General features: G+C 38.1%; 3 protein-coding genes and 1 pseudogene across 19 annotated transcripts; all 4 read right to left on the reverse strand.

The window, feature by feature from the left end:
* Positions 1–15,205: 15,205 nt before the first annotated feature.
* Positions 15,206–17,056, reverse strand: LOC129759616 (arrestin domain-containing protein 3-like; annotated as a pseudogene).
* Positions 17,057–18,763: 1,707 nt separating this feature from the next.
* Positions 18,764–21,145, reverse strand: LOC129759614 (arrestin domain-containing protein 3-like). The gene is made up of 3 exons (XM_055757098.1): positions 20,656–21,145; positions 19,662–20,585; positions 18,764–19,262 (listed from the first exon to the last, which is right to left on the reverse strand). Exons 1-3 carry the CDS (start codon positions 20,768–20,770, stop codon positions 19,039–19,041), a joined length of 1,263 nt encoding a protein of 420 aa, XP_055613073.1. The 5' UTR covers positions 20,771–21,145; the 3' UTR covers positions 18,764–19,038.
* A 30-nt stretch (positions 21,146–21,175) lies between these two features.
* Positions 21,176–54,971, reverse strand: LOC129759611 (arrestin domain-containing protein 3-like). 17 transcript variants are annotated; one of them, XM_055757081.1, is made up of 6 exons: positions 54,108–54,965; positions 25,159–25,282; positions 25,029–25,088; positions 22,930–23,052; positions 21,907–22,866; positions 21,176–21,830 (listed from the first exon to the last, which is right to left on the reverse strand). In XM_055757081.1, exons 2-6 carry the CDS (start codon positions 25,274–25,276, stop codon positions 21,649–21,651), a joined length of 1,443 nt encoding a protein of 480 aa, XP_055613056.1. In that variant the 5' UTR covers positions 25,277–25,282; positions 54,108–54,965; the 3' UTR covers positions 21,176–21,648. The 17 variants fall into 17 exon arrangements, with proteins under 17 accessions (XP_055613056.1, XP_055613055.1, XP_055613070.1 ...); XM_055757080.1 differs by having other exon boundaries at positions 21,176–21,848; XM_055757087.1 differs by lacking the exons at positions 21,176–21,830; positions 21,907–22,866; positions 22,930–23,052; ... (1 more) ...; positions 25,159–25,282; positions 54,108–54,965 and adding exons at positions 43,465–44,122; positions 44,186–45,157; positions 45,661–45,799; positions 47,804–47,943; positions 48,004–48,049.
* On the reverse strand, positions 36,442–38,306 carry LOC129759615 (arrestin domain-containing protein 2-like). The gene is made up of 4 exons (XM_055757099.1): positions 38,228–38,306; positions 38,034–38,169; positions 37,008–37,952; positions 36,442–36,945 (listed from the first exon to the last, which is right to left on the reverse strand). Exons 2-4 carry the CDS (start codon positions 38,146–38,148, stop codon positions 36,755–36,757), a joined length of 1,251 nt encoding a protein of 416 aa, XP_055613074.1. The 5' UTR covers positions 38,149–38,169; positions 38,228–38,306; the 3' UTR covers positions 36,442–36,754.
* Positions 54,972–58,572: the final 3,601 nt, after the last annotated feature.

The following is a 58,572-nucleotide window of genomic DNA, read 5'->3' on the forward strand; positions in this document are numbered from 1 at the left end:
AATCGACACCAACATTTTTCGGATTGCGGTATTAACAAAAACTTTTTTTTTATTATTTTATTTAACTTTAAAGTCGTTTAAATCGGTAACAACTTTATCAGGATATATTGATGTTTTTAAATTTATATAAGGGAAGTGGGACACATTTCCTAGGACTGTCGGTTTTCCCGGTGCAGCAATCGAATTACAAAGTATTTCTCGGATTCGCTAGCCACCCTGATTTAACTTGTTCTGTCGATAAGATGCACTTCAAGTGACCAAAATATATGTTCATCCCTAGGTAATGTAAACTCTACATTTTTTAGAATACATTTCTCAACTTATTTGATAAGAAATTTTCAGTCATTCTATTAACGACCGAACCCGCTTGTCCAGTAATAACAAGGTCATGATCGACGGCGACGAGCTGGAGATAGTCGAAGACTTTGTCTATCTCGGCTCACTGGTGACCGCAGACAATGACACCAGCCGTGAGATCCGGAGGCGAATTATCAGCGGAAGTCGTGCCTACTATGGACTCCACAAGCAACTGCGGTCGAGAAGACTTTGCCCTCGTACGAAGTGTAACCTGTATATGACGCTTATTAGACCGGTTGTTCTCTACGGGCACGAGACATGGATATTGCTCGAGGAGGACCTGCGTACACTCGGAGTATTCGAGCGACGAGTGTTAAGAACCATCTTTGGCGGCGTACAGGAGAACGGAGTGTGGAGGCGAAGGATGAACCACGAGCTCGCGCGACTCTACGGCGAACCCAGTATCCAGAAGGTGGTGAAAGCTGGCCGGATACGCTGGGCTGGACATGTTGCGAGAATGCCGGACGACTGTCCTGCAAAACAGGTGTTCGCTACGAATCCGGTAGGAACAAGACGAGCGGGGGCGCAACGAGCGAGGTGGTTAGACCAAGTGGAGCGTGATCTGGCGAACGTGGGGTGCCCGAGAAATTGGAGAACGGTTGCTATGAACCGAGTGAATTTTAGGAATTATGTTCGTCAAGTTATGTCGTGAGACGGAATACTATGTAAATAAAAAATAAATAAATAAATCTATTAACATGCGGTCATTTGTTAAGATGCGATTCTTGTATGTTAATTATTGAATTGTCCACAGGAATGTTTTGAATTTGTAAAAATTGTATATGAAACTCTGCTCAGTAATGGTAAAGGGTTGAAACAGTCTTACAGTATAATTTAAGATAATTTGGTAACGCTTTGCCACGACTGTTGAGACACTGTTTTTTTTGCAAAGCACTCCCAAAACAATCTACAAAAGCAACGAACGCGATGGACGTAGGCGCGGTTAACGCTTCTTTTATGGACTTTGGGGAGCATGAAGTTTGGGAAATGATTCTCGGGGCTCTGCATGCCTCTCTTATGCTACCACTGTCCAACTCCGGTTCATCTTTCCCCATGCGTTTAGCAAGCAAATTACAGAAACGCCGAAATCTGATTCACGCACACATCTGAACGACCGGCTTTACAAGTCAGTCGCCAACATTCTTCGGTCAGACAACTAATCCAACTGCCCCAAAACTGAGGAAGAAAAAAAACTGCACGTGCCGGAGTTTTTTTCTCAGCTTGAAGCGTCTGTGTGCTGTGGTATTTGTGACCCCATTTTTGCAGGGCAATTCTGTATTTTTTTTCAAAATAAAAAAGGCTATTGTCTTTCAATCTCTAATTATTTACACATAACATTGAACGGCACTGTACCTTATTTGTTCCGGCAATATTAAATTTTCTGACTCTGGCATTCAGTCAATAATTTTCTAATTTTAATTCGTTTCACAAGCTGAGTTATAAAAAAAATCCAGCGCTCACAATATTCATCAATCTGACAATGATTATAGCAATTAAAAAACCGCGCTGATAAATACGAACAGAGCTTCAGCTCACGTACAAGTAATGACAACTGATTGTCATTGGGTTTGTTTTTTAAAGTTTGTTTGCGCTGATAAATTTAATAGTTGTCAGCCTTCGCCGAACCGATTATAACAATTTAAAATTTGTTTTTTTTTCATAAGAAAGATGCTAACATGGTTTGGCAAAAAATATATTTTTACGCCCGTTATTATAAATTCAAGATCAATCGAACACGCTGATAAGGGGAGTAAATTGTATTAGCTGTGTTTGGAATGTGTGGATTTTGGTGTACATTTGTCGCTGTTTGATACAGTTTCGGTGTTCAGAAATTGCTTAAATTATGTTTCGTTGTGGGTAATAAAAAGGGTCATTATTACCCAGTAGTAAAGTGTTATCTTCAAATTTCGGTGTCGATGTCATCTTAGCGGAAAACTAATTCAACCTAGGGCAGTGGTCGGCAACGTTTGGCTCGCGAGCCGCATTCGGCTGAAGAGTTCGCTGCAAAAATATTATTCATTTTATTGAATGTAATAATTATAAGAAAAATCGTGCTGAACCAATATTTGAGCCTTGTGACCTAAAAGCTGGGTTATAAGGGTTCAAAAGAAAAAAAAAAAAACAAAAAACGATTGATGTATAATTTGCAAACAACACTAATCAAAATCAAATTATCTAAGATGCATGTTGATATTTTAAATTTATGTCATCACGATAATATCTTTTTCTTTTCCAGAAATTGTTTATGGGGTAATCGAAATTTAAACATATTTAAGAGGTTTTGAACACTGTGACCAGTTCAAAACTAATCTTTTAACTATTTCTCATCGATTCCACTACTTTACCATCCCAACTTATGTCGCTTTTTGAGTTATTGGCGAAATAAGATTTTTCAGAGTAGGCGGTGACCTTGACTGACGGGTATGGTTATTTTTGCTGCTGGTTTTTACTCCTGAAAAATTATTTTATTTTTTACTTGTGAATTGTTATTTGTGAATAAAAATCCGTACAAAAGTTGGATAATTTGAATTTGTATCGCGTTTATTATAGTTTTGTAAGTGTTTTTATGGTCTGAAAGCCCAGTTCATTATCGAAATTAGTGGACGGTGTGTGTATTGGCTGTTGAAATAGCTGGGGCCTGTGTTGGAGCTGGAAGAAAATTTACAGCTACATTTGATCCTTTGAATCATTCTACAAATCAGAGCTAAGTATTCTTTTATTGTAAATTACTTGTTTAGTAAGGCAGTTAATAGGATAAGGTGTGGTTTTTGTGTTTTGCGATCTGCCGATCAAAGTCAAAATTTCGCAAAACAAAACTATGGTCAAGTTTCCAAGCTGTTCTCAATGAAAATGTATTTGGCAGATTTTTCAGGAGTCTACATAGTTTACATAGAGTCTAGAGTAGACTGCCCCAAAATTGTATGGGAAATTTCAAGCTTGTGAAATGTTATGCGCTGCAGGCTTAAATTGTTCCTAAGCCTAGTACAAGGTCTCATGCCAAATTTGGGCCAGATCGGATCACGGGAAAGGGTCGCTCAACGAGCCTAACATGAGAATCCAGTTTTTCATGTATAACTTTGGTTCTCTTCGGTCGATTTATTTTGAAAACGGTTTTTCTTAAAGGCTAAACTATGACAAATATTCCATCCGAAGACTGCATTTCGTTGAGCGACCCCTTCCCGTGATCCGATCTGGCCCAAAATTGGCATGAAACCTTGTACTAGGCCTAGGATCAATTTAAGCCTGCAGCGCACAACTTCAAATGTCGGGTCATTTGGGACACTCTAGTCTACATACGTTGTTCGAAAAAACAGTTTGTTCCGGGAATCATAAATAAATTCGTAGTGTCCAAGATTTTCTAATGAATTCCAAAACAAATGGAGCCAAATGTGACATGTGAAGTTATTTAAATAATAAAAATCTTTTTTGTGGAAGACGGAGAGAAAGTGGAGAATCCTTACCTACAAAACATACATTTTGGCATAATTAAAAAAACTCATGGAACTTACAAAAACACAGTAAAAATTCCAGATCTTGAAAAACAAATTTAAAGATTAAGTTTTACTAAACAAGATGGTTTAAAATGGTTGCGATTGTCATTTTAAAATGGTTTTTTCTGATTTGTGCTGGAATTCATTAAAAATTATTTTTTTTTACAAATTTCACTTATTTTTTGGAAGCACACCGGGTCAGCTAGTTGTACTAGAATTGAGATAGTTCAACTAAAACCTAATGAAATATTATACATATTTTCGATTTCTTGTCTTTATTTCCAACCCCGCCTTTAGACGGGGTTTCTGTTTTATCTATTCTACCTTACTTAAGATAATTTTTATCTTAAAAAAAATCCAGAATGGTTGTAACTCTTTAACCCAACTGCCAATCAATGGAATGCACATAGACCAAGGATTTCTAAAGCTACCAAAATGATAATTTTTCTTAAAAAATATCCATTTCTAGTTTCTTTATGTTTTTGAGCTTCTTCCAGCAGTAGCTTTTGACAACTGCTGTCAAACAGTTTTGCTTTGATATGAATTGTAAGATTCGCATGGTTTGAAAAACATTCTGCGCAAAAAGTAAGTTAAATAATGATTGGCTTTGGTTTTATGTTGATTTTAGTGAAACCCCGTCTTAACACATTGCGAGAAACTTAGTCCTGAAGTAATCAAGGGCTGAAGATCCAGCAAAGCTTTTAAACTGTGAAATATTGAAAATAGTTTTCGGCACTTTCGTCTCAATAGGTTGCCGACCACTGTCCTAGGGTGTAGGGATCAAGTCAATTGAACCAGCAGATAGCCGTGATGTCAGGAACACATTTTACGCAGCTAGAAGTATGTCCAATTTCATTCAACAGCAGCCCCATTCTATCGAATGGGTGCTCCCCATACGTTTTTTTGGCTGTTTGCTTTTTTTTCGTACGTTTCGTGATATTGTGGTACCAACATTTGAAACATTCGCGTTTTATCTATCTCTGTATATGTAGGTGTGGGTATCAGGGGAACCAATCCGTTTTACGACACTGTTTTCCGCATCATTTTTTCAATGACATTGAACTGGTTGTGGCGCTTGAGGAAATGTAAAACCAAGGTTGAAATTTTGGGATTTGACCTGGTCACTTGAAAGTTTGAAAATATGTTTTAAGTGAACGACACTTATGTCAAAAAAAAATTCTATCGAAGATCGTACGGCGGCTCTCAGTGGATGATGTCATCGAAATACTATTTATATGCGGGCTAGCTAAGTGAACCCTCCGCACCAAGCTCACTTAGCTATGCACTTCGATCGTATGAAGACCGAACGTATCTTCTATTATTGGATTTTGTGACTGAACATTTAAGCAATGATTAGAAGAAACCAACAACACTTACCTCGAATCTTTTTTGGAGAGTCAAATGTGAAAGTGACTTTCCCGTTGACAGTCTGACCGGCATAATACGTGTTCCAGGGATTGTCCAATTCAATTAGACAGTCTTTGAGACCCATTTCGCTCTAGTTGTGGGCTTCTATTACTCTTCTTCTTCTGATGACGGATGTTTAACACCTTGGTATGTTAATGTTGTCGTGTCGAAGCACCAATTCAAGTTGAAGCCGATGTCTTCAATATTGTGCTACTAAATCACAGCTCTCAAGAAGCGGATCTATATCTAAATGATGTCACTTTGATACACTAATTGTATCGGAATTAATCACAAAGTTGGGGCGATTCACTGGTCCGAAGGAAAATATCCGCGTTCTTTCGGATATGAGCTTTCTATACCCAAGAGTACATCAGTCGACAATCGCTAGTAGACACAATTGCTGTTGAAATATCGCAAACTTAGCGGCAGGATGCTCACTCACTGACTACATATACTACTGCTGCTGACGACTGACGGCTGTCATAAAATGTAGGTATGCTGGCTGCCGCTGAAGAGACTCGAATGGTAAAGTTATGCGTGCCTCTGGCTGGCTGATTGGCCCCCACTGCACACTGGTATGTATGTTCAGTACAGTGGCTTGGTGTGGTGTGGTGGACTGATGCTGCTTTCATGTGGCGATAGGAGCGACTGACTAGCGAGAGCATAACTCGAAGACACTCAACTGGGAGGTAGCATTTTGTTCAGTTGTTGTTTTCATTTTCATATGAGAACCCGCCGCGTGCGCTGTCAGAAATTGGCGACGAGGGTATCGAAAATTGCAAATAAAATGCCGCTTCGCATTACCTACCTTTTTTTCTATTGAAAAAACGTATGCAACCCTTATCTAAAAATATTTTAAAAATAATTTTGGTGTTTAATTTCTCAGCTTTATACGAAATTTACTTGACGGTTTTTTCTAGGGTAAAAGCACTAGCTATTAAACAGGCACACATTACTAAAAAAGGAGCAGTTTGAGCAATAATATACAGTACACAAAATAAAACAAAAATTTAAGCATTTTCTTCCTCCGTTCTAGTTTTTTTTTTCGAAAATGTTGGACTCTGAATCTCAAAGCAGCTGTAAAACTAGAACATAAATATGTTCAAAATTTTATGTGGTTTTTCGGATGGATGAAAAAAAAACATACTTTTTTATTTGGAGGAAAATAGGATATGAACTTAAGAAATTTAGATTCAAAATTGTTTAAAAGATGAAAGTATTTTGAAATAATCATAATTTTCATATATTGGATGACTGGATCCTGAAATATTCTGTATGATCCCGTTTCTATGACATTATAATCTTATTCAAGTTTCTCATTTTGAAGTAACAGCATATGGTAACTTTAAAATGGAAGAGATATAAAAATTGAGAAAACAATTTAAAAAAGATGTGTTTCAAATAATCCAACGTTTGCTATACGATGCGGCAACGTAGGGTACAATAATCGTTCAATTCAAATTAACTATAGATATTAAAATTTTTAAATGTCAATATTTTCTATTTGCCAATTTTGTTATTATTGGAAATTTTGACAAAATTGACGAAATGGATAAAAGATACAAAATTGACAAAATTGCTTAAATTGTCAAAAATAATAAAATTTACAAAAACGGCAAGTTACACAAAATTTAAAAAAATTCAAAAATGACAAAATGTGCAATGTCGGCCAAATTGATTAAATTGACTAAAATGAAAAATTTGATAAAAAATGAAAAAAAAAATACAAAAATGATAAAATGGAACGAAAATTTTGAAAATAATCAAATTGACAAATTTGACAACATCGAAACTTTTTTTTTTTTGAAAATTACCAAATTGACAAAGTTAGCAAAATTGACAAAATTAACAAAAGTGACAAAAATCACAAAATTTATATATTTGACAAAAGTAATAAAATTTTGTCAATTTTGCCAATTTAGTGAATCTGGTGAATTTTTTTTTTGGCAATTTGTCATTTTTGTAATTTTTTTTTCCAATTTTATCCATTTTTGTTTATTTTGTATTTTTTTCAATTTTTTCATTTCTGTATTTTTTTTTCCATTTTTTTCATTTTTGTCAATTTATTTTTTTAATATTGTCATTTTGTTAATTTTGCCAGTTTTTCAATTTTGTTAAAGGGTGCTTAATCGCTTGGCGCACGGTACCCTCCCAAATAAACGCACTTCAATCAATCAATCAATTTTGTTTATTTTGATCATTTTGTGAATTTAGTAAATTTGGCCAATTTTGTGAATTTTTCAATTTTTGTCAATTTTGTGAATTTGGTCAATTTTGTCAATTTGGTGATTTTTGTCTTTTTTGTAAATTCAGTAAATTTGGTTAATCCTATATATTTTGTCAGTTTTATCAACTTTAGCTTAGCTTAGCTTGGTTGACTACTCACATCCACCTTGAATCATTGAACCCGAAATGCTACTCAAGATGTCTGAATGAAGAATTTGAAAGTATTCTAGTATAATCTGTGATTCATTTTTCAATTTGGTTTAAATACAATTAAATGCAATTCGGATTCCAAGATCGCAGGCGTGGCTAAGTAGAACAAGTTCCACATCGCCAATGGTTGCTACTCCGTGATTGACCGAGGCCATCAATTTTGTTCAGATGTCAAATGAACGGAACCTGGGATTGGCTACATATTCACAATGAACAAAACTGATGCTCTCTCTTTAAACATCAATAACAACGCCGGCCACGTCCTAGTAGTCAATAGATAGATTAGGAAAAATGAGAAAGGGATGAAAGAACAAATTTACGCCTAAGGACCGAGGTCACCTCTGCATCCTTGCAAAAAAATTTGGTTGGGAATGTAGGGGAAAGGAAATTATTAGGAAACACTTTTGACTAGTGTTGTGCTTTTAGCTTTTTCTGCTGAAATATAATGTTTTATTATAACATCTACCCCCTTCTTACTGACCAAAAGTTAGGAAAAATACTCACGGCACATGAATTCTTTATAAGTAAAACGCCTTATAAAACCATTTGTTAATAAAAAAATATATATATATTAAAACTTAGCCAGATAAGAAAACATGTTTTGGAATGGTAATTATGAATAAAACACTATTGAAGTCAATTGTTTGTATAAACTTGATTCTTATCTTCATATCTCTGATAGTCGTTGCTAACATCATTAAAAGTTCGAAATGATATTCAAACTGATGTTCTTAATCATATTTATGTGGGAATTCAAAAACCAATAAAAAGTTTAGAAGATCTAAAAATTTGGTGAAAAACTCAGAAATAGAATGAAATAAAAAACATAATTGATTGAACCGTTGGAGGAAACTCGTAAAAATAGAACTTTTATCATTTTCAACAGAAATGGAAACTATGATCACATATAAAAACGAAGAATTCATCATGTAACGACTTCCCGTATTTTTTCTTCAACCACAACAAAACATGCAAACATTGCAATTAAACTTAAAATTTGAATTGGTGAAATAACGATTGGATGGTTCATAATCATCGCATCCAAATGACGAAATGTTTTTTGGGACATTATGAATATGGCACAAACATTTATTAATAATTTGCTACATTGAAAACATTGTAGTGTTAAAGTTCAAATCCCTACATAGAAGTTTTGATTGACTGATTAGAAAAATCACGAGAATACTTAGCTTTGACGTTTCTGGGGACCAAAAAACATGAATGAATGACTCCGAAGGTTCATCCACGATCAGTATGAGCGGCCGACACCACTCCAGGAAGACAGGAACTGGATCAGATTTTCAGATAAGATGAGCTTCACCCTCTCGAAACACGTCGAGAACGTCCAAAAACTTCTTGATAGTTGATGGATTACATAAATAATAAGGACAAACGAACTTTAAAATAAGGGTTTAACGGCACTTGATTTCTTCCGCTGAAACAAAACACTTCTATTTTGTCAGTTTTATCAACTTTGTCCATTTAGTCAATTGTCAACTTTGGCAATTTTGACAATTTTGTCAATTTTAACAATTTGGTCAATTTTATCAAATTTGTCAGTTTGACAAAAATAAAATTGAGAAAAAAATTTAAAAAGAAATACAAAAATGATAGAATAATAGACCAAATCTATTTTATGGCAATTTGACAATTTTGATAAAATTGACAAAATTTATAAGATTGACAGTATTGACTGTATTTACAAAAATGACAAAAAAGAAAAAAATCTTAAAAATAACAAAATTGTAAAAATTTACCGAATATACAAAATTGACCAAAGTTGATAAAATTGACAAAATATACATGATTGACCAAATTCACAAAATAAACAAAATATATCAATTTTATCAGTTTTATCAAAAAAAATGATAAAAAATGAAAAAAATTATAAAAAATTGTTGAAAATAATAAAATTGACAAATTTGACATCATCAAAACTTTTGCTCAATTTGAACAATTTTGTCAATTTTTAATTTTTTGTCAATTTAGTCTATTTTGTAAATTTTGTGAATTTGGTAAATTTTGTGATTTTTGTCTTTTTTGTGAACTTAGTCAATTTCGTCAATTTAGTCAATCCGATATGTTTTGTCAATATTATCAACTTTGTCAACTTTGTCAATTTAGACTATTTTGTCATTTTTCCCATTTTTGTAAATTCAAAAAATTTTGTCGATTTTGTCAATCTTATATATTTTATCAATTTTATCAACTTTGTCCATTTTGAAAATTTTAACCATTTTGGTAAATTTTGTCAGTTTTGACAATTCGATCAATTTTGTCAATTTTATCAAAATTGTCAATTTTGTAAATTCAGTCAATTTCGTCAATCTTGTGTATTTTGTCAATTTTGTGATTTTTTTCAATGACTTCATTATTGTCAATTTTATCAATTTGGTAATTTTTTCATCAGTTTTGTCATTATTTTTTTAAATGTTGGTAAATTTTGTCAATTTTTATCAATTTTGTTAATTTTGCCAAAATGGTCAATTTCGACAGTTTTGTCAGTATCATAATTTTTTTCGATATGTTTTGTCAATTTTGGTCTATTTGGCCAGTTTTATCAATTGTGTCAAATTTGTCAAACTTTCTAATTCAGTTGATTTTGCCAATTTTGTTAATTTTGTCAATATTTTCGATATTATAATTTTTGTCGATGATGGCAATTTGATCAATTTTATCAATTTGGTCGTTATTGTCGATAATGTCGCTTTGGTCAATTTGGTGAATTTTCACAATTTGGTTTATTTTGCCAATTTGTCGATTCCGTCATTTTAGTGAATTGTCGTTTTTGTGATTTTTTATATCAATGTCATTTTAATCAATTGTCGGAAAGACCAAGTCGATGGCGATCAACACAGGAAATCTCTTCAGTTTCATGGTAGCTGGGCCATAAGTTGAGAAAGTGAAGTGCTTCCAGTATTTTGGTAGCCTAATGATTCTATCGAAAAAGATATCGAAAGCCGGGTCAGAATGGCCCGATTCACGTTTGCGAGTCTCCGAGAGATCTGGCGGTCACGTCAGGAATCTCTTCAAACAATCTTCAATTTAAACGTCGAATTCGTATTGTCATACGAATGTGAAACATATGGTTCACATATGCGGTAACGACGCGAAAACTGCAAGTTTTTGTTAAACGCTGCCCGCGGAATATTGTTTTTTTTTTTCAAGGCATCCAATTTTGAAACGATGTTTCTTTGACCGTTCGACAACTGTCGAAGTCTGATGATCCTGCAACACCATTTTCTCGCCCTGGATCGCTTGCCGCCTTTCAACTTCGGTTGGATGGTTTTTTCCTATCTTTTTATGGTGGGAGTGCGGTTGCGCCTTCCTCATCGCTGTCGTCTTCTTCCTCATTTTTTCCAGCAGTGCTACTGCCGCCGGATTCTCGACTATCCTCTTCGGCTTCTTCTTTTGCGATCTTATGTTTCCCCTTTTGCTCAGGAAACGGTGGTATTATCTCCGGAATAACCATTCTCTCGTCGGCACTTGGAGCCTTGCATAAACGATTCATCCGCCAATAGAAGAGGCTGCCTTTCGCCTTAGCAACACTGATTGTGCCGCCGTCCTTCCTCAGAATTGCACGGTCAGGTTTGAACTCCACGTGCACACCCGCTTTTAGTAGTCTCGCTAACGACAGCACATTGTACTTGAGCTGCTTGACGGACAGTACATTGCCAAACGATAACTTGTACTGATTTCTCCCAACGGCCGACACGCCTTTCACGGTACATTCCTTCTTTGCTATCAGCACCTCGACTCGCCTCGGGACAAGCACGCTTCTTATGCCCAACCTTTCCTTAATTGTAGCATTTTCCGGGAAAATTCGCTGACTTCCTACGTAATTTTCCAGATTTGGCCGCAAACGCCACCTCGTCAGAACCGTTGAAAACACTCGGTCCGAATTCTCTTCCAGAACGCTTCCTCTCTTCTGCTAAAATGCGTGCTTTTACGATATCAAGCCTTATTTGTTGATCGTCCAAATTTTCCATCGCCGTGGTTACGACTTCGCTGCCGTGATATGACGAAGTGACGAATAAAACATTTTGTATTTTCGTCAATTAAAGCGATTTTGGTCTTTTAGCTTAATATTCATTACTCCAAGATTTTTAACGAAATATAATCTGTACAATCTGTTCTTAAATGTATGTTAAATAAAGCCTTTCGGGTTACAACTCCTTATTTTGCCTACATAAGTTCTTAAAACACATTAGTCACTTCGGCGTAAAAACATAAGTTTTGTTTTAACGATTATACGCCGAAGTGACTAATGTCCTACTAACTATGGTAGTTAGTAGGCTTGTGCCAACTTCCGAATAGAAGAAATTGAACAAGTTTTTCTATTTCATTAAAATAGCCGGCGCGTTGGAACTTATTCAAGCATATTCGAGCAAGCCGTTGGGTATTTTTGAAGATATTGGAGAGTTTGAAGAGATGTTGGGAACAATAAATGAGAAATGAAATATTTCATCGATAAGAACAAAATAACTAAACCTACTTAAAATTTGTTTTAATTTCCGCCAGCTGCGAACGTACCTAAACCAAACAAAAATAAAAACAGGCTGAAAAAGCGCGAACAAAATAAACCAAGGCGATGAGTCCTGCACTTAACTACAGAGAATTTTGGGAGATGCTCGACGAATGAATGTATTTTGAAGAATTTTAACTAATTAAAATTATGCTTTTGTTCAATAAACAAATTTATCGTAATTAGTGCACATCATTTCATTTTAATTGAAAACTGAAAACGTTTACTTTATGAGATCATTGCGCACTAACGAATAATTTTAACTCTTCATTTTATAATATTTTATATTTTCCATAAAAAACTCATTAAGAAAATCATATTTAAAAAAATGTATTGATTTTTGTAAATTTGCTTCATTTATAACATTATCAAACAACGCCATACACAAAGTACTTCTGCATTAGATTGATTTGCTGGAAAATAATTAAACCTATTTTCTGAAAATATATAAATTTGTATAAACTAACATATCAAATTTGATATAAGGTACACCGGGGCAAGTGCAAACTCGGGGCAAGTGCAAACGATCAACTTTCCTCTGTTACAAAAAAATTAAAAAATATTTCTTCTTCTAGAAGTTGTTGTTGTTGTCCAAACCAACAATCTGACATAGATAAACTAAACTTTTTTTTCAATTATTCACTAAAAACACGGCACTGTTTGATTACACACGAATTCAAGTACGTACTAGACATGAAAAGTGTGTTTTGGTTTTGCTTTTTTTGGCTACAAAAAAGGGCATTTAAATCCGATTTTTCGTCGAAAGGTGAGTGTTTGGGACTGATATTCAGGTGAAAGCAGAAAATTTATGATAAATTTCCAGTAGACCTTAAAATTGTGAAAATCATATTCACTCCTGTCAACCCACACTGAGGGGCAAGTGCAAACGACACTACCGGGGTAAGTGCAAACGCACCTTTAAGCCATGTAACATCAGACATTAAAAAAAAAATCATCTCAAAAATGGTTCAGCATTATATTAGAGTGGTCAGAAAGGGTATCCAAAGTGTTGTATCTGAAGCGGATATTCAAAATTCCGTAATGCCTTGGCAAATGAAGGTCTTTTGCTTCAAATAACACTCAGCAAAACTGAAGTTCCAAAAAGTAATTAATATAGCAGAAAAACAGCAAATACATCAAAAAAAAGTTGATAAAACATACCGGAACATGTATTAAATTCGTTTTAGCAACGATACACTGACGCATCTTTGAATAAGTTTGGAAAAAGCATTGCGTTTGCACTTGCCCCCATAAACGGGGCAAGTGCAAACTTAGAAATTTTTTCACAAAAGTGCCGTTACTTTTTACCAACATTTTTTAATTTTTCACTTTCAACGGGAATTTGTTGAGAACCATTTTAATGATGCAACGAACGATAATTGATAATTCTTGAAGATTTACATATTTATCTAGGACATGTGAAAGTTGAACTATGGTGAAAACCGTTTGCACTTGCCCCGGTGTACCTTAACTAAAAATTTTCGGCTAAAAAATTTTTCAAATTATTTTATATGGGACCCCCCCTCCCATTTACTAAGGTGGGAGGGGTGTCTTTTCTTTTAAAATATCATTATGTCAAGATAGGTATATGTCCTAAATTTTATGAAAATCGTCTCAAAATTATTTGAACTGTTTTCCATATCTCTCCCATGAATTAACGGATATTAGTCACATCGGCGTCAAAATGGCACATTCGTCACTTTGTTTTTCTGGATTTACTCGAAAACTATATGGAATATCAAAAAACTTTTCAGTGCGTTTGAGAGCTATTAGAAAACTGTATTAAATGACGTCAAAAAGTAAAAACCGATAAAAATGGATGTTCGTCACTTCGTCATATCACGGCAGTTCGTAGCTGGGTGGCAACGATATGAAAAGCTGACTCACCATATCAAGCTCAGTCACAGTGGCACCGGCATCCTTCAGCTGTCTCACGAGCTCATCGAACCGACGAAAATGATCCGCCAGCAACGTCTCTTCTTCCATCTGCAGTATAGCCAAGGACCGCCAAATCTACGTCTGGGAGGCAAAACCTTATTTAGCGAAGGTGCTTGCCAACGACATCCACATCTCTTTGGTCGTCTCCTTGTCGCGCACGTACTCTAAATGGCTATCCGCAATAAACACCACCAGGAGTGCTTTCGCCTTCTCGTCCCTCTCGAAAAACGCTGCATTCGTTGCCGCTTCTCTGGAAGGATCCGCCGTGATAGTGTCCTTCACTTCATGCGCCAAAAGTTGAGTCCCCACTCGAAACCACCACGTGTCGTAGTTCTCGCCAGCGAACTGCACGATGCCAACTTTCTTCGGGTTGTTCATCTTGAACCGGAAACTTTTCGCAGACTTCGAGAACTTTTAAACTTTATTCCAGCTTTAGGTATGGCGTGACTGGGCCCATAACCTATTGAGAAACACGTCTTTACGTTTTCGATGATGGTTTATCACAGGACAACTTATGATACTAGGCTTATTTACTACGTGCATAGCAACTTGAGTTGCTATGCTCCTTATATACAAATAGCTGTAAATCGCTGACTGCTATGATTTCCAACAAATATTATCAACGCTTGGTGGCCTGGAAACTGGATTTCAAACGTGGAACACAGAGATGGACTATAGGCACTCGCTGCGAAGAGACGAAAACAAGATTTGTAGAAAGACGTAGTCTAGCCGCTGAAATACGCAACGTGATAAGAAACTCGGCTGGTAGCAAATGCATTCATTCGGCTGCATATTCAGAAAATGGAAATATCCTTGCCAAAAAAAAACGTCTGATGATAATAACAGAAACTTAAAAAGACCCAATTTGCATTAAAGGTTCTCTGATCACATCAGATGTCTCGGCGAATGGAAATCCGAGTCTTCAACTTAAACGTCAAATCCATGTTGTTGTACGGGTACCACGGTGACGGAGTGAAAATTAGATCGCCAGTGTTATCAAAAGGCATAATTGAAAATGAATTGTTCATACGCTGCAGAGAGGTATTAAGAATGGAATGGATATCGAAGACGAGGCAGGCCGCGAAGCTCGTGGCGATCAAGCTTAGTCGCAGAAAGAAAAACCGTAGACGAAAATCTTGACTGGTTTTGAGTGAAGACGTTGGCTTCACGTGTCGTCAACAATAGGGGGAGATCTTTTATTTCGGCAGGCAATCGACGCTGATACGTTAAGCAATTTAGTGAATTGTCGTAACTATTTGGTTTTGAACATTTTATCATAAAATAGCCGATAAAACGAATCAAATCAAATCACATAACCGCCTTTTCTTGGAAGGACTTCTGCTGTTCTTCGGCATGATCCAGCTGCTGCATTTGATTGCCTCGATGATTGTTTGGTACCTCACTTTCGCTGAACCGGTACACCATGTATCGCGGCGTGTAGTCTCGCCAGCCGATTTCGTTGGTTTCTCCGTCATCTTGGATGTTGGTGTGATTCGCATTCAGCACCTCCTCGTACGTTGGTGGTGCTAGAAACAAAAACAGATACGTAATCGATTTGCAAGCGATTTCATATCATAAACACATTAACCAATAAATATTTTCAGAGGCTCTGATAAGAATTCGATGACAATTGATTGTTTTTTCTCTCTCCTCATTATCGATAGGTGGAATACATACGCAAATCAGCTGGGAAGCTTGGCATCGCAACTGGGACTTCGGCCGTTGAGCTAGACGGCGCCGTTGGCTGGACTATCACCGGTTGTGCAACAATGGATGTTTCGAATCCTGGTACGGCGTCCATCGACAGAGGAATGGTTCCGATGGTGATTGGAATTTGGATACGAGGATTGATAGCTAGCCCGTTTATTTTACCTTCAACTTCGATGGCATACGTTACGGTAAGTACCTGGCAGGATTTGCTAGTGGGTGGTAGTGCTGGGATTTGTATGTACTGCTCAAAAGACCCTTGATTTTTCGGTTCCAATCCAGGACAACGTGTTTCAGCAATGATCGATGGAATTGTTTTCACTCGACAGTACGGATGTTGACTGATGAACGATGCTAAGCGAACTAGTTTAGTTGAAATTTCGTTTAGCTGTTTTTTGCTCTGATTGTTCACTTCTATTTTTACGGCAACGGTTTGACCTGGAACGTATCCCGAAATAGGAGTTTCTGCCGAAATGTACATCGGATCAGATCGACAAGGTCCGCAACAAAATGTTTTAGATTTATCCAACTTGGTAGGGTAACGTATTTCGTAGGCTTCCTCATTCAAATTCACATGGCGAAGTATAGTGAAGGCAACTTTGTAGGATTGATCAATTTTCCAGGAACGTTCTAGAACCACCTTCACCGTGTATCGGACATGCCCATGCTCGGCTTCTACCGAGGTTACCAAATTGTGAGGTAGCGCACACGAAAACCTATACGTGTGAATCCAGGCAACAAATCAATATTGTTTCCTTCTTTTGATCCCACCAAATACGTTGTAGAGTGCAGATAATCTTGGCGTCCGCTATAATGGACCGTACGTCGATTCTTACCAGCACCTTCTGTTTCGGTCCATTTCACCTCAGCTACTCCATTGATTTGTAGAGCAACTCCTAAATAATGTTTTTGAAAATGTTTAAACACCTGTGAATTCCATTCCCATGTAGATAATTGACCCATGATGACTCATACCTCGCACTTTGGTAACTTCCGTCAAACGAAGCTCAACACCCCCGGACAAAGTTTGTCCCGGAAAATACACACCGTATGGATTTTGGTCGAATTTGATTTCACAACTGGTGGCCATTGTTAGAGGAAAAACCTATTTAGATTCCCACTCTGTTACATATCCTGCTGATTTTCTTCACTGAAACCTGCGACAGACTGTATGGTTCGATCGAGAATAAGCGTGCGAGGAAATTTTGCTATCGGCCATCAGCGTGAATGTGAACGCGGGGAATTTGCCATTAAAAACAAGATTGATAAGATATCGTGCATGAAAACAATTGACCGACAACACGTCGGTATTCCTATAAGAATTTCATGACACATACTGTTTAGATAATAAGCTGGTACTGGAGCTGAATGTGTATCATAATTTTTGAGTAAAGCTTAGTTCTTTTAGAAATGGGACAGTTACGAATGCCTGTATCTCAAAAACCATTCGTTTGAACGAAATACTTTCTATGAAGAAAAAGAAGGCAATGTTATGATCTTTCATGAAAAAATTTGAAAAAAAAATATTTACCGTTTTTTGTTAAAGAAATTTCTACTTTATTCTTGGTATCTCTCATTGGCCGGCGCACACTTTGTTTAGTCATGGTATTGATCAGTTTCTCCAACTTACACTTCGTAAAATCTATATTTTAGGTGGCTTCACCTTCCTTCTTCAATTTCTGATACTTTTTGGTCCAATACTTCTCTGGAAACTGGAAACTGGAAGCATTTTAGTGGATACAGTTGTTTCGAAATGAACAAATTTGATTATTTTTGACCACATTTTTGAACGTTTTTTTTCGGTACCGGTTTTACAGCTTAAGAGCTTTGGAACTATCAAAAAATGGTTGTTTGAGGTTGGATTTTAATGAGTCATCACTAGGCAACACTTTCAGCTTATCGGAGAAAATTGTTTTGGACATATCAGCGATCTACCCTTGGTTTTTCGTTTATTGAAAATTAAAAATGCTGGTATGAGACTTGCATTCCTTGATAATCCTTAACCGTTGTTGCCGATCATCTGCTTCACTCCATTGCTTGATTTGAACTTTGTGGACATTATTGACAGTGTTTGCATACTTATCCACCACAAAAACTCAGTAATTCTTTGAATAATCAACGGTTTTGTCAGCTATCAATTTGATAATGACGAATTTTAAAGGAAACTGTGCAAAATTATTTTTTTCTTTTTCTCTTGCATCGTACATATCTCAAAAACGCATAAATTTTAAATTTTGGAAAAAATTGGTCAAATAGTACTTTTTACAGGCAACAAAATGTTGTTAAAATTTTTAAAATTCAATAACTAGTTAACGAGCTATTAGCAAATGAAAGTGTCCCATTTCTAAAAGAACTAAGCTTTAGAAATCAGATGTTGCCTTTAAATTCAAAATTTGGCTTTAGCAACAAAAAAAAATCATAATTTAAATAACTAAGACCCGAATAAACACTTAAGGTTTAAAGCTATTTAATTTGGTTTTAAAATAAAAATTTTTTACGCATAACGTCCAGATTAAGAACCAATAGAAAATCTAAACATAATACATAGACTTTTTTCAGGGAGTTTCATCCTATTGGATGATACATCCCACCTACATACATATATAGATGTTACAAAATGAAAACTTATCATAAATGATAGAATTTGTTATCAGAATTAAAAATTCAGAAAAAATTAAGAATACAAGAAATTAAAAAAAAATGACTCAAATTAGATCAAAATTAGATTTGACTCAGGAACAGAACAAATAATTATAAGCTCCTAATAAAAAATTATTTTCCATTCGCATGAACTTTTCAAAATTTTTCATCGTTTGATTGGTTCCGTCTCAAAAGTTGAGCCAATTTTCTGAATTTTGAAAACTTTTCAATTTCTGACGATTGAAAAAAAAAACGCGTCCACTTCATTTAGCCACAGTCTACCAAGTCTCTCTATAAAAATTTATTTCCAGAGTATAAAATTAGAAATTTAAGTTTAAAATACAAAATCGAAATTCCAGTGCATGTTTCAACATTTTTCGCTTGTTTGTTTGGTATTGACCCACAAAAAAAAGTTTTGTAAAAGAAACAGTTTTGCTTTATTTTAAAAAAAAGTATAACTTTCAAAATTTTTTACAATTATTGGTCCTAAGACATAATTAGTTACCAAATTTTTTTCACAGTTTTTTTTTTCCAATATCACATAATTGCTTTCTCGGGAACAGTTCGCTCGCCACCATCGGTCTCCATTGCATTGTTCTGCTGATGATCGCCGCCGTTTGGTGGAGCCGCCTCATCACTTTCGCTGAACCGATACACCATGTAGCGTGGTGTGTAGTCCCGCCAGCCGATTTCGTTAGTTTCGTCTTCATCTTGAATGTTGGTTCGATTCGCATTCACCACCTCCTCGTAGGATGGGGGTGCTGAAAGAAAAAAGAAATGGCAGTTTTTTGTTATTTTCTTCATTTCAGATCAGTCTTTATCTTTTTTTAATCATTTTTATCATTTTAGTCGTTGAGGTCAATTTAGTAATTTTTATCGTGTTTATTACTTTATTACTAGATAATTTTTGTTAGTTTTTCCCTTGCTTAAATTATTTTCATTTTTGTATCTGTTTCTGTATCTGTGGTCTGTCTTTTTGATCATTTTCGTTTATTTAGTCGTTTATTTTTTTCGATTTGCATTTTCTATGATAAGGTAAGACAATTCTGCTCCAATGCGACCGTCTCAACACATTGTTGTTGGATTTTGAATCTTTTTGACTTCAACGTACTTCAATAGTCGAATTGAGTTTACTTGCTAACATTATTTTCTCTACTTACGCAGTTCAGCCGGAAGCGCAACGATTCCAGCGTCAGTGATTGAGCTGGACGGTCCTGCTGTTGGTTGAACAATCACCGGAGGGGCCACTACGGCGGTTCCGAAACCCGGTACGGCGTTCATCGATAGGGGAATGGTTCCGATGGTGATTGGAATTTGGATACGAGGATTCACCACCGGTCCTCTGATTTTACCTTCAACTTCGATCGCGTAAGTCATGGTTAGCACTTGACAGGACTTACTAGTGGGTGGCAGAGGTGGGATAAGGATAAGCTGTTCGAAAGACCCCTTGGTTCTGGGTCCTATCCCCGCACAACGTGTTTCAACGATAACTGAAGACACCGTTCTGACTTTGCAGTATGGGGTCTGACTGATAAACGATACAATACCCACGAGTTTGGTTGAAAGTTCATCGAGCGGCTTGTTGCTCTGATTGTTAACCTCTATTTTAACGACAACGGTTTGTCCTGGGACGTATCCAGAAATTGGAGTTTCTGCCGAAATGTACATCGGTTCAGATCGACAAGGTCCACAACAAAACGTTTTAGATTTGTCCAACTTGGCAGGGTAACGTATCTCGTAGGCTTCTTCGTTCAAGTTGACATGGCGAAGTATGGTAAATGCCACTTTATACGATTGATCCTTTTTCCAAGAACGTTCTAGCACCACCTTAACTGTATACCGAACATGTCCATACTCCGCCTCCATCGAGGTTACCAAATTGTGCGGTAGAGCACACGAGAATCGGTACGTGTGAATTCCAGGCAAGAGTTCTACATTATTCCCCTCCTTGGATCCCGCCAAATACGTTGTAGAGTGCATGTAATTCTGCCGCCCCCGATAACGGACAGTACGTCGATTCTTACCAGCTCCCTTAGTCTCGGACCATTTCACCTCTGCCACTCCATTGATTTGCAGAGCAACTCCTGCGAAAAAAATGTACCCTTGTTAAACTCTCGCTTTTCTGAATCGGAACCTCTCGATGACTCATCATACCTCGCACTTTGGTAACTTCCGTCAAACACAGCTCTACACTACCGGACAACGTTTGTCCTGGAAAATATACACCGTATGGATTTTGGTCAAACTTGATTTCACAACTGGTAGCCATCGTTTTTGAGCAATAAAAACTATTCCATCTACTCCATTAGATATACGAAAAAAAATCCTCTCGCTAGAAAACTTGTGGCAGACTGTATGGTGTGTCGACTGATTAGAAGCTATGGGGAATTTTGCTAACTATCGAGTATCGGCGACACAATGTGAATTGTGAGAGAATTTGTCATTAAAAAGATTGATAAGATACCGGGCAAGGAACCAAGCGAGCAGCAGTTGATTGACGCGTCTATATTCTCGGGAGATTTTTATGGTTCAGCAGTTGAACGATTATTACTTAGCAATATTGTTGCGTACTGCGTTTTTAGTTCATAAATCAATTCAAAGAAATAATAAATTTATGGTAAATTTTTACTGATGTTGGTAGATTAGAGTTTAAGTTGATGAAAATGTTGATATGTTTATAAGTCTTATAAGTACTTTTATTAGGCCAAGTATTTTATTTTCCTAACAAAATGCTGCGTTCAAACATATCATAAAGGCACATTAGTTGTCGTTGAAATTTTTAAGGTCAATAAATTGACTATGGTCAGAGTAGAGTAGCAGTGATTCGTTCTTTGGAGCTTATGGCCCTTATTCTGCGCTGTGCGTGAGGTGATGACAGTCGAGTTACCCGAGGAACGTCACTTCGGATGAACTTTGGGAATGATCCTCTGTCACTTCACTAACATCGACTATTGGAGTAAGATGGCACTACTACTACCCCGTGACGGTAAGGTGACTCGACTATCCTCACCTCGGCGCGTCGCAGCGCAGAATAAGGGCCTATGATTGAGGTAGACTAGCGTTAAAAAGTAACCATCACAATAATCTCTGAAATGTGGACAATTCCAAATTCCATTTTCTTTTTAGTGATGATGATGAGTTAAAAAATCATTGCTTTGGCATCGGAAAATCTATTTGGCGGGTTGGATGATTTGTCCCGGATCCCGAAGCTCCGGCATCACCAAACTGATAGACCATATACTTCGGATTCCAACCGATCCCGGGGACTTGTCCTTCGTCCTGCAGATTCACCGGGATGGCATGTATCGCCTCTTCGTAGGATGGCGGAGCTGTAATTGAAAACCAAACTGTGTGGAACCTAACTATAAAACACTTCTTTAATATTCAATTTAGATAGTTTCTTACGAAGTTCTTCTGGAATCAACAGTGGAGCAGATGGAATTTCCGAGGCAGATGGCCTCGGTTGATCTACTACGGGGGCTTCATTAGTAACATTAGGGGCAGAACAATATCCTGGAACGGCTGTATTGGACAAAGGTACGGTTCCGATTGTAATAGGCATGTAGATCTGTGGATTGGTACCCCATCCGGAAACTTCAACATTGATCGAGATTGCATAGGTGATGCTTATAAGGTTACTAGTAAGGGTGGTTGGGGGTAAAGAGGGTATTTTGAGGAACTGTTCAATTATAACATTTTGTATTCTAAGGAACTGTTCAATTGTAACATTTTGTAGTGATCTAGCGCCACCAGTTCTGACCGTGGCCACTTCGCTATGAACGTATTTTTCCTTTGTGCGTGGGTATTCACATTTGTATATATCAGTTCGCACAAGTTTTGCTTCAAAATATTCAATTGAGTCGTGGCTGTGATTATAAACATCATACTTAATGGCCACAGTTTGCCCAGGAACGTATCCAGATATTGGTATTTCGGCAACTATAAACATGGAGTCCGAACTACACGGTCCACAGCAAGAGACCTTGGTTTCCTTTACCGTAATCGGTCGATAGATGTCCGGATTAATTTCATTGAAATCCAAATGTCTAAGCACCGTAAAGGGCTGTACGTATGTGTTATCATACTTCCAAGGCCTCTCCAGCCCAACTTTGGCCGTATAGCGTACGAATCCCCATTTACCTTCTATCGAGGTAGCAATCGTATAAGGAAGAGAGTAGGAAAACGGAAAAGAGTGATTCCCGGCGCTCAGCTCAAAGCGTTCACCGTGACTTGATCCTACTAAATAGGTCCTTATATCTATGTAGTCCTCATGGCCTGTATAATGTATCATTCTTCTGTCCTCGCCTATACCTTGCTTGTCGGTCCAACTGACTTCGGAATATCCTTTGAAATGCAAGTACACACCTGTAATATTCGTCCGAAAATTTAATTTAAAACTTTTGTATTTAAATTACCTAGAAGTTTTACCTGTCACCGTTTTGACCTTTGCCAGATCCATTTCAACACGCCCGGTTATTGTTTGACCCGCAAAAAATACTCCGTGTGAGTTCTGGTCAAAGACTATGTCGTACTTCGAAGTCATCATCTTTTCTGAAATAATGAACACTGTTTAGGCGCTAGAAATCAAGCTTCGGGAACTTAAGTCGAGAAGAATTGGGCACACGCTGTGGAGATATGAGAACGAGATTTGCAAAGAGGAGCTTGACCGGAATACAGACCGGCATTTTAGAAGCGGCGAGCCGAGAAGCTCGTGACGACGTATTTAGTCTAGCCGCTAAAATACAATTGATAGTCAACATCGTTTTTTTATAAGTTTGTAAAAAAAGGACCTGTGTTTTTTCATTTATGTAAGTAAAAAAAAATTTTTTATAAGACATTACTCCGTCTTAGTCGGTTTAGGCTTGGCAGACTGAATCAAAAAAAAAAAAAATCAACGTGGACAACTTAAAACTAACATTGTACACGAAGTACCGAGATGAGAATTGAACCCATGCCATCAGTGAAGCAGCGATTATCATCTTACCACGCTAACCGCTTGGCCACTGAGACGTACAACATTAAAATATGAAAAGTTCTTAATGTCATAAAAATGGATGTGAGAACCTTAACTTTTTCGTGGCCATGACGCTTACCAAGGTAGTTTACATGCCACATGACCCCTACCAAACCAAAAAATCAGCGTGAGATATGTGAGAGGAAAAAAAATAGAAATAAAATAAAAATAAGGTCGAGTATATTATTCTACTACGATTTACATTTTTTTTGCACTCGCTGCACGGGTTTTATAATCCTGAAATAAGTTGTCGATGAACTTTTTAAGTTCAATAGATTTATCATGGTCACAGTAGAATGGCAGTGATTCGTTCTTGGGAGATTATAATTGAGGTAGACTAGCGTGAAAGAGTAACCGCCACAACAATCTATTGAATGTCGACAAATCCTTATTAATCCTTATTGCTTTGGCATCGCAAAATCGATTCGGCGGGTAGGGTTCGTTCCGGATCCAGAAGGTCCGGGATCACCAAACTGATAGACCGTGTATTTCGGAGCCCAACCGATACCGGGGATTTGTCCTTCGTCCTGGAGATTCACTGGGGTGGCATGTATCGCCTCTTCGTAGCTTGGCGGAGCTGCAATTGAAATTCAACATGTGTGTAAGCTACTTGAACAATTTCAATTTTTGTATAGTTTCTCACGGAGTTCTTCCGGGAACAATGGTGGAGCAGATGGAATTTCCGGAGCGGAAGGCTTCGGTTGTTCTACTACGGGGGCTGCTTCGTTAGTTTCATTGGGGACAGAACAGTACCCCGGAATGGCAGTGTTGGACAAAGGTACGGTTCCGATTGTAATAGGCATGTAGATCTGTGGATTGATACCCCATCCGGAAACTTCAACATTGATCGAGATTGCATAGGTGATGCTTATAAGGTTACTAGTAAGGGTCGTTGGAGGTAAAGAGGGTATTTTGAGGAACTGTTCAATTATGACATTTTGTAGAGGTCCAGCGCCATCGGTTTTAATCGTGGCCACTTTGGTATCAACGGATTTTTCCTTTGTGCGTGGGTATTCACATTTGTACGAATCGGTTCGCACGAGGGTTGCCTCAAAATACTCTATTGAATTGTCGCTTTGATTAAAGATATCGTACTTAATGGCCACAGTTTGTCCAGGAACGTATCCAGATATTGGTATTTCGGCAACTATAAACATGGGGTCCGATCTACATGGCCCACAGCAAAAGACCTTGGTTTTTTTCACCGTGATCGGTCGATAGATGTCCGGATTATGTTGATTGAAATCCAAATGCCTCAGTACCGTAAAGGGCTGTACGTATGTGTTGTCATCACCCCAAGGCCTCTCCAGCACAACTTTTGCCGTATAGCGTACGAATCCCCATTTACCTTCTATCGAGGTAGCAAGCGTATACGGAAGAGAGTAGGAAAACGGGAAAGTGTGGTGCCCGGGCTTTAGCTCGATGGGTTGACCGTGGTTTGATCCTACTAAATAGGTCCTTATATCTATATAGTCCTCATGACCTGTGTAATGTACTGTTCTTCCGTTCTCACCTGTCCCTACATCTTCGGTAAAATTGACTTCGGAATATCCTTTGAAGTGCAGATACACGCCTGTAACGTTCATTCGAAAATTTCATTAGAAACTTTCCATTGCCAAATTTGAATTTCCAGATAGTTTTACCTGACACGGTTTTGACCTCTGCCAGATCGATTTCAACACGGCCGGTAATAGTTTGGCCCGCGTAAAATACTCCATGTGGATTCTGGTCGAATACGATGTCGTACTTCGAAGTCATCATTTTTTTCTGAAATAATTATTGCTGTTTAGAAATAACCATCGATAGTTTTGTTCGCTTTGTTTCAGGGTTGTCAAAAGTAGGACCTAAATACATATTTATGATTGCAAATAATGGATTTTTTTTGTAAAATTAGGTCGGTTAAAGCTAAACATTGACAGTTCAAGGTGGCCACAGTTAGAAAAAGTTTGAATAAAAAAATAAAAAATCGAGTCAGAGATAGTAGGCGTGTGGTAAGAGTTTCGGGCAAGATTTGCCTCAAGTCTAGTGTTGTGAAGATATTTTGTTCCATTTTATTGCAATTTTGCAATAATTTTGCGAATCATAGTGAAAAACTTATAAAATTGATTCAAAAGTTCAAACCAAAAGTTTCGAAAATATTAAGCCTGCAATTTTTAGATATAAAATATTTGAAAAAGAAGTACGCTTCAATGATTGCAGGGATCCTTTGTGATTGATAAATCGAGTCTTTTGCCTGTTCTCGATTTGTAAATGGTAAATTAATGGTAAATTCGCTTTCCAACACCCTGAATAAAAAAGTGACGATTACAGTGTTTTTTTTTTGTTTTTTTTATTGTTCGTTTTAAAATGTCCAACTCATAAAAGAGTCAGGCCTTCTTGATTGTGTATATTTACGTGAAGAAAATTGTCTACTATAAAATCTGTTTCACAAAGAATCTAGTTGTCACATCACGATTCTATTGACAGTGTTTTGATCCGGATGGTTTGTTTACTTAGGAATCGACGATGGAACGCGAAAGGCGAGAGAAAATTCTGCACACTCACGTAGAGAAACCGACGTGGTCAGGGGTAAAGATCGTGAAATTCCTGAAATATCCAAAATCGACTGTAAATTCGGTGCTGCAACGTTACCGGGAGATCCTTACGGTGGATCGAGCAAAACAAACCAGGCGTAAAAGTGGAACATATGACCGGAAGCTGCGACCAAAGGTAATTCGATCAGTTCACAATAATCCTGAAATCTCCTTGCATGATTTGGCCAAAAAGTTCAAGACGAACCACAGTTCAGCTCGACGAATTTGTTTGCGAGAACACCCCAACAGGAATCAGAAACAAAATCTGGTTGCCAAAACCAGGGCAAGGAAGTTGTACGAGAAAGTGTTGATCAAGTACAACGGATGCATTTTGATGGACGACGAAACTTACGTCAAAATTGATTTTGGACAAATACCCGGTAAAAAAATTTACTTTGCGAAGCGTAAAGGGAATATTGCGGGTAGATTCAAGTTTGTTTTCGCTGATAAATTTGCTCGTAAGTTGATGATTTGGCAAGGGACACAATGAATGGAAATGTTTACAAACAAGAATGTCTCCAGAAGAGGGTTTTGCCATTTATTCGGTCCCACAAAGGTCCGGTGAAGTTCTGGCTGAACCTGGCAAGCTGCCACTACAGCCGGGATGTCGTTAAGTGGTATAAGGAGAACAAGATCGATTTTTTTTTTTTTTGTTAATTCTTTATTTGAAACGGCTCATACCTTTAGGCTTTAAGGAGCCAAACTCTTTTTGTTTTTTTTTTACAATAGTTTGCTTACTTCTAGTTCACTTTTTTTTTAAAGAAAAGAAAATAGATAGGGAAATATGAAAATAAAAAGAATTATAGACGAAGATCAATAGCTTTAAGGAAAAGATATATTTCGAACATGTAGTCCAAGTCTATCACTGCCAGCACATCTCTCACTGGAACATAGGGTGGTTTTCCTCGGGCCCGAAGGGAGTCTATGAAATTCGTTCTAGCGACAAGATGGACCTCGCACGACCAAACAATATGCTCGATGTCGTGGTAACCTTGGCCGCAACTACACAAATTGCTGCCAGCAATATCAAAACGATAGAGTACCGCGTCTAAGGAACAATGATTGGACATGAGACGGGAAAATATACGAATAAAATCCCGACTCAGGTCCAATCTATTAAACCATGGTTTAAGGCTTACCCTTGGGATAATCGAGTGCAGCCACCGACCATCCTCATCCTCGTCCCATTTGCGTTGCCAGTTGACAAGAGAGTTTCTTCGAACTGAAAAGTAAAATTCGTTGAAGGCGATTTCACGCTGATACGTGTCACCTTCCATCGCCCCCACCTTTGCCAGAGAGTCTGCCTTCTCATTACCCTCTATCGAACAATGGGAGGGAACCCAAACAAAGGTGATGGTAAAGCGACGTTTTGATAAAGCACTCAAACTATCCCGTATCTTCTCGAAGAAGTATGGCGAGTGCTTTCCCGGTTTTATTGAGTGAATTGCTTGAACAGAACTCAGACTATCCGTTACAATAAAGTAGTGCCCGACTGGCCTTGAAGCGATACTGTCCAAAGCCCAATGAATTGCTGCTAACTCTGCTATATACACAGAGCATGGTGACTCGAGGCTGTAAGAGGCGCTAGATATTTCGTTGAACACTCCAAATCCTGTTGATTCCTCTATAAGTGATCCATCAGTAAAGTACATTTTATCAGCATCGACGTGTCTATATTTAGCTTCGAAAATTCTTGGAATCAGAAGTGGACGATGCGGATCCGGGATTCCACGAATTTCCTGCTGCATAGACAAATCAAACTGAACAGAAGAATTATCGTAGTCTGGGCTACAAACACGAGCAGGAGAATACGAAGAAGGGTTTACCTGCATTGACATGAGGACATGGTATATAGACATAAATCTTGTATGAAAATTTTGCTCAAGTAACCTTTCAAAATTAACGATCACCAATGGGTTCATGACCTCACACCTGATGAGGAACCGAAGTGATAGTAGATTGAATCGATCTTTCAAAGGGAGTATTCCTGCCAAAACTTCAAGACTCATGTTGTGCGTTGAGGGCATACAGCCCAAAGCGATACGAAGACAACGGTATTGGATACGCTCGAGTTTTATGAGGTGAGTTTTGGCAGCCGACTGGAAACAGAAGCTACCATATTCCATAACTGAGAGGATAGTTGTTCGATACAATTTTAAAAGATCTTCTGGATGGGCTCCCCACCAGGTGCCAGTGATTGATCGGAGAAAATTGATTCTCTGTTGGCATTTTCCTTTCAGATACTCAATGTGTGCTCTCCAGGTACATTTGGAATCAAACCAAACCCCAAGATACTTAAAACACCTCGATTGAGTGATCGTCCTGCCAAGAAGTTGGAGCTGTGGTTGAGCTGGTCTATGCTTTTTAGAGAAAACCACCAACTCCGTTTTCTCTGGAGAGAACTCGATTCCAAGCCCCAAAGCCCAGGATGACAATCTGTTTAAAGTATCTTGTAAAGGTCTGTGCAGATGTGACTCAGTATTACCTGTTACAGATACTACGCCATCATCTGCAAGCTGTCTTAAAGTGCAGCCTTCAGAGAGACAACTGTCGATGTCACTTACGTAAAAGTTGTACAAAAGTGGGCTTAAACATGAACCCTGCGGGAGACCCATGTAGGAGGTTCTTCTAATTGCAATATCTCCGTGAGCAAAGTTCAGATGTTTCTCACAAAGCAAGCTGTATAAGATGTTGTTCAATAGAGGAGGCAGACCCCGGGAGTGCAACTTGTCTGACAAAACCTCTATTGAGACTGCATCAAAAGCTCCCTTTATGTCTAGAAACACCGAAGCCATTTGCTCACGTTTTGCGTACGCCATTTGTATCTCTGAAGACAGCAAAGCAAGACAATCGTTTGTCCCTTTGCCCCTTCGAAACCCAAATTGAGTATCTGAAAGGAGACCATTTGCTTCTACCCATTTATCCAAACGAAACAAAATCATTTTCTCCATCAACTTGCGTATACAAGACAACATCGCTATAGGACGGTACGAATTCGCATCGGATGCTGGTTTTCCGGGCTTTTGGATAGCGATGACTTTCACTTGTCTCCACTCTTGGGGAACAATGTTGTTCTCCAAGAATTGATTAAATAAATTTAACAAGCGAAATTTTGCTGCGTCCGGAAGGTTTTTCAACAAGTTAAATTTGATTTGATCAATTCCCGGAGCTGAATTGTTACAAGAGAGGAGCGCAAGTGAAAATTCGACCATCGAAAAGCTGGAATCCAGACCACACCTATCAGAAGGCACGTTCCGGATTATTTTTTGCACAGGTGTAGAATCTGGACAGACTTTCCGTGCGAAGTTGGATATCCATCTATGTGTATATTCTTCACTTTCATTTGTAGATGATCGATTACGCATGCTTCGTGCAACTTTCCATAAGGTACTCAAGGATGTTTCCCTTGATAAACCACCCACAAAATTTCTCCAATACGCCTTTTTCTTCCCTTTGATCAATTTTTTGAACTGATTTTCAAGGGAAACGTATGATTCAAAAAGGACAAGGGTTCCATGTTTTCGAAAATCTTTGAATGCTTTTGATTTGTCCTTATAAAGCTTGGAACACTGCTGGTCCCACCATGGATTTGGGGGCCTTCTAAGAACAGTTGAATCTGGGATGGGTTTTGTTTGGGCGCAAAGTGCACTTTCATGGATCAAACGTGAAAGGAAGTGATACTCTTCCAAAGGAGGTAAAACATTCATAGAATCAATGGCAACTGTTATTTCGTCCGAGTACTTTTTCCAGTCGATGTGTCTTGTAAGGTCATATGCCATATTTGTTGAATTTGAAGTGCTGGCCCCATTGGTGATTGTAATTTTGATTGGCAAGTGATCACTACCATTGGGATCAGGGATTACCTTCCACTGGCAATCCAATGATAGTGAATTTGAGCAGAGTGAGAGGTCAATTGCACTTGGTCTTGCAGGAGGTTTAGGTACCCGTGTTTTTTCACCCGTGTTCAAAATTGTTAAATTGAAACTGTCACAAATGTCATAAATAAGAGTAGAACGACAATCGTCAGTTTGTTCTCCCCAGACAGTTCCATGTGAATTGAAGTCACCCAGGATCAACCTTGGCTCAGGAAGCACTGAGCACAGGTCCTCTAGGTGATTTCGATCCACTGCAACTCTATGAGGCCAGTACAAACTGACAACGCATAAGTCCTTACCTCTTATAGTTATATGACATGCAACAGCTTCAATTCCTCCTGATAAAGGGAGGTGGATTCTATAAAAGGAGTGGCGCTTATTGATCCCCAAAAGCACCCCTCCATAAGAATCGTTGCGATCCAAACGGATAATGTTAAAATCGTGGAATGAGATGTTTGATTGAGAAGAAAGCCATGTTTCTGAAAGGGCAAAAATATCGCAACTAGTTTCATGAAGAAGAAATTTGAACGGATCCAGTTTAGGAACTAAACTACGGCAATTCCACTGTATAACAGTGATATCTCCGACCTCTCGGCGTAAATTAGCCATCGAGAGAGATAAACATTGAAATGAGGGGCCAAGTTTGCATCAATTGCTTCAAAAATGTCTTTACTACAGGAAGCATTGTTGTAACAATGCTTTTGATGGATTCAGAAACGTTGAAAAACGAAAAAATTCCATTCAGAATGTCAGTCAACTTAAACAATCCTGACTGGGAAGTTGATTCTGAAAAAACTGCATTCGTCAAAGGGGCCTTTGAGGTCCCGGCTGGTGTTGCATCATTCTGTGGTGAAAAAATCGTACGGAATCCAGGAGGATTTTGTTTTTGTTGTTCTGCAGCATTCGGCTTTTTAGGGACACTGATTGGAGGGCTCATTGTAGGGATTTTCTTGGGTATTTTGGGTGTCTTGGGAGTTGTTTTAGCACGTTTCCGGGAGTTCGCAACGAAAACAAAAGGGATTTCCTCATCCGTTGTTTCTTCGTTGTCAACTGGCAACACAGAAAAGATGTTACTTGAATGAGGTTGGGCCAGTGGAGAAGCGCTCTTTAAGATAGAGGCATAAGAACGTCTCGATCGTTCCTTTAAAGAGCGCTTCTGTTTATCCCAGCAACTCTTGAATGCCTCGCACGAAGAGATTTCATGGGGTGAGCCCCCGCAATAAACACATTTCTGCTCTATTGCTGAGCATGCTCCAGCCCCATGATTCTCTCCGCATTGGGGACAGCGTGGCTTATTGCAACAGTGCGACGCTGTGTGCCCCAACTTGATGCAATTTTTACAATGCATGGGTCGAGGCACGAAGAGTCGCACAGGAAGCCTTAAAACTCCGTCAATCAAGACGTAGTGAGGGAGGGCGGTACCCGCGAAGGTCACACGAAATGAAGCTGAAGGCGAATACTTTGTAACTCCATTTACGACGTTGGCAGTGTTGAGTTGACGGCAATCCACGATTTCGACAGAAGTCGAATCGAGGCTCTTAAACTTACCAACGCCGTTAGATTTAACGTATTTCGCATCCAGACTCATTTCTGTGATCACGCCCTCTATCTCTACGTCTCGAGACGGGATGTAAACGTGATACTCTAGGTTCAGAAAATTACTTGCTACAATCTCGTTTGCAGCTTTCGAGTTAGCCACAACAACGCGCAGCTTGTTTGCACGCTGTTTTGTAACACTGGTTACAGAGGGCCACCTCGCCAGATCTTTGGTGATCTGTACCACGTTAAGAGGCTTACCGTTTTTTTTGGGCCGGATGAAAACCACCCATGGCCCAGAGGAAGATGAGCCCTCTGCATATGCTCGGAGTCGGGTTGTTCTACTCTCAGCTGGGGATGATGAAGAGGCATCATCCATCTGAGAAAGACTAGCATTTGAAGGACCAGCAGCATCTGGGTCCTCCAGATGCTCCTCATTTTCGTAGGTTGAACTCTCATCATCCATAACTGAGGGGTTTAACCCCCCGCCTTCGTTCATATTTTTTCCACGGAGCCACTAATGACTCCGTTTTAAAAATATGAGCGAAGCACTCAATGGTCGAAATAATAAAAAAAGGGAAAAAAGATAGGGGAGAAACAGAGAAAAATAAGAGAAATTACAAACTTGTTTTATTTTCTTCGTTGCACGACTATTCGGCCAATTTACAAGTCGTCTATTTGGTCCAGTGTCGACGATGGCTCCAACCACGTGGTCTTCCTTTGTTGATTGATGATGGCTGCCACGACGTCAACGATCAAAGCAACCAGTCTTGATGATGATGAGGCCGTGTTTTGCCTAACAATAACGGCGGCCCTCACCCGTCTGGCTGGAGAAGAAACACTTCCAGCGGGGGTCGATTGACTTCCACGGGGAACAGAGGAAAAAAAACCACTTCCAGCACTCGACAGCGCAGTCTTCAAAAAAGTCACCTACACACTTTTTCGTCACTAGCGAAGGCTTTCCAATTCATCCGCTATGGCAGCTAGCGGGAATAAGAGTGTCCAATGTGTCACCTTACGGCAAAAATCACCGGATTGAACGCGGTAACCGTCTCTCCACTCAAACGTTCGAAGGACACTTTTCTCACACACGAAGCTCGAGATGCACAAAACCACGACCGTGTTCAACAACTGATGGGAGACGAATGAACAAGATCGATGTTGTTGAAAAAAGTATCAATCCACCAAACTGTCCGGATTTTGGTCCCATCGAGAAATATTGAGCAATAGTTAAGGGCAAACTGAAGAAATGTGGCAGAACCATGAAAAAACCCGCTCAAATGGACAAGTGGTGGAACAAGATGGCGAATGAGGTTTCCAGCAGTACTGAGCAGAAAATAATGGGTGGTACCACAAAAAAATCGAAAATTTATCCGAAAAGCTGACGAATGATTTTTTATGTATTTTTTCCCTTGAAGTGCAATGAAAACTTTACAAAATGACATTTTTACTTTTGTTGTACGTTATTTCTTTGCGGAGAAATCCGACCAGATTCTATGTGAAACAGACATGGACTGATTTCAATATTACGTTTAAAGCGTTGTCTTCACTAGGCATCAGGATTATAATTTACAACAATAGTAATCTTGCAATAGTTTTTACAAAAATGTCTCGCATTTGTTTTCCAGGAAAAATCCAAACAAACAAAATTTTCACTGGTCGCTAACGGAAACGTAAAAAAAATATACCTACTATGTTGTAAACTGGTGTACAAATGTAAAAAAATAATTCAAGAACGTACAACGCAAGCTGATGTAAATGATTTGTGGAAATTGCTGACAGCTAAAATAATTTCCATGCGAATCTATTCATTCAAGAAAATCACAATATTATCTGATAAGTAGCATCTGCCAAGAAATAAAAGGAGAAAGAAACCAACTCAAAGCAGATTCCATTTCACAACAAGTTGAATTTGCCAAAGCTACAATGGAAAATTTGCCAGAAACCATTGTGAAGAATCGTGGGAAATTCAGCTATAAGGCTCTTAAGTCGTTCCTTATTGCGGTGAATGCTTGTTTATGTTCTCTTGATGTTGAAATGTTTGAATTCTCATACATTTGATTGATAAACTAATTATTTCCCTTCTTTCATCTAGACAAGTTCTTTGAAGGGTGAGTAATGGCGCTCAATCCATGGTCCAATGATGACCAGAAACGATGGCACACAGAAATCTGAAATTGAGATCAATAATTACCTAGATGAGAAACCCACACAGACGATGATCTTAAATAATTCAAAATTCTCGTTTCGAGGAAATGGTAATTGTTTTACTAAATTTGAGGTTTTTGTGCGAAAAAACCTCATTTTCTTCCTCAAGAAATGTTGTAAGAAGATCTAAATATGTCAGGCGCATTTGTGCTCCCAACAATCATCATTTACTTTTCATTTTTATGAAAACTTATATGCTTTTTATTTACAACAAGAATGAAAATTTACTAACTTTGGCGTTCTATGTTTATTCCCATTTGTAGATCATTATAAAAGTGAGTCAGTGAACGTAACTGCGACTGTAATCGAAAGGGGCGCAAAGCTTAGGACAGCCGCTGGCGTCTAGTGAAGGCGAAACCTGCAGATCATTACAGGGTGTCGACTACCTGGAAAAACCTGGAAAATCAGGGAATTCTATTTGCATCAGGGAAAATCAGGGAACATCAGGAAATTTTTCCACCAATCAGGGAAAACATAATGATCCTGATTTTATTTGAAGAAATTTAAACGTCATAGTTTATTATCTGCTTAAAAATTTACTTCAGTGTACGTTGCCCATGTAATTATCGTTAGCCCTTTGATTTTTTTGCGTTTCCGAGGCTTGTTTTGCATGCGAGTGGTGTGGTGTACTTTTTTCATTGGGTTTCTTCTCGACTTGCTATCAGCTCATGGGCAAGCAGGCTTTGAAAAGTCATATGAAATCAAAGAAGCATATTAAGCGAACTGTATCCGACAGTATGATGAAATACCTTACACAAAAACCGCAGAACCGGGAACTGGACCCCGGTGCTTCTAATAACGTTGGAAATAATACGGAAATTCCTCTCATTGCTGAGAAATCGCCATCTGCCGTTCATCCTTATTCGCTTCCTTCTACCAGCAATGTTTCTTCTTTTTTTTCCTGTTGGGGAGAGAGTCCACTGCGACCATTAAGTTGATCTATTGCGGTTTACCCCGCGTTATTATTTTTACTTTGCTATGCTACTTGACACCCCTGCACTATTGGTTGAAGTTGCAGTTGTTTACCGGTAGCACTACGAGCACACACATAACTAGGTAGGATCTTCAAGTGCAATCTAAGTTCCCTTGAAAAGATCCATCCACATGCATGTGCTGCATCATTGGGGCATACAATTCCAAGGTATACACGGCTAGCATTCCACTAATGCTAAAACCGCCAACCTTCATCATACTATGTGTGCCAGGTTATGTCACGACCGGGATTCGATCTCATGAACGTTGGCTTAGAAGACAAGGATGCTATCATCTAGGCCACGATCTGCTGGCTATGTTTCTTCTTCCTCGAGGACTATCGATAAATTTATGCTGAAAACCGATACTACAAAAGCTGAGATCTTTTGGTGCCTGGAGACAGTCGTTAGTCATAAATCGCTGCGCGCCGCAGAAAAAGACACTGCCGTATTCAAGATGATGTTCACTGATAGCCAAATTGCGGACAAGATTCAACTTGGTCGAGACAAAATCAGCTATACGCTGCTTTTTGGAATTGCTCCTTATTTTAGAACGGAACTCGACGATACCCTGCAGAACATAAACAGTATGGTCGTATCCCTCTTGTGAAACTCCGCATCGTCCACGGGGGAATCACCCAGCACCAACGTGTTGCACCGACCCGAACGCCATCGCTGTTACTGACCGAAATGAGGACTTAACGTTAGCGCGCCCAAATGCCAGAGGTCTTGTCAACTGACAGCTAATGGCAGTGTTGCCTTATATCCATATGAGCCAGCCGCGAGACGCCCTGTCAACTGACAGCTACTGACAGTGCTGCCTAATATTCCTTTGTGTCGGCCGCGGCTGCGTCCGACCTCACACCTCTGAATAAGTAGCTGTAGCAATAAGTGACCGTAGCAAAGAAAGGCTGGATCATTTTTGGAGTGGAGTGCTAGCAAATGCGAAGTGTCCAGAATTCTTCAACATCGTCAAAATGATCTGCTGCCTTTCACATGGTAACGCGAATGTTGAACGTGGTTATGCGTGAAGAATCAGTGGTGGCTAAACGACAAATCTATGATGCTGTTTTTTTTTATGCTGGAGGGATAAAATCAGTCCAAATTTCCAACAAACTTATTCAGAGAGTTCGAAATTCACATGCTCTGTATTTGGAAAACAAATATCGCCGCAAAAAAGAAGTTCTTGAATCAGATCAAACAAAGCGTCATCGAGAAGCGGAAGCAAAATCGGTTGAGGTGAAACGGAGGAAAATTTTGGAAGACGCACAGAAGAAGGCTGGTAGCTTGCAAGAGAAAATTGTTATGCTGAAATCATAAGAATTTCTACAAGTGGATCCGAACTGGCTGACTTATCTTAAAATGTTTAGTATCACAAATAATACTTCCATTAAAATTATCGTAATAAATTAGTATTCTCGACTCAAAGCTTTCTGTGCGTTTATTTTCGGGGGAAATATATTTTTTATAACTTTAAGTTGCTTCCTCAGGTTGTTTTTCAAACCTGAAGTTCCCTGGAAAATCGACTGGAAAATCAGGGAATATCAGGGAATTTTAGTACCAGATATGAGTCGACACCCTGTATTACCAACAGAATTCTTTGGTTCCGGTTCCTTTGGTTCTGGCTTGCATCTTTGGTTCCGGCTTGCATAGACAATCGGTCCAGGATGCTCAAGTAAGTATGTATATATACAAACATTAGGCAAGGCTTTCGATTAATCTAAAGATACAACTAGTCCATTCTTACATTCCATGGGCAGTTATATTTAATTTCAAGTTTTTGTTAAGTTCTAACGGCACGTCTCTTCAATTAGTAATTGTTAATGATTTGAATGACCTGGTTGATTTGATACTCGATAAGAATTTTATGTTTCAATATAAATGAAGTTTACGATTTCAGCTTCATCATTAGCTTAATCAATTTTTGAATATTGCCTGTGAGGTAGACTTGTTTAAAATCAGTTACCGCTATGTAATGTTTCATGTAATCTTCATTTTTAATGATAACGTATAACTTTTTCAGAAGATTTTGTCGTAAGATAATATTAACATCGGATAATAGTACTGATCATTGTCTTAAGCTTTTTTCATCGGATATTCGATTGGGTGGGCTAAGTTTGGCGCTGCTCCGGAAGAATATCCGTCAAATCGATAGACCATGTACTTCGGATTAAAATTAATCCATCCTATAGCAGGGACCTCTTCTTCCTGTTGCTTTTGTTTGATCACTGAGACGGCTTGCATTGCTTCTTCGAAAGTTGGTGGAGCTACAATTTAAATTTGGAAATTATATTTCTGAGAATCTTCTAATATTTCACAAGGATCTTACGAAGGTCTTCGGGATATTGATGTGACAAAAGGGGAGCTGTTGGAGCAAACGATGACATATCAGGAGCCGATGGACTAAACGACATAGGTTGAGTTGCCACTGGTGATACATCGGAGACAGATTGGTACCCCGGAACGGCAGTGTTGGCCAGTGGGATGGTTCCAATTGTAATAGGAAAATATAGTTTCAGATTACGGGAGAGTCCGCTTACACCGATATCAAGCTCAATTGCATAGGTAATGGTTATAAGACTAGACGTTAGCGTTGTTGGAGGGCACGAATGTATTTTCAAAAACTGTTCGAATGTTGCTCTCTGGCGAGGACCAAGGCCATCGTTTGTAACAGTGTCCATTACACCTTCATTGGATCTATGTTTTGTGCGTGGGTGTTCACTTTTGAACACATCGGTTCGAACGAGGTTCGCTTTTAAAGTGTATACCCTCTTGCTGCTCTGATTATGAACATCATATTTGATGGCTACAGTTTGTCCAGGAACGTATCCAGAAATTGGTATTTCGGCCGCTATAAACAAGGGATCAGAACTACACGGCCAACAGCAGAATATCTTGTTTTCTACAACTTTAAGTGGCTTACGGATGCCGAGAGAATTATCATTCAAATCCAAATGTCTCAGAACAGTAAAAAATACTTCTTGTGTATTATCAGCCATCCAGGGTCTTGCCATGGTTAATTTGACCGAGTAACGGACGCGTCCCCATTTTCCTTCCACTGAACTAGCCAGTGTTTGAGGAAGATGAAATGAAAATGGATAAGAATGGCGTCCTGGCGGTAGTTCAAATGCTGGACCATCTTTAGTTCCTGCTAAATATAACGTTTCGTCCAAATATTGCTCGCGACCTTTATAGTGTTCTATTCCGCTATCATTGTTACCACTTTTTTCAGTCCAATTGACTTCGCAATATCCCGTAATATGTATGAAAACTCCTAAAATGTATAAACAATGAATAAAAAACTTTATTTAAAGGATTGTTCAATTCTTACAAACATTAGTTGAAAAAATTTTACCTGTAATATTTTTAACCAGTGCTAGATTTAGCTCCACAGAGCCGGTCATAGTTTGACCGGCGAAAAATACTCTACTTGAATTTCCATCGAATTGGATATCGTATTCCGAAGTCATGACTCTTGAAAAAGTGGTGATCTAGAATGCAAAATATTACTTTCAATCAATTTTCCAGTCTTATTAGCTGTACGTTTACATGAAAAGAGCAGTCGATGCAACACTTTTAATTGTACTTTTTTGATGGCCCAAAAATAAGCAAATGTGTTCACAAACATTTTATGGAAAGCGGATAGTCTAGTCAAGTGTATTAACGTAAAAGTTGCAACACTAATATGACTACTAACTCGTGTTTTTCGCAGAATACATGGTTATACACAAAACACCTTTAAAACACATTTATATTTTAAATTTTAAAAATTTGTACAACATCGGAAGTCCCCCGGCGCATATTTTTCGATACTAAAAAAATCCTTAGTGACATTTATTTTTTGGCTTTTCAAACAAATAACTTTTTTTTTTCATAAGTAGGCAATGCAATTCGTCAACAACACGCGGTTTTTCCCCTTCCCCGGATCTCAGGAGATACAGGCTCTCAACAGTCTGCAGCCGACGCGTCAAGGGAAGGTAAAATCTGCAGAGGAGAGAGAGGAGAGGAGATTTGGCCCTACGACGCTTCGGAATCGGCACATGACGCATGACCTCCAACTCATGTAAGTAGATCATAAAACCTGTTTTTATGCCAGAACTCTTAAACTGTATGAATTCAGGCTAAAACGTGGATCTACGCAGGCATCCGAAAGGTGTCTACAAAAACTGGTGATTGTAAATTTTCTTGTCAATCGCTCTAAATACTAGATGATGGTCCGATTTGATGAAAGTAGAGAGCAGCAGAATTTTTCAATTAACAATACGTTTGGCAGGCTTTCGGCTTATCTAAAGATAAAATAGGGCAATTTTTTTCATCCAGTGGTTAATCATGTTTAGTTTTAAGGCTTTGTTCAGTTGTTACGGCACGCATTTTTTTATCACTTCTGAATGACCTGGCTGATTTGATACATGATGAGTATTCTATGTTGCAATCCAAATGCTGTTTTCAACCTTTTTTAACAGTAAATAGTCCTCCTTCTGCGGAATAAGTATGATGTTACTATACAGTTTAAAAACGTGAAAATATGTGAGAAAAACCATGCTCACGATAATCAAATATGTAAAGTTCCCAATAGAAATATAACACCTAGTCCATACTGTGGAAAGCTACCTATTCGTGTTAGTGTTCGACAATCCACGTTGTAGTTTTTTTATCCAATTTGTCAATGTTTGAATATTGCATGTGAGGTAGACTTGTTCAGAACTAGTTACCGCTATATAATGTTTCATGTAATCTTCATTTTTAATGATTATCAACTAACTCTTACGATAATATTCATGCCGGATAGTAACACTGATCGCTGTTCTAAGCTTTCGGCATCGGAAATTCGATTGGTTGGGGCGGATTTGTCGGTGCTCCGGAAGAATGTCCGTCAAATTGATAGACCATGTACTTTGGAGTGAAATTGACCCATCCAATAGCCGGAGCCTCTCCTTCTTTTTGCTTTTGATTGTTCACTGGGTTGGCATTCATGGCTTCTTCGAAAGTTGGTGGGGCTATAATTTAAATTTGGATGTTACATTTCTGAAAAATCGTCTAATATTTTACAAGAATCTTACGAAGGTCTGCTGAATACTGATGAGGCAAAAGAGGTGCTGTCGGACCAATTGATGACATATCAGGGGCCGGTGGTGCGAATGGCATAGGTTGTGTTACCATTGGCGGCATATTGGGAATTTGTGGGGCAAACGGCATAGGTTGCGCAACCATCATTGGCGGCATGTTGTTAGGGACTTGTGGGGCAAATGGCATTGGCTGAGCTCCCATTGGAGATATATTGACAGTTGGTGGATAACCTGGCATAGGCTGAGTTGCCACCGGGGATACATTAGTGACAGATTGATATCCCGGAACGCCAGCGTTGACGAGTGGGATGGTTCCGATTGTAATAGGAAAGTATAGTTTCGGATTAATGGTTAATCCGCTTACATGACCTACGAGTTTGATTGCGTAGGAAACGGTTATGAGACCGCTAGTGAGTGTTGTTGGAGGGCAGGAAGGTATTTTCAAAAACTGTTCAAATGTTGTTTGCTGGCGAGGTCCAACGCCATCGTTTTTAACTGTGGCCAAAACGGTTTCAGTGGACCTCTGTTTTGTGCGTGGGTATTCACATCTGAACACATCTGTTCGGATGAGTTCCGCTGTGAAAGAATGAACAGTTTTGCCGCTTCGATTATTAACATCGCCTTTAATGGCCACAGTTTGTCCAGGAACGTATCCAGCAATTGGTGTTTCGGCCGCTATAAACAGGGGGTCAGAACTACACGGCCAACAGCAGAATGTCTTGCTCTTTTCAATTTTAACCGGATTACGGCAACCTAGAGAATTGTCATTCAAATCCAGATGTCTCAGCACAGAAAAGGATACTTTGTGCGTATTGTCAAACTTCCATGGTCTTTCAAGAGTTAGTTTGACCGAGTAACGTACGTGACCCCACGGACCTTCAACTGAAGTTGCCAGTGTGTGCGGAAGGGGACGTGAAAACGGATAAGAATGGCGCCCTGGCTGAAGTTCGAAGGCTGAACCATTTTTTGATCCTGCCAAATATAATGTTATGTCCATGTATTCCTCGCGACCTGTGTAATGAACTGTTCGCCTATTTTTGTCGGTACCAGTTGTTTCATTCCAATTGACTTCACAATATCCTTTGAAATGTATGAAAACACCTAAAATGCATCAAAGGAGTAAACTTTATCTATACCGTTCCCTTATTTTGGTAAAATTCTAAAAAAAAAGATATTAGATTCAACAATACTTAGGCAATCATTTCTCTAATATGATGTCAATTTTTTTTTACTGTTTAAGAATTTCCGGTATTAGAAAAATAAAAAATTATCAAACAGTTTTACCTGTGACTTTCTTAACCTTTGCCAGGTTCAGCTCCACAGAGCCGGTCAAAGTTTGACCAGCAAAAAATACTCCAGAAGAATTTCCATCCAATCGTATATCATATTCCGAAGCCATGATTTTTCAAATGGGGGTGGTCTAAAATGTAAAATAGTATAGAATGATAATTTGTTAGTTTCATTTTCTATAAGTTTACATTAAATCGTATCGGATCAGGTGGAGTCTTAAGCAAATGAAGGAACCCCTTTCTACTAACTTTAAGAATAGTGATAAAACATTATCAAACTTGCCAGCCTTTAGAAACAATGGAAGAGTATGGCTGCATAAGGTAAATAGAAAAATCAATTCAATCTTCAGCCGTGTTTCTTGAAGTTGTTTGTTAAAAGAATTGTTAGAGAACATTTCCGAAAATTGATTCAGCCAACCAGTAGTAACAAAAAATATGCCTGTGTCATAAAATCCGATTAACCTAGAAAAATAAGAAGGCTTTAATTTGGGACCCCTCCTACGGGCAAGATATACCCACACGAGCTTAAGCTAGCTCTTTGAATTTCCCACATGCTCCAAAATTATTTCTTATCACCTGCACTCAACTGGTGTTAGTTAAAAACTACATTAGCCTTTACAAACGTATTCTATGAATAGAAGGTATTACGTATTTGGTACATTTTTCCTGAAAATAATAAAATCATAAACGTAGTTTTATTCACTTGAGTGCCACGGATGCTCTATAAATTTTGACATCTATCGCGCCCTTTCACCAGCCAATTAGTGATTTTTTTCTGTATATATCCAGTTTGAATAAAAAATGTCCTTAACATTTCAGTTATCGAAATAGTCTAGTGAAATACCGCAGCAAAAATATCGAAATGGATCAACCAGGAACAGAATCATTATTCAACAACAATCAGTCGGAAGGGGTTCATGGAAACGTCTCGCCCGTACGTTGACCGAAATTGCAGCCCAATTAACTAAACGAGATGGGCCAACCCTGAATCAAGTACCAAATGAACAATACGATATAGTAAAAACACCGCAATATAGAATCCAAATATTATCGCGCCAGCACCAAATTTTACTTCGGAAGTCAGACTTCCGATATTCGAACTTACTTCCGACAAAGAAAAGTGAATTACTAGATTGTCGGAAGTCCGTGTTTTGCTGTCAGTTCAGCAGCAACATTTCTAAAAATTTCATTGATATGCACACTTTTATAGAGTAGGCGGTGCCCCTAGAAGGTAAGCAATTTTTTTTAAGTAATTGAAAAGTCTTTTTCTGTTTGAAAAAAAAATCTAATTAATGTGTAGCATTTCAGGTGTTATGTTTCAAAGTTGATATGAGTTGTCAATCAAACTTAGCTAACAGAAGCCAAATAAATTATGCACATTTTAATAAAGATTTTTCAAAACACTAGGTTTTTAGTATAAAAAAAAATTTCAAGCCACTGTTTTTGACTACAAAAAGAATGCAAGTCGAACATGTCTTACTGGACTATTTTTATTCACAAAGGCTTATGGCGCCCAGTGAAATAAGCAAATGACCACAAACCCATTCACTTCTAAATTAATGCGATGCCTGGGCAACCTCTAGAAAAATCTACGTTCGCCGGTGGCTTTCAACGCTTCACTTTAGATTGATCAATTATCTCAACTCCAAGCTCTTTTCTCCTGGCGAAAAGTCAGAAATCCAGGTAATACAGACATCTCAAGCGCACTCTGGGACTAAATGTACCATTCTCACTTTTTTTTAATTGATTAATTTCAGGATATGATTATGAGATTACCAAAGAATCTTTGCCCTCAAGCGACAATTTTGAAGAATACATAAAAACAGAGCTGCATTCTTCGGAAGAACTCCGACATACTTTTTCGCCAGACAAAACTTCAAGCTTCTTCCAGGGAGAGTGAAGTAGGCGTGTGCCAAGAAAGACGTGTTGTTTTCCATCTGCCAGATTGGAAAATTTTTAAATTTCAGTTGAAATTCCAATTGCCTCACATTCGTTTCCAGTTTCAAGTTTTACTAGGATTCGCGGCTCCGGAAGATCGGAAAGGATGGCAAGCGGAATGATGATGGAGCTATCTGCTAGAACAGCTGCTGGAGATAACCCAGTCTTATCCGATAACGGATCAAAACTACACTATAAGGGGTTGCGCCAAATGAGTGTGCAGAGAGTTGCAGGCTGTCAACAGAGAACATTTGGTCCTACAAGAACCTCAACTCAAGTAAGTAGATCATGCAACCCTTTCGCTTCCAATCATATTTTCTATGACAGAAAGCTTAAAAAGTATGACTTGGTGATTGTGAATTAGATTGTCAATCTTTTTACTCTACCATGGCTCGATTTGATGAAAGTTAAGAGCAGCGTACTTTTTCGATTCAGGTAGTTTTTCATACAACATATTTAGTAAGGCTTTCGGCTCATCTAAAAATACAATTAGTCAGTTTTCAACATTCCGTGGCTATTCTTATTTAGTTTTAAGGCTCCGTTCACTTGTAACAGCACATATTTTTGATCACTTATGGTTCATACTTTGAATGATCTTTAAGATCCGATACCTAACGAGTATTTTATGATGCAATGTAAATGCAGTTTTTTTAATATAATTTTGACAGTAGCCAGTCATCCTTCGGACAAAAAGGATGTAGTTTTATACCTAGTTGAAATACGTGAATAATAAGTGACGTTGACAATTGTAAAATAACACCTAGGTAATGGTAAAAGATTTCAATTTTATCCGATTTGTCCATGTTTGAATATTGCATGTGAGGTAGACTTGTTTAGAACTAGTATCCGCTACGTTATGTCTCATCTTCATTTTTTATGATTATCAACAGTTTCAGATCATTTAGCCTTAAGATTATTCTAATGTAGCCAAATGTTCAATAAATAGCACTAATCGCTCTTTTAAACTTTTGGCATCGGAAATTCGATTGGGTGCGGCGAGTTTGACGCTGCCTCGATGGAATTTCCGTCAAATTGATAGACCATGTACTTCGGATTGAAATCAAGCCATCCAACAGCTGGAGCTTCTCCTTCCTTTTTCTTTCCATTGTTCACTGGGTTTACATGCATCGCTTCTTCGAAAGTTGGTGGAGCTATAATTTAAATTTGGGTATTACATTTCTGAGAAATCTTCTAATATTTCACAAGGATCTTACGAAGGTCTGCTGAAAACTGACGAGGCAATAGAGGAGCTGTTGGACCAATTGATGACACATCAGGGTTCGGTGGCGCGAATGGCATAGGTTGTGTTATCATCATTGGCATTGGCTGAGTTGCCACTGGAGATACATTAGTGGCAGATTGGTACCCAGGAACGGCAGTGTTGGCCAGAGGTATAGTTCCTATTGTTATAGGGAAGTCGAGTGTCGGATCAAATGATAATCCCGTTACTCCAATCTCGAGTTGGATTGCGTAAGTAACGGTCATAAGATTACAAACCAGTGTTGTTGGAGGACAGGAAGGAATTTTCAACAACTGTTCAAATGTTGTTTCCTCGCGAGGTCCAATGCCATCGTATTTAACTGAGGCCACAACGGTTTCAGTGGATTTTTCTTTTATGCGCGGCTGTTCACATTTGAACACGTCTGTTCGAATGAGATTCGCTGTGAAACCATAAACTGATCTGCTGCTTTGATTATTAACATTATATTTAATGGCCACAGTTTGTCCAGGAACGTATCCAGCAATTGGTATTTCGGCCGCCATGAACAAGGGGTCAGAACTACAGGGGAAACAACAGAATATCTTGTTCTTTTCAACTTTAACTGGATGACAGATGTCTTGAGAATTGTCATTCAAATCCAGATGCCTCAGCACAGTGAAGGATACTGTATGTGTATTATCAAACTTCCAGGGTCTTTCCAGAGTTAGTTTGACCGAGTAACGTACGTGTCCCCATTGACCTTCAATTGAAGTAGCCAACGTGGGTGGAAGAGGGCATGAAAACGGATAAGAATGGTGCCCTGGCTGAAGTTCGAAGGCTGGACCATTTTTGGCTCCTGCTAAATATAACGTTATGTCCAAGTATTCCTCGCGGCCTGTGTAATGAGCTGTTGGTCTATTATTGTCGGTACCAGATTTTTTAGGCCAACTGACTTCGCAATATCCTTTGAAATGTACGAAAATTCCTATAATGTATCAATGAAAAAAAAAAATTATATTTATATAATTCCCTTGTTCTGGGTGAATTCTAAAAGAAAACATATAAGATCCAAAAGTACTAAGGTCAGCTAATTTTTAATGAGCAATCATTTCTCTAATAACTTATGAATTAAAAGATGGACAAAAAATTTCCTATTTTTTAATGGGTTCACTTTTTCAAGCACTGAAAAAAAACTGTCCATGCAGCATCAATCATAGTATAGCCCATGAGTCAGCAGAAAAAAATCGAAAAATCTCCAAAAGAGTCTTCACACAATTTGGTTGAAAAAAATGGAAGATGTTTTGATAAAGAAAACGAATGACCTCTCATGGAAAATTTACAGAATTTAAGTGTAAGTTTTGGTTTTTTTTAAATCACCATCCGAAAAAAAATTCAATTTTTGTAATGCATACGCTATGATATCTGTTGAGAAATGACTGTTCAAAATATCCAGAATAAGAAAAGTGAAAAATCATAAAAAAGTTTTACCTGCGACCTTTTTAACCTTTGTCAGGTTCAGCTCCACAGAGCCGGTCAAAGTCTGACCGGCGAAAAATACTCCAGAAGAATTTCCATCGAATCGGATATCATATTCCGAAGCCATGATTTTTTAAAAAAAAGGGGTGGTCTAAAATGTAAAGTAATATACTGAATTAATTCATTAGTTTTGTTATCTAAACGTTGAGGACAGATGGAGCTTTAAACAGCTGAAGGAACGAACCTCTTTCTACATTTTTTTATGAATCATTAAAAAAAATCAAACTTCCAATCCTTTTTTTCAAGTGTTGGGTGCACGCCTGCATAAATTTGATAATAAGAAATAAATTATCAAACCTCAACCCTTTGAGTTCTCCTTCAACAGAGTTGTAGGATTGATGCAGGTACTCTATAAAATAGTTGCAAGAGTTATGCCAAAGTGATTAAATCCAACCAACCCAGCAGAACAAAGGGAAACTAACTAAGGACACCTCCTTCGGACTCGATGAAGACCATGACCCTCACCAACTTGATCAAAGCTTTTGAGTAGAAATAGATTCTGCGTCTACAAAACAATCTCTTTCAAACAAATTTTCCCCATGTTTAAATACATTCCCTGACTACCTGCCCTCTAAAATCTATATTTGAAGTACATTGAATTTTAAAAAGCTTTTCAAGATACCCCAAAAAGCCTTTTTTGGTAGACGGATATTACTAAGCGTTATAGTTTCTTCTGGCGACAATCTCAATTGTTCGGCTTTGGCCCATCTATTGGCCGTGGCGAACTCCCTGCTGTTCTCAGCAGCTCGTTTTCGTCGTCCTTATGATATGTCAAGTATTTTGGATTAAACTTTTTCCAATCAACCGTACAGATCTCGGCTCCTTCTTCTGTCGGAATGTTCACTCTGGCGCCATTATTCGTTGCCTCTCGGTAGCTTGGAGGAGCTATAATTTAAATTTTTTTCTAGTTGAGGAACTAATTCAAATTTAATTATTTATCTATGTGTATGTAGATTCTTACGAAGATCTTCGGAAGACTGATGAGGCAATAATGGACCAGATGGCGTCGGTTGAGCTATCACTGCAGATGTATCGGATGAGTAATAGTACCCCGGAACGGCGGCATTGACTAGAGGTGTAGTTCCGATTGTAAGGGGAAAATTTATCGGTGGAAATTTAGACCATCCTCTGAGGTCAACTTCAATTGTGATTCTATAGGTAACGGTTATAATACTACAACTAAGGCTTGTCGGAGGTAACGGAGGTATTTTCAGGTACTGCTTAAATGTGACATTCTGGCGAGGTCCAATTCCATCGTTTTTAACTTTGGCCACCACCGTTCTAAAGCATTTTTCTTTTGGCCGCGGGTACATACTTATGAATGTATCAATTCGAATGAGTTTCGCTTTGAAAAGGTTAACTGTTTTGTTGCTTTGATTGCGGACGTCGTATTTGATGGCCACAATTTGTCCAGGGACGTATCCAGAAATCGGTATCTCGACAGTTACTGACATAGGGTTCGAACTGCAGGGCCAACAGCAATAGGCCTTGGTGTTCTCGATTTGATTAGGATGACAGATGGCTCGAATATTGCGATTCAGATTTACGTGCCTTAACACTGAGAAAGGCACTTTGTACGCATTGTCAAACTTCCAAGGCCTCTCCAGAACTAGTTTGGCCGTGTAGCGTACGAATCCCCATTTGCCTTCTATCGAAGTTACCAGGGTGTGTGGAAGTTCACGTGAAAACGGAAGGATGTGCTGTCCGGCCGGAATCTCGAAGGGTTCCCCGTGTTTCGATCCTGCCAAATATATTGTTATGTCCATGTAATCCTGGCGGCCCGTATAGCAAGCTCTTCGCAGAGTTTTGCCGGCGCCAGTTTGTTCTGTCCAAAACACTTCGGCATATCCCTTCAAGTTTAAGTACACTCCTACAATGTAGTAATTGAAAACATTGTTTAGATGTTACTTTTGATTTAAAATTTTGTACACGAAATGTAAATAAAAAGGGGAAAAATGCATACAACTTAAATTTGCACATGTAGTTGGAAAATTTCATTTTTTGATAAATAAATGTGATAAATTGGATAAGATCTCCAGGTTTGTTACAAAAAAAGTAAGAAAGAAGATTTAAGTGAAAAGTTCAATAATTTTACCTGTAACTTTTTTAACTTTTACGAGATTCAGTTCAACACATCCGCCCATAGTTTGACCGGGAAAAAATATTCCATTCGAATTCCATCGAATTTGATATCATATTTCGAACTCATTCGAGCAGTTTGGCAGTGTTGATTGTCTAAAATATAAAACAAATTTGTTATTACTCCACCGTAGGAAGAGGATTTGATCGGATTACCGTGCGTTTAGGACATGAAGAACATCTAGCTACGGGCAATCACTCACTGCCCGTTGAAAAGCATCAGCGAAGTGATGTTAGAAAAAAAATGAATAAACATCATTGAAGAGAATAGCTATTAACTATTGAAATAATGGTTAAGAATGTTTTAACCATTATTGAATTTCCGATTCGCTTGTCCACCCACTCATCAACAGTGCAGTGCAGCTATAGCCCCAGTCTAACTTTCGTAATCCGGATATCGCAGCAATCCTTGCTCGAGATCGGACATTGTTTGTTTTCTTGCTGCGTTTTTTTTGTGATTTTTGTTTCTCGTTTTAGAAAACATGAAGAAATATAAAATTGTTATTGATTCAAGTTTAGTGTCTATGTACTTTCTTTGACTTTAAAGTGGAGTTTTGAAGAAAAATGTAAATATTTTTCAAAGAAGTTATTCGCTTGGAATGAACGCCTTCGGAACAAAAGACCATCTAAAGTATGCTATTCTTCAGACGAGTTGTCGGATTGAGCTCCAGTAACCTGCTCCGGATATTCAGATAAGTGGAATTTATCATCAATTTTAACTAGTAACATTTTTGAATTTACAGCGATTAGAAAAAGAAGTAGTGACGGAAGAAAAATTTTGTCAGCCAAGTAGCAAGCAGCTAATATTCCACATGTCTTATATGATATTTGTGTTCAAGTTGAGGCACAAGAAAAAAAAAACAACGAAAGCACTCATGTTCCGCTAAACTTTTCGATGATAAACGATAAAACTGTTAATTTCCTTTTCCTAAGAAAAGATTTTGAAGTACTCTCAAGCCTCTCAGCTAAATTGATCGTTTGAAAAATCGTTTCATTTTCGCAAACTTGAATGTCCATAGAAAATAAAATTTTGATACCGATCTTGACAGGTGGTCATATCACGAAAAATGATTGATATTCGGCGAACGATGAGTACCTGTTTCCATTTAATATTAATCAACATTATTGTGTACTCATGACATAAAAGCAATTCTATTTTCGTATGATATTTACCGCTATTTCATTGTTCTAATTTGTTTAGTAAAAGAGATATTGTTTGCAATAATGTGTATGATCAAACAGTTCAAAGGAAAACTTTAAAGTTTTTTTTTTGTTTTAAACATTCTTTTCTTGAATCAAATCGCACCAAATTAGGAGCTATGGATCAGAGAGGTATAGGTGTTCAAATGATAGTTTAAAGAAAGTGTGTTAAGGTGTTAGAAATTATGAAAAAAAACTGAGTTTTGCATCCTTTCGATCCTGAAGGCCTCAAATAATATTTTGAAAAATGCTTAAAAGTTTAGTTTCGCTTGTTTTAAAAAGGATTCTTTTTTCTCATGCAGTCGGTGAATTCACTAGAAATAGAAGCCCCTTCGAAGTTTCAAAATCTAAAATATGAGTTAATCGAAAAATTGCTATGCTTAAAGTTTAAATAAAAACAAACAAGGCAACTGGGAGGAAAGTAATAATTTTCAACTTCATGGGCTTCACAACACAATGGGCTTTAATTTTTGAAGATATTTTAAAAATTTTCGTGTTACCGTTCTATCACATCACCATTTTAAATTAATTTCAAATAGATAGATTTGACAACAACAGCTAAATTGAACATTTAATAATATGAGGTCATGTTTAGCTAGGGACACATTAAAAACGATTTAATTTTTTTTACCTATTTCACATGTGTGGTATTTTTAAAATTATTAAAAAATAATTTTGGATTATTTTGTACAGTAACAAAAAACGTACGCCTTAGTACAGTTTACTATTTGTCAATAAATATATTTTAAAGACCTCTAGGATTTATCAAGAGTTTCAATAGGAAACGTAGAAGTTTTAACATATCAGGAGCTTAGGTCTCAAGTGGCTTAATCGCCTACCAAGGTGGTCTTCCATGCCACACTACCTTTTCCTCAAACAAACAGCGTGGAGATTTGTGGAGGGATGGCGTACAGCCGGCCTCTGCTAAGCATATCTCTACATGTGCTGCACTTCCCTTCCTCCTATCGACTACATGGACGTGGCCGGCGTCGTTATTGGTTCCTATGCTAAAGTGAGATTCTTAAAATTGTGCAGTGAGATTGTGGCTTGTTCCCAGCACCTTTCATTTGGTTTATTGTGCAATGTTGATTATCTCGAACTTTCTCGAGCCAATCACGGAGTGCAACCATTATGCCATTGGCCCGCGGGGGCCGCAGGTGGACCGTAGTTGATAGCAAGCTCAAACTCAAGCTCAAGATTTTTCTTTAAGTTATGGATTTAGATATTTTATTATTCATCACCACAGGCACAGGTAAAGGTCGCGGTACACCTCAGGTGAAACTAAAAATGGAAGTTTTTATTTTGTCACTAGCTCAAAAATGCGACACCGACGCATATTAGTTTTTGTAACATGGTGGAATAATTAAAACCTGAATTTTGAACCGGTCTCAGTGTTTAAAACTTCTTTAAAATGTTTTTACTTCGATTCCCCCAATATGAGAAATTTTTGCGGTGCAAATCGGGGGAACAGAAATTAAAATATTTTTAAGAGGTTTGAACACTGAGACCAGTTCAAAATTCGTATTTTGACTATTCCCCATCGGTTCCACCATATTATAAAATTGATAAGCGTGGCTATTTTGAGTTATTGACGGAATAAGATTTTTCATTTTTATTTTCACCTGAGATGTACCGCGACTTTAACACAGAAATATAAGGTTTGAAAACTTTGATCATGTTGGATCGCAGCAATCGGTGCATTTTTTTCAAATTGGATAACAACAATTACTGGATTGTTACAGTTAATCACAGTAGCATTAAAATTTGCTTGTTATTGTCATTAGTTTATCGTTGTAAGTGGATCGTAAAAAGAAATAAGTTATAAATTTTATATGAGAATGAAAACAAGTTGAAAATTTATTAATTTTTTAATTATGCACTTCGTTATTTTTGGATAGGAACTAAGTTTGCAGCCCTTCAAATTCAAAATCGAGGAAATCATCAGCTACGGAGGCAAGATGAACTGTTGAGATTCGTCTCATCGTAGCAATCTACGAGACGAACACAACACACGCATTATGAACATAAAAAGTAAAAACATAGTCATATAACCATGAGGATTATTTTGTATTAAAGTCAATTAGGTGAAATGAATCAAGTCTTTCAAAGTTCTACCAACAGTCAAAGTATCTACTTTCCACAATACAACCGGAAGTGCTCCCCAATCGGTTATGGGCCCAGCACTAGTAGGGCTGAGGAGATGAAGAGGAATCAATAATGCAAGATCATCCAGCTAGGAAAACGCAGGAAAGACAACGAGCCAAGAACCAGAGGAAGTTCTCCGAGGCAGGAACCAGAGCCAGTGGAAAAGAAAGCCACGGCCGGTCCTATTGGAAGCTCGATGAGCCAGGATCCAGATGGAGTGTGGTCGTGCTATTGATGAGGCGTCAAGCCACAAGAAAAGCGTCGAGCCGGAATCTAACAAGGTCGTCAGATCGAAGCAACTGGGAGGTCGTCGTTGAACCTGTGCCATGGGAGGCCAGAGCCATTGGGAGCGGACCGGAACCACTGGCAGGTCGTCGTGCCGCTGCCACTGCCAGTAGCCACAGGAGGACTAACAAGCGGGAAACAACGGAAGTTCGTCAAGCCATGCCATGAAAGGCGTCGATGCGCAAGAAAAGCTTTGGGCCGCAAGAAGGATATCGAGGGTAGATGTAAACTGAAAAGTTATCGGACCAGGAATCATGGAAAGTTGTCGGACTAGGAACCAACTGTAAGATCGTCGGACCGCAAGCCAATTGAAAGGTCATCAAGTCGCAGCAGGACCAAATTGAGCCTAACAAGTAAAAAAAGTTAAGAAAAGCAACTTTCTATTTTGGCTTTTCAAAATGTGTTGAGGCGTGTTGTTTAAGTAAAAATAGGCCTGCACATGAAAATCATTTTCTATTTATTTGTTGAGATTTTGCATGCTTATTTGTTCCTTCGGTTTATGACTTTAAAATAACTGTGGCGGCGCCACTATTCCGTAGTCGAAACCTATTGATAATAGAGTGTTCTTATCGCTTTCTGTTTGTTCCAATCGAAGGGAAGCCTAACTGGTGGCTGAGTGCTTTGAATTTAACCGTTTGTTTTGCAAAGGGCGGATGGCACATTTTCTTGAATTATACATTCGTAGGCTGACTAATTTCCGTATTCACTTCAAAACATTTTTTGTCATCATGATCCCTGAACGAATACAGGTAACAGGGAAACTTGAAACAAAATGGCCAATGGCAACACGTACCTGTAGTCAGTGCCTATGCGTTCCTGGTACCGAAACAACTGAAACAAAATAAGCCAGCAGATATTTCCAACGACGACGACGTTCAAGTTTTTCGGCAGCGAATCACCAAACCAATACTACGAATGGGTACGCAAACCAAATATAAAAAAGAAGCATTAAAGCAGGGTTGTGCCATGTTTAGATCGCGAATGAACGGACGGAACTCAGCAAGACGGAATGGAAGTTTGTTTTTGCTAAATCGAGCCATGGGAGCCAAACAGAAATGAGCAAAGCCCTGATGATTATCGGGATGGAATGACATGCTTCTCGGTTCGATAAATTGGTATAATAAGTTTAAAAAAAAATCATTCATCCATTTATATAGTAAACTGTTTTTAATGATTGTTAAAATACAACACATTCAAAACCAACTTTTCCAACCCTGACTCTCAGCTACCAAAAATGAAGAGTGACGAGGTTTTTTTATTGTCTCTTTGACCTCGAGCTTGAGTTCAGTTTTTTCTTCGATACACGTGCCGCACGCAAATATTCGCATTGCTGGCACTGGTTTTGACTGGTTTTCGAATTCGTAATTAAAATCCGGAATCGCAGTTTACAGTTACTTAAAACCGAGGGATAAAGAACGCTGATAAAAGTTTGTTAAAATTTACAAAGGCTAGTAGAATTATTTGTTTCGCTTTTAATTGATTTTTTTTCTCTCTTTTTTCAGGTTATGAATATGTTTCAAGATGTGTTCGAAGGTTGTTTCAAAGAAGTTTTAAAAGAGTATTTCAAAGAAAATATTGAAAAGTTTTTATTGGCTTTGATAGAAGCTGTACTGCCAAATTCGTCAAAGTTCCATGTTTTAAAATTCCACGTAACAAAATTCTGTGAAGAAACAGGAACCTTACCTAACTGAAGAAATTCCTTTAAAGCACCGCGTTACAGCTGAAAAATAGTCGAAGACATGTCACAAGTTTTGGAAGGAACCACAGACATTTTCTTCTGCGCTCCGCACGATCCAAACTACACTAGGTGGCAGCAGCGTATCCCCCATTAAAACGAACAGTCGTTATCTCGCGAAGTACGAGGGTGCCGGCTTTGGTGTGTTAATATTTATCTTGCTTATGTGAACATACTAAATGGTAACCGGCTCATTCCAATTTTGTTGATCCTGAACCGAAAAAAAAACCACAAACCAAGATGTGGGTTCGGATGCAAAATTGTCTTATTACAACTACTCGCGCGCTCTTGGTGAAGAATTTTAATTGATTTTGTCAGTTTGCAATTTGCGAATTTGCGAAAACCTACAGCATAAGCTCGATTTCAAATTCATGAATCATATTCAAGACTCAGAGTACGGAATCAGAACTAAATTTGCTAGCATTATTAAGAGCTGAATTTGATAATCGATGGTATGACAATATTGAAAAACTCACCACAACTAGTTCTTTGCGAATTACTCGTTGAAGAAATGCATATATCAGAAGAGAAATTTAACTGAATTTTCGGTTGCACATACATTGAAGTGCGTATTACGGCTTTCCAAAAAGTAGGACGCACGTGCCGCTGTGGTCGGGGACCGAGTATTCGCAAAAGGAAAGAAGAAGCGACGACGGCCCAGCTTGGCGCCTTTCTAGTCATAAACCGCCAGTCAGACATAGGAAGAACTTCTTCCTTACTTTTCCATAGTTTTGGCAGGAAATAAATTAAGAATAGGCTTTTGATTTCCACAATTGCAACCCTTGAACTTGGTGTTAAGTCTTTGAGCTTTGTGAACAGCATAATAGGGGCACATGCATAGGAAGTTACTCTTAATAACTAACATAAGCAAAATTTGATATTTTGTATCACTAACCTGTCAGCCTATTCAGAACGATGATAACAATGATGATGTTCGGTGAATAATTTTTACACAAAAACTCAAGCGACTTACAATTATTGGGATTTATTTGACCAGGAGAGATTCGAAATAGGTAGTAGCGATTTACAATCACTTTTCGCTCATGGAATGTTTTTTTGGCGATCACCGCAGCCGATGATTGTGGTCTATCTTCGAGCGAATCCGATTACTGAATGAATCATCCAGACTATACTACACAGCAAGCACAAGTAACCAAGCCCAAACGATTCTTGAGGGAGTGTTTGTGACCACCGAAACCAAAACAGTTTTCTCTTCTCGTGGATGGGATCTATCCCACCAAAACATTATACCTCCTATCGAAAAAAAAATGTTCACGCGCCCATCATGTTGTTAACTTGCTTGCTGTTTGTGTGGCGGGGAATGAGATTTCATAAATACTAAGTCACTACACTAGCCACGCAGAATTGTATTTTATTGAAGTCACACAATCCCCAGCGTATGTATGATGAGCTTAGCGCAACTGTTTGTGGTAGCATATTTTTTTCGGCACAGGAATGCATGAAAATCTATGGTTAGGGTTTGATAGGGCCAATTTTTGAGGGGGAGGGGGGTAATCCCCCTAACAGCCAGGGTTGTGATTTTCGAAATTGTACACCGGGTAACGTGGAGCAAATGGTTTGCTGGGCGTATTGGTGTTTGTGGATTCTGGTTGCTGTTCGGCATCCTGCTGCTGTTGCTGCTCCTCCTGATCACTCGATTGTTGCGAATCTTCGGCCGAAACAACGCTCATTGCCTCCTCGTACGTTGGGGGTGCTGTGAGAAAATAAATGATGAAGACAATAAAATTTGTTTGTGAGCTGCATAATTTTTCAAGTGAAAAATACTCTTAAATTGAACAGCATTATAACGTGAATGCTGGTTACATTTGAACGCCAATATTTTCTAAATTTTTGATGTAGAATTTTGCCTAACGGCAATATTATTCGACGAGCAGTTTTGCTATAAAAGACATCATTTCCAAGGACCTTTTTGAATCACCTAATTTGATATAAATTAGACCTACGATGGCCAAAGATTGCAAGTACATTAGAGTAGCAGGAATCACTTCCATCTGTACCGTTGAGCCGTCAACACGTACGCCGGAGCATCGTATCGTTGCTGTGTACCTGCAGGAACATTTTACATTATTTATTTTTTCCTTACCTGTATTTCAATCAGCACTTTTCAGTGCTAAAATTATTTTCATTTTCTTTTATTCATATTTTCTCTTTTCTTTCCAGCATGGGGAAGTCTTCGGCCGGCTCAAGGGCCGGAAGAAAACGGATTGCTGAACCTAATCCAGGGCCATCTGCCAAAAAAGTTGAAATTTCCAATTCATTCGATGTCCTTCATAACATCGGTGATGAGGAAATATTCATATTTAATTCTGATAAGAGTACTAAGAAACCTTCTTCTTCTTCTTATACTCTTAAAAACGAAAAGATTCCACCAATAACGGTCACGATTCCCGACTTCAATGCCTTTCGAAAAGAAATCGTCACTTCCGTCAAGGATGTGAAGATTTCTTTTCAGATCGGTCGAAGGGGAACTGCTCGTATATTGGCGGAATCTTTTAATGATTTTCAAAAGGTTTTAAATTATTTGAATAATAAAAAACACCAATTTTTTACGTACGACACTAGAAGTGATCGTCCATTTAAAGTTGTACTTCGTGGTCTCACTGGCGATCAGACACCGGATGAGATCACAGTTGAATTAAATTCTTTGTTAGGTTTTTCTCCAATTCAAGTAATTCAAATGAGGAAAAGAACCAACACGAATAATATCAGTAGTGTTGGTTTTGCTCCTGAACTTTATTTGATCCATTTTAAAAAGGATCAGGTTAATAATTTGCAAATTCTTGAAAAGGCTCGTCTTATGTTTCATTGTCGAGTCAAATTCGAACCTTTTCGTAAATCTTCTACCAATTTTCTTCAAAATATTACGCAATGTCGTCGTTGTCAAGCTTTTTGTCATGGCACTAAAAATTGTAGAATGAATGCCAGATGCATGTTTTGCGGCTCATTCGATCATGAAAAATCTAAATGCCTTTTTGGTGGTGATAAGCCAAAAACAGAATTTTTTAAGTGTGCAAATTGCGCAGGTAATCATTCCTCGAATTCGCTAGGCTGTCCCATCAGGGCAAAAATTATTGCTTCTAGGAAAAATCCCAAAGTTTCCAGAAAAGTTTCTTCTCCTCCTTCCTCTTTTTCGTCTTCACACGTCGGGCCGGCAAACAACCTGCCTGTTCGCATTCAGCCTCGGTCTACATTGGAATCACGGCTGGGTAATACCCGAAGTGATTTTAATGTTACCTGGGCTGATTCTGCGCCCCAGACTCGTTGTTTATCGTTCTCAGAGGTGGTTGAAAATGGGTTGCCCTCTTCAGGTTTAACTAATAAAAATGGGAAAAAACCAAGTCTCAACGTTCATGCGAAGGCTTGGGAAAATCCCCGAAATTCAAATACTTTTTCTTCTCCTTCCTCTTCTGATTCTAACAATTTTGTTGATTTGGGTGAGATTACTGAGGAAAAATTAAAATTTTTGCATCAAAATTTAATGGAAATGATGCAACTTATGTTGAAAGCAAATTCAATGTTTGAAGCTTTCCAAACTTCTTTTAATTATGCTAACAAAATTATTATGACTTTACGATTCCCTCATGGATCCAAATAGATGTTTAAATATTATGAATTGGAACGCTAGATCTTTGCTGGCTAACCAAGACGAGTTCTTTTTATTTTTGAAAACTCAAAACATACATATTGCTGCCATCACTGAAACTTTTTTAAAGCCAGACAATAACTTGAAAAGCAATGCTTTCTTTAAAATTTTACGAAATGATCGACTTGATCGACAAGGTGGGGGTGTAGCTATTGTCATCAATAGTCGTCTCAAATTTAGACTTCTTCCTTCTTTCAATACAAAAGTCTTAGAAACAATTGGAATTGAATTAGAAACTTCTATGGGGAAAATTATAATTGTTGCCGCATATTTGCCTTTTCAATGTAGCGGTGAACAGAAAAATTTTTTGAAGGGAGATTTACAAAAACTCACCAGAAATAAATCTAAATTTTTTATTATTGGTGACTTTAATGCAAAACACCGATCTTGGAATAATATTTCATCAAATTCAAATGGGAATATTTTGTTTAATGACTGCTCTGCAGGTTATTATACTGTTGAATATCCTAATGGGCATACTTGTTTTTCTTCAATTAGAAACCCCTCCACAATTGATTTGGTTCTAACGGATTTAGGCGAGCATTGTAGTCAATTAGTTACTCATGCGGACCTCGATTCAGACCACCTTCCAGTAACATTTTCTTTATCCCAAAGTCCCATTGAAAACCCTTTAAAATCAACTTTTAATTTTCAAAAGGCTAACTGGGAGCGATATATGAATTTTATTGAACGTAATTTAGATGTAAACGTTCCACTGAATTCAATAGAAGATATTGATTTGGCTGTAGAAAATTTGACAATTGCAATAGTCAATGCTAAAGCCGCTTCAATACCTAAAGTTAAACATAAATTCAATCAACCTTTAATTGATGATGATCTTCAGTTTTTGATACGACTGAAAAACATTCGTCGACGCCAATATCAACGTACTAGAGATCCTTATTTGAAATTAATTTATTGCGACCTTCAAAAAGAGATCAAACGTCGTTTAAATTTCATTCGTAATGAAAATTTTGCTAAAGCAGTAGAGGACATAAAACCCTACTCAAAGCCATTTTGGAAATTAACTAAAATTTTGAAAAAGCCCCAGAAGCCAATTCCTACTTTGAAAGATGGGGATAAACTTCTTTTAACTAATTCAGAAAAGGCTCAAAAATTAGCCCAACAATTTGAGTCTGCTCATGATTTTAATTTAAACGTTGTAAGTCCAATTGATGCTCAAATTTCCCTAGAATTTGATGATATTCTTTCTAAGCAAAATGTGTTTGAAAGTTCTTGTGAGACAAATATTGATGAACTTAAATTGATTTTCAAAAAATTTAAAAATATGAAAGCTCCAGGGGAAGATGGGATTTTCTATATTCTTCTTAAAAAGTTGCCTGAAAGCACTTTAAATTTTTTAGTTAAAATTTTCAACAAATGTTTTCACTTGGCCTATTTTCCCAATAAATGGAAAAATGCCAAAGTAACTCCAATTTTGAAACCTGGAAAAAGTGCTTCAGAGCCTTCAAGTTATCGACCAATTAGTTTGCTCCCTTCTTTAAGTAAACTATTTGAGAGAGTTATTTTGAATAGAATGATGATTCACATTAATCAGAATTCCATTTTCCCTGATGAACAATTTGGTTTTCGTCATGGACATTCTACTACACATCAACTTTTGAGTGTAACTAATATGATTAACGCTAGCAAATCTGAAGGTTATTCAACTGGTGTTGCTCTTCTTGATATTGAA

This window comes from Uranotaenia lowii, unplaced genomic scaffold (genome assembly GCF_029784155.1).
Source record: "Uranotaenia lowii strain MFRU-FL unplaced genomic scaffold, ASM2978415v1 HiC_scaffold_205, whole genome shotgun sequence".
In the NCBI taxonomy this organism is placed as follows: domain Eukaryota; kingdom Metazoa; phylum Arthropoda; class Insecta; order Diptera; family Culicidae; genus Uranotaenia; species Uranotaenia lowii.

What these genes read in the sequence shown, in the direction of transcription:
- LOC129759614 (XM_055757098.1), bottom strand. Translation starts at nt 20,770, where the DNA reads ATGGCTACCAGTTGTGAAATCAAGTTTGACCAAAATCCATACGGTGTA. An exon ending in GGAAGTTACCAAAGTGCGAG is followed by an intron (nt 20,586 to 20,655) that starts GTATGATGAGTC and finishes TTTTTTTCGCAG; the next exon opens with GAGTTGCTCTGCAAATCAAT. An exon ending in TGCGCTTCCGGCTGAACTGC is followed by an intron (nt 19,263 to 19,661) that starts GTAAGTAGAGAA and finishes TTTTTCTTTCAG; the next exon opens with CACCCCCATCCTACGAGGAG.
- LOC129759611 (XM_055757080.1), bottom strand. Translation starts at nt 25,276, where the DNA reads ATGATGACTTCGAAGTACGACATCGTATTCGACCAGAATCCACATGGA. An exon ending in AGAGGTCAAAACCGTGTCAG is followed by an intron (nt 25,089 to 25,158) that starts GTAAAACTATCT and finishes TGAACGTTACAG; the next exon opens with GCGTGTATCTGCACTTCAAA. An exon ending in TACCGAAGATGTAGGGACAG is followed by an intron (nt 23,053 to 25,028) that starts GTGAGAACGGAA and finishes TCATTATTTCAG; the next exon opens with AAAAGATGATGACTTCGAAG.
- LOC129759615 (XM_055757099.1), bottom strand. Translation starts at nt 38,148, where the DNA reads ATGACTTCGGAATACGATATCCAATTCGATGGAAATTCAAGTAGAGTA. An exon ending in ACTGGTTAAAAATATTACAG is followed by an intron (nt 37,953 to 38,033) that starts GTAAAATTTTTT and finishes TATACATTTTAG; the next exon opens with GAGTTTTCATACATATTACG. An exon ending in TCAATATCCCGAAGACCTTC is followed by an intron (nt 36,946 to 37,007) that starts GTAAGATCCTTG and finishes TTTAAATTGTAG; the next exon opens with CTCCACCAACTTTCGAAGAA.